Raw genomic sequence first — 68,285 nt, forward strand, 5'->3', positions numbered from 1 at the left:
GTTTGACTGCTTTCCCTTTTTCTGACACTAAAACCCACAGTGTTTATGCCAACCAGTTTATCAAAATCAGAAACATAACAGAAACTTTAGAGTTATTTGACTGAGTCTAAATTGACCTAACTGGCTGAACATTTTCCCTTAATGGATTAATACAGTATCTGTCTGTCTGTTCAGATTAGCTTGCGGACCATGTGGTTTGGTTGGGGCCAAGCTTATCGGAAATCTCTCAGGATAAATTGATTGGTTGGAATTCCTATACATCATGGTCACTCAGGCTGTGCTGCTGCTGTCATTGGCATGTTTCTGATCTTATTGACTCTCTGCTGCCATCCTGATCCTCGTGAGGAAAAAGAGGAGACGACACATCCATCGATCGAACACAGACTTGGACGTGATGCTGCCAGTCTTTGGCTTTCCTAAAAGATTTTGGGGTTTTGTGGTTTCTAAAATGTCCAGATGTCTCTGGTTACTTTTTCTGGATGTTTTATTTTCCCCAGTACAGTATCTTACTATCCTCTGGCTGTAAAATGTTCATTTTGTTCATCAGAGGGACAGCCTGGGGGGCACACCGTCTTTGTGGGGACTACTTATAACATTAAATAGCGCCAAACAGAGGATTATGTCCAGAATGTGTGGAGTCTGCAGATATTCGAGTCATTTTATTGCAAATATGTTTAATCATTGCAACACCAACAAACCAATTCTAAATAAACATTATGACCACCAGTCTCACATGTACATATAAACTGGAGATAGAAACTAGTGGGATGAATAAAATGGGGAAATGTTGTGATTTCAGTTTAACTTCAGTACTCCAGGATCATGTTTTGACAAAATTCTAACATGGCTGAACACACGTCATCTGCCTGATAACCTCATTTCAAGAAAGCTTTATAACGCTTCTATTTGTCTGGAGTTTGTAATCTTCATTTGCACAATAAATCCAACAGTTTGTTGGGGACATATGAATATTAAAACATTATTTCACATTTATCCATCAAGCATTAGGTTTTGGTAAGCTAGCCTTTAAATCACTTGCCCTGTATGTTGGCATTTAAAAGGTGTTTTATATGGATCTAAACATAAAGAAATATTAAAATAGAAATTCAGTTTTCTGTCCATTTTATGTTGTGCAATTGGTATTCTGCCTGGAAAATAAAACCAAGATCTATAATTTCAAAAAAGAAGAAAGAAATTATGCAATTTTAGTGAAAGATGAAGTCCTGCCATGTCATTACGATGAGAACATAAAACAGTTCATCTCGATGACATTTAAGTCCATTTGGTTCCTTTTGTTTTCATCCGTTAACTATCTTACTGAATTGGCATTCAAAGGTGTGCTATCCAGTCAAATTGTACAGCACATTGATCTGCAAGAGTTGCTTTTAAATCTGTTTTATAAACTATTTTTCCCAAAACTGACCATGAATATTAAAAAAACTGATACAAAAATAAAGTGACGGGGCCGTACCAGAATGTGAGAGAATTGGTTCAAACAGAGTCCAGGTTGACACTCTTGGTAGAAGATGAAACTCAAGTTTTTAAGAAAATGGCCGCTTACCAATAAGTCAATAAGATAAATCAACTTTAGATTGACTCCAATCAATAACTTGCATCCCTAGTCAGAACCTCTGGATGTGTTGAATAATAGTGTTGTACAATAAACAATAATGTTGTTGCACCTACATGAAGTCCCCCCCCCATTCCTCAGCTGCCTACTGTGTCAATTTGTACATCAGGCTGGTCCAGAACTGACAACCTTGACATTGGCAGGGAAGTGTACTATAACTGCCTCTATCAGCACAAACACACAGACAACCATGAAGCCAGAATATTCATGAGGATGACTCAACACTGATGCTGGAGCCCTAATCTTATTATGTCCACAAAGTGGACGAGGCTGAAGACACTTTTGGTAAATCACACATTTTGTCTCTGGTTAGGAACAAAACCAGTCTGGTTCTGAAGTTTAGCCTTTTTACTAATGTAGAACATAAATGAGCCAAATGTGCAAAATGAATCACAGAGGAGGTATGTTTCACTTTGGATGTATTTCTTTTTTTTTACGCTGCACCTGCAGTGATTGTAGCCTCAGCAGTGACCGCCTGTCCTGACCGCCTGTCCTGAATGATTTCATTCTGTTTGACTGTCAGGCCATTAAGCCACTTAAATACAAGCTAATCTTATTAAGATCTAATGAGTGAAAAAACTCCCAGCCATAATTACTCATTATAAAAGTCATAAACCATTGACCATTGCTTATTCTAATTATTGCCTTTTTTTTTTTTTTTTGCCCCTGGTTTGACCCCTTACTGTCTGTCCTCCACTGCTGAAAGCTGCAGCACCTTTTTGTTTGTCCAGAGGCTCATTGGTAGGCATCAAGAGGGCCAGCTGGATATTATTGCTGCTAATGAGGATTCACAACTCTAATGCAAGCTCTCCAAGTGTGTCTGAAATGATATTGGACCCGAGCCAAGTGATAGCAGGCAGAAAGGCCGGCCCACAGAGGGGATTTCTTCCCACTGAGCAGCTCGTCACTACAGCTGTTTGCTACTCAGGAGGAAGTAAGAGGAGCGCACTGGGAGACCCTGACTCGGAGACCCTGACTGGGAGACCCTCACCGGGGCAAGAACATGTAAATACGCTGTGTCTCATCTTCAGGTAAGATATACTGACACAAGACATTCCTTCTGACAACAGGAGGCAAAAATGAACAAACGTTTGGGAAAAAACATCTTTAGCTCTTTTCTTCAGTCAGATATAATTTTTTTTTTTTAATTAATTTCATTTGAAGTTTCAAATGAGCATGTTGACATAACAGTTTTGAGTGTAAAGTAGTAAATTAAAGAAAAGATCAGTGTGTATATATATGTGTGTGTGTGTTCTCAACACATCCATAGGTTCTGACTAAAACAAAGTTGTTCACTCTGTATTTTTCCAACCTAAACTGGCCACTGCTGGTCATCCTTAAGTGGAACCAGTTAATACAGAAATAAAGGTGGTGGAGCCATACCAGAATGTGAGAGAAATTGTCTGAATGGAGTCTGGTGTGGGATGTAAAATGCACTTTATGTGGTTCTGTTTTGAAATATAAACAGATTTCACACATTTTGTTCATTTCATCTTTTATTTTTCTATCCAGCAAACCAAGTGATTAATGTTTTGGTAATATTAAAAAAATATAGATATGTCTGTTTAATAATGTGAGAAAAGCAAAATTTTTCTCACATTGTGCTACATTAAAGCTACGTCTCATTTTATTCATGGCGGATAGGTGAATGTAGCAGTGTACGGGGTGATAAACATGCCAAATCAAAAACCTGCATACACATTACATCCATTCCAGCACAACTCAATTTTTCTTAGTTTTCAAACTATAAAATGCAGCAAATGAGTCGCTAAATACTAAGTTATCAAAGATGATTTCTGTTACAGCAGTTGAATTTTTTCCATTTCTTGCTTATTTTACAGTATCTGTACTGATGCAGTTTCCTCATAGCTAAAGTTTATCCATACGTATGTTTATTTATGCAAATAACAGAACAAATTACTGTGAATCATGAAAGACCAGAGCGCTTTGCATGACAATAATCAATAGTTTGCTGCCAGCTGATTGTTATTTTTAGAAAAGAAAGGCTGCTTATTAAAGAAAAAAGGATAACAATGAAAACAAAAAAACTGCAATATTTAATCATTTCTTTAATCTACAGCAGCCACTGAGAAACTGATCTCTGTTTTTGCACTGTATTCATCTCAGGAGCTGAGAAATAAAAGTTTTCTCCCAGAGTAAGAGAGAAACAACAACAGGGTTTCCTTGTGATAATGAGATATTTTTCTCATCATCGTGAGAAAACCACATGAAAAGTATTTATATTAGGGAGTCATTTTCTGCTTTCCTTCTAATTAAATAAATCGTCCAAGCTGTGCTTAAAATGCTTCTTCCACTCTGTTATGTGCAATAGTTTCCCACTACAAAGCAGTGGCTAATGTGGTTATGTTCAATGTGGATGGTGTGTGTTTATTGTGCAGTACTTTGATGGTGTGTGTGTGTGTGTGTGTGTGTGGGGGTGTGCGTGCGTGCGTGCGTGCGTGTGTGTGTGCAGTTTTACCTGGTGGAAGATGGGGGTATTGTTCATTTTCTTTTTCTATCAGTTAAGTGATCCATTTTCAAGCAGAAGACCAATGTTTCCCCCAGTGGGTATATTTTTGAATTCATAATATTAAGCCTGTGGCTGTTTCCAAAGAATGTATTTCATGTGCAGATGGTTAGAAGTAGAACTTAACTTAAAAAAGATTAATCCATATTCACTGTGAAAACATAAGATTTTATTAGGTATTTTTTATTTTTTTTGTCGATTTTGTAGTGCAAATGTTTCAGTCCAGTTGAAATGAGGCAAAACTAACAAATCACTATGAGCCTGTTTCTCAGTCAATAATTTATTAATATTGATTAAAGAGAAATGATGGCGTCACTGGTGGATTTCTCCTCTTCTCTTATAACATGGAAAAATGTCTTGAATCCAAAATACAGAAGAGAGAATAACTACCACGACACACCAGAAAGCAAACTGGATTTCAAAAATGTGTTTAACATTTATTTTTTTGTTTGTTTGTTTTTTTTTTAAAAATATTGTTTAAAATATTCTACAAACTGTCAGACTGCCACTGCTTCTCTGTCGTCGGCCATATTTGTTTACTCTGAAATTACGTTTGATCTTGAGAAGTTTTGCATTTAGACATTTCAGCACAAGTCTTCTTTAATTTTAAAATATAATTCCTGTCTTATTTGTATTTATCCATTATCAAACGAAACATCTAAGATTTAATTGAAAGTTGCTGGATGTTTGTAGGTTCCGTTTACTCTAAAATTCACGTGAATGTAGAAATCTGAAAATGAAAATGAGAAATAATCTTTTGTATCTAACTTTTTTTTTAATGAAAAGTGTTTGTGAGGTAGTCAATGCTCAAAAAAGGTTAGACAAAAATTCTTCCGGTGATTTCTATTGTTCAGCATCTTTAGTTTCTCACATCCATCTTGAGCAGCCAGATTCTAACAGGTTCTCACTGCACTTCATTAGACCGCACCAAAATAAAACGGGTCAAAGCAAACAAACTCTTTAAGAAGCAGGAATAAGATTATTAATCTAATTTACAAAGTCATCTACATGGCCTGTTAGTGAGCACTTTGTCTCAAAGGACAAAGTGACGGCCATCGTAGATGAGGGAAAAAAACAGAGGAGTAAATTTTCACCAAAAAACTCAGCAATATTGAGACTAACCTGTGGATCTTTCTAGAAAAACACAGGAAATTTCAGATTTTTAAAAATCAAAAATACAGCAAAAAAAATCTTGAGGAAATTTTGAGGAAAAACACAGAAATTTCGGAGTTTCAAAAGTTGACTTTTTTTTTTTTTACTTTTGTCAGTTTCAAAGGTCGGAAGATTTTCACTCAGAAATTTCCAAGCTTTCTCAAGAAATTTTTTGAGACTAATCTCAAACCTTCAGGTTTTTTCTGGCCATTTTTTGAATTTTCAAACTCAGAAACTTCCAAGTTTTTGCCAGAAATTGACTCTTCTTTTGTTTTCTGTTTTCTATTTGCAATGCCCCTAATCATCTGCCTTAGACTGTACCTAGCCGATATATAGAAACTTTATCATCTATTTGGGAATTACCCTCAGTGAAATTGTGGTTCAGTCTCCCACACAGCACCAATACATAAGATCATTAAACAATTTAAAAAATAAATAATTTGATCTCAAACCGATGCAGAAAAAATGTAATTTTCTTTTATGCCTTCTAAGCATATCTACACAAGTAAAATTTACCAATAATGATAATCCATGAATCACTTGAACTTGCATTCTGAAGAAGATTTGGTACATCTTGGGTCAGCTGATAAAGGACATAATCATTTACTTAATCATACATGGCCTTAGCTGTTGTATGTAAAACCCATCATAAACCTCTCTGCCCTTTATGAATATATAATCCAAACAAACAGGGGTTGGTGTTTGTCCTGCAGTCAGATGTACAGAGGGGCGACTTGAGGAAACGGCGTCTGTAAAAACCCATCCCAGCTCGGAGAGGGCAGCATCTGCTCTGTTCTACAACCTGATAGCTCACCAGACAGCCTGGCTAAGCAAACCATGACTGATGGGCGAGCTCTGTGTCCCATGAAGGAAAATCTCATCATATCAAGGTCAGGCTGAGGGTGGCACGACAGTAAACCATGTGTGGATATTAAACATTTTATATCCAATACCTATGCAGCCGAAACAAAAAGGATTTACAGATCGTTATACCTGAATATTCATGAGGCATGTCAGTTTGGCTAAAAACAAAGTTGCAGATCATAACTGTGGGTCACTGTGGCTACATGCTGTTTGGGTGTAATGCTGCCAGTCTTTTAGTGTTTACAGTTTGCCTATACGGCTAGATGTTATGATCTCAGCTTTGTCTGACTGGAACAAAGACCAAACCATAAAAAAGGCCTTCAGGAAAATGTTCTAATGGCTGTAAGCTGATGATCTCTGTGGAGGCGGGTTGTAAAGTACCTGGTATATGGATGATGTATGGATATCTCATGGGTTTTGCCAAGGTTGCTGAGGTGTTCTTTCTGACCAATGAGCTGTGGGAATAGTCATTAAGCCTTGGACTTACCCACACATCTCATTTTCCTCATCCTTTTGTTCTTCACTTGGTTTGCTTTCTCTGCTTGTTTCATTTTCATTCATTCTGCAAGGAGAAAGATTCCACAGTTGGGCCATTTCCTTCCGATCGATCTTTGAACATATCTAAAAATAGATCATAATATTCTCCCCCTTTATTGTCATTTTGTCTGATTTATGCCAATAACCAAATTTGAGCCATAGAAAGCTCAGTCTGAGATCAATGTGTTGTATGTCAGCATACATCGGCTGTAATGGGTAGTTGACCATCAAAATGAACGAGGAACACAACTACCACTCACTGGATTGTTTCTTTTTTCGTACCGTTCTCTGTGCATTCATGATATGGTGAGACTGACACCAACAACCATCCAGCAGTCTGATTCGCTTAAACATCGGCGTTGGCCTTGAACTTCAGCAGGTTGTCTTCACCACATCTCAGTGAAAATAAACTCCTGCATTGTTGCATCTCTGCAGGAATGCAAGTACAAATCACAAATTTACATATGCAAATCTGTCAAAATCAAACATCATCCTGCGCACGCGTAAAAAAAGCAACATTCCTGGTCTGAGACGGTGGTCACTCCCGAGGTGGCGGTACTGCACCAAATTGTTGTATGTGAAGTGTTATCGAAATCGAGACACAGAAAGAAGACAATGAAGAAAGATGGCTGACGGAGAGAGTGAACAAACTGGGTTGCAGAAGTGTTTTTATCTGCTTTGCACATCTGTTAATTACTTGTCTTTTTTATTGAATAGATTATAAAGTAGGACTCAAAGTTCCCTGGCATTTTTTATGGCGTTTCTGTTGAGGTAACTAACCTAACATTATGCATTTCTAGAGATTTTGAACACTGCACTGTGGAAATGCCAAGCAAACAGTTAGAGAGGTTGGAGAGAGAAACTCATCCCAGCACGTCGAGGGACAGTCTTTTGTTTAGCAGACCGTCATTTCTTTTTTTGTGTAACTGGGAGTCTTGCATAACCAGGCAGTGGTTGGTTACCTCTGGTTTCCTAGAACTTCTCTTTGGAGACTTGAACTTCAACAAACTTGAATTCCTTATGGTTGTACCCGATGAGGATTGGAGTGTGTCCTTGCACCAGGGATTGTTCAACCCACCGGTCTGCATGAAGAAGTGAAGTCTATTTGTAGGAAACCAACAGCAGTAGCTACATTTCCATTGACCATATCATTGGCCAATTGGAGGATGATGGTACAACATGTTTTTCAGTGACTTATGATGTAAAACTTATTCACGTGTGATTTTAATTGCATTTCTTGTTTCATGGGAACACAGCAACTGTGTTTTTTCAACATTAGTGAAATAATGACAAAGTTTTGCATACATATGAATGTTGCCTTTGATCTTGTTGAGGAATAGATGAAAAGAACCCCTATAAAGAAAAAGGGCAGTTGTTGGACATATGATTGAACATAATACAAATGATTAAACACAGGCCGTTGTGACCAGTGGAGTTTTAAATGTTTAAACTCTTTGCAGGTTACAGCTGGAAAAATTAATACTTGTATGAACAGTACAGTCAAACTCAGGTGGAGTGAAATTACAGCTTTCTGCTCCTGGAAATGACTCCGGCGTCACTCAAAGTGAAAGCATTTTAGTGCTGTCACTTCATGTTTTGGCTTTAGTGTTCACACACTGACATGGATACATGTTAGACAAATTGTTGTAGCTTCTTCTATACACAAAGCATGACTACCTGCTAAACGGCTGGCATGTAGTGAGGGAACAGCAGCTCTCAAGGGGAAGGCCCACACTAAGGGGCCCTAACAGGTCAGACCTGGCCGAACAGAAAACATAATAAAAACCCAAAGCAGTATGGTTCAGCCATCAGTGTGAATCAGCATCTAATTTACACATTTCCATGACAGACTGTCAGGCCGTAGTGAAGATGAGACGTATTGACAGGCGTCAGTCACAGGAATGTGTGGAGAAGCTGTAGGTGAAAGGTTTTGTGAAGGACAGAGGCTGTTAGGCGGCATAGTTACTCTGGACTCCTGGTCCTGTCTAGACGCCCCCCTCCCCCTTAAACCCTAAACCCCCACCACTGGATGTCTGCTGGTACCGATTTAGGTTGTTTTCAGACATCTGGGTCGGCCATTTATAGACACTGTCCTTCTTTCTGAATCCTCAACAGGGAGGCAGGATTACTGATGGCAGCCGGCATGCTGACCTTAACACCCCGGGAAAATTGGGAAAATGGGCCAGTTAAGGTGACTCTTGCTTATTTCTGGCTCATAATAGATCTGCTGTCTGTGTATCAATAGTTCCCCTTTACAAGACCTGATTAAGATGAAAGAATGAATGAATGAATAAGTTTAACAAAGTTGACTACAGCTGCTAACAATGTCATCAAGCAGTCCTACAGTATAAATGTGGCTAAATGGGAGGACTGGGAGGACTTCCAGTGGGCTGCTGGGCTTTTTGGGCCACAGGGGCTTAGCTTTCAATTAGCTTTCATGTGTACCATGTGACTACAAAGGGCCAATCACATGGGCTGATCCCAGGCTACTGCAGCATTTAAAGGAGAAGTATCATGTATTTCCGAGGCACAGAGTGCAAATTATATTATAGCACTATCAAGTAACTATGTTAACTTCAACTATTGTAAAACTATATATAAAAAAATATGACAGAGGAGAAATTACAAACTAATGCAAACTCAGTTTTCAGGAAGTCATCACAACATGGCTTTTTACCAGCATTTCACTGAGGAGTATCTCCTATAAGGAGCTCAGCTGATGGGCAGCTGGTGTTTGTTAATTGCTGCTGGCTAGTCTGAAGAAACTGAGTGGGGGATTGGATTCATCAGGATTTGTGGATGAATATATAGCTATAGGCTATCATCAGCATAACAGTGGAAAATTATCTCATGTGGTCTGGTAATTTTACTAGTTGGAAGCACTTAAGCAAACCCATGACGTGATCTGTTTCTGTTTAGTAAAGACAGATTAATGACATCTAAAATGATGAAAAGAAACAGTCCAAACAGAGATCAGGTTCTACAGTTACCTTCAGTTCCTTTCACTAACTGAATATGAATGTTTAGATCAAACAAAGGAAATATTTACATTGCGTATTTGCAGATGCAACATGAATGACAAAGTACCGCCGACCTCAGACCTTTTCCTTTAGATGTCAATGAGAACTAAAGGAACATTTAAATGGCCAAGTCAAAATTCCAAATGAATCATGCTACTCTGGTCTCCACGTCTCTGAACACCAACACAATTAAACTGGGGGGAAAAAAAAGGATTACTACATGGACTGGAAGACGCAGTAGATGCTCGGGTGCACAAGAGAGTTCATGCTGAGTTCATTGAAGCGCCTTGTGAAGTAAAAATGAACTGCAGGAAAGAGGCAGCCCACTGCTCTGGCCTTTTAACCCAGAAACACCTTTGACACATTTCAGCTTCGAGAATTCTTTGGTACTTTTGACAAAAAGTAAGAAAAAAAAAAAAAACCCTGCTTGGTATTCCTTGGACATTCAGTACTTCCTGACAATTGAATTAGTTTTTTGTAAGGCTTTTGAACGATGCAAAATACAGCTTATGAGGGCTCCAAATATTCTAGCGGATATCATGTGGCATTGCTTTAATATTTAAACGTAAAGTTGTTTTCCTCACAATGCCATCTGTTTTATAAAGTCCATCAATTCCAAAAGCCCCATAGCACGACGCTCCCATCCTCTTACTTCAAATTTGTTCTCTCCAGGCCTCTTCCTTTTTCTCCCAGATGCAACAAAGGCCACTATGGAGATCAATGTTATATTCAAACCACAGAACATTTCTATAAAAACTGAAATATTTGTCCCTGAGTTGAGTTCACTTACAAACTGTAATCTGGCCTTTTATGTTGTTTTTGAAGTAAAGGCTTCTTCCTCCCCCGAGTAAAGACCTTGTCATGTGGAGAAATCTACTTTGTCTGATAACACAAATGGATCTCTATTTACTGCATGACAAGCACAGTGCAGTACTTTATGACAGTATGACCTTAAGAAAGACTGTTTCCCGGTAAGCTAACAATGCTCTAACACTGAGGTCTAACACACTGTTTTGCATTCTGACCTCTGAGTGAGCGTAATGCACTTAAATAATGCAGCACCATCACCCCATCATTCACAAGGGAGCATTCAAATAGAACTTACTGAAGTAAAAAATGTTAGTTTACTGTAGCTTCCAGGCTACCAGCTAGCTACCCCACTGAAAAAAGTGAAAATAGCAATAGAAAAAAAGAGTTGTGCTTCTACACAGTAAAAATGCCAGTGTTGAATTAACACCCAAAAGTGTCTATATGTGTCCAAGTCAGCAGGTGTTAAAGTAAGACTTTTGAAAGTGTTAAAAGATTGACACTCTTTTTTTTTTTGTTAAATTAACATTGGTCTATAATACTGAAATGGGTTTAAGAAAAGTGAAACTTTCCATTTCTATGTATTGTTTTGAATATTTTCCACTGGATTTGACTGATATTGACATTTTGTGGGTCAATTATTTACTTTTTTAACACCACATTATGTTTTGTGATCAACGCGGCACTGGTGTTACTTTTTAACATATTTTAACACCAGCACTGTTGTAAATGTTGATGTGATGCTTTGTATTGTTGAATTTAACACCTGCTGACTTGGACACATATAGACACTTTTGGGTGTTAATTCAACACTGGCATTTTTACTGTGTACACTGAACAATGTACTTGTACAGTATTGTGACATGTAAGCTAACTCAATTTTAACAGTATTATTGAAACAAACAGATGCAATATCTTCTCCTCTGTACAAATGCAGCAGTGGATGATCTTATAACACCATCTCATTTCAAACAGCGTCTGCTTTTCTAACCAATTAACACGTCTGGAAACATTCAGGTGTCACATCTGATGTGCAAACATGCTAATTTCTGAAAAAAGCGTACTTTTGTGTGTTCAGGCATAAATACAGGGGAAGGAAAATAAATCTTAGTGGAAAAACAATTGTATTTGGAACGCTTGCCAAAAAATTTAATGTTTTCATCCATAATAAAAACTCCTGAATGTATCCTAAAAGCTTCCTCAGAGTATCCCTGGAGCCAGGAGTGAATTCATGAACGCAAGACAGTTATGAATGGCTGTTTTAGAAAGGCTGACGCCGTCTCTTTATTGGAGCTGTGTGGTGTTGGGGAGTAAGTCTAATTATGGTGTCCTTTGCCTTGATTAGTCTTCTGTAAAAAGGACATCCAAGTTGGTTCACTCCCCATCTACACATCTTGCTAAGCAAGAAGTGAGCGACTGCCAGCACCAGGCTGTCCAAACCCACCTTCCAGCATGTCCTTCCTGTTACACACAAGGTGAGGGGGAAGCAGATCCAGCTCAATTAACACTCCATCTATGAGCAATACAACAGAATCAACAAGGTCTGTTACTGGACATGTGCTATAAACACATCTGGCTAAAGTATCCAATCCAGTCTTTCAAAATGGAACAATACATAATAATATTGCTATATTATAAAATAATCTCCTCGCTGTGAGGACACAATACTATAGTAAGTGATGTCTAGAGTGTCTTTAGTACTCCACTCTTACAAACTTGTAAAGCAGGTCCTATTGTGTCGTTTCGACCTGTGGTTCTTGTTGCAGCGCCACCACAGGCGAAGGAGTGAACAGGTTTTTCGATTTGGCTGACTGACAGTCAGTGTGAAAGTGAATCGCAGAAGAAAGTCCAACAAATGTAATGTTGGTCCTCAATCAAACCAAGTCTACCATACTGGTGTGAAAACACCAGTATACTCATAGCTTCCAACCACAGCAAAGAGGTATTCAGTTGTGTAACACTCAACTTGTTTAAAGCAGAATTACTATTATTTTATTCTGAGTTCTGCCGTTTTCTGGAGGTAGAATGTGTGAGAAAGGACGTTGTAGTTAGAAAAGTTCTAAGAACAGAACATTGGTAGTAAAAGAGCTGAATCAGCAGATAATGGTAAAGTTCTAAATATTTACAACGTGTCTGTCGCCCTTTTGACTTCAATGACAAAAAGCGTAAGTTAAAGCTTTGAGGGACATTTTATCCTGTGTGAGTGAATGTGGAACAACCTGGAGACTTATCCTACTCCCAATACAGATGCAACTGATATATGATAATTGTATTTTATTTGTGAAAATGAAAAACAAACAAACAAAAAAACCATCAAGGCTTTGCTTGGGGTCTAAACCACACAGATCATGTTTAAAATTTGAAAATGCATAAGTTTTTCTTTACCATAGTTAAATGATTATAAAATCCTTTTTTTTTAAGTGTCCAGAAACTGCAGCGCCGTTAATAAAAGGAACTACCACCAGCATGTGCAGCTTGTTGCTCTACTGTTGCCGTTTCTAAACGAGGCTGAGCTGATGCTCAGGAGTTTTCCTATTAAAATCAGAGCACTTTTCATATATTCAGCTTATTTTGCCAGCCTTTGGTGAAATAACCAATTTGGACTGTCTCAGTGCACATGGTAATAGCTGCCGTCTTTATAGAGGGAACTGGGCTTTGATTGCACTGTCAACTCTTCTTAATTCATTTTCACAAAACAAGTGGCAATTTAGGTTTTTGCATGCTTGAGATTGGAAGTGCTTTCATCTCCCTCCTTTTGCATTACTCCGTCTTCCACTTGCTTTGCTCTTCTACGTTCATGTCTTTATAACAAACATTTGAAAACTGCAAATCCAAATATTGCCCTTCTGTTCTGCCGAGACTTCAGAAGTGTCTTGTTGTCTTAAAATTGAAGCTACAATGCAAAGGCTAAATGTCCTGCTAAAACCGTTGATGCCGTTTATTACTTCAAATTGTTGAAAAGGGCTTTCGTGGAAACTGAAATGAGCCGTGCTGTGTCCGTGACGCCGATTGTCCAGGACAGGCCGTCTGCAGAGTCTTCCGCTGCGATGGAGGAAACCTCAACTGCTTGTCTCACCGGCAGCGTTCATAAAGCTCTCGGCCCCTACGGGGAGGTCTTTAAAACCACGCTGCTTCCAAACAGAAGCACCCGCTGGCTGGAATGCCAGACTCACCACGTTGAAGAGATAGATTTGGGTAATGGTCCAGAAACAGTCTGTCACACACAGAGAATGGGGAAGAAGGGGATTAGGACCCTGAACTTCATGGGTGTTATAACAGGAGGACGAGGAGGACGAGGAGGTGCTCTTCTGATTCCCCTTTAGTAGCCGTCACATATGGCATCACTTAGCTTTATAGTAGGTACAATATTTTCCCAAACATTGAGAAGCTTGTTGTTACACCCTCATGACCTTCAATGAGATACTATGTTTAATACATAGACTTTGAATTTGACTCGGCCCACCCTTTGTTTGGAGCGTGTTAACGTGTGCCTGAATGCAGCGTGACGCCTCAGGACTGGAGAAAGTGCTACACAAGTTCAGAACATTTAGGCTGCGTTCACACTGCAAAAGTGACCCAATTCTGATTTATTTATTTTTTTCTTGCGGTAATGTGACCTGTATCTCTGTTGGTCATGACAGTCTGAGCAACACAGATCCGACCGTTTTCGAATGCGACCCAGGCCGCTTGGATATGCAATACGTATCTGATTCAAATGTGACCTAACGTCCAGGTCGGATCCAACCGACTTGAACGTCTTTGATACTTGACAAAGGAAGAAAGACAACAACCATGGTGGACTATCAAGTTGTTAATGTGCCGGCTCCAGTCGGATAACGACTTTAAAATCCTAAAATATGCTCCACTTGTGGGAATTAGGGATTTTGCATAGGATGGCAGATCATCACACTGACTTTTGTTTTTTTGGGCTCCCCGTCCGTGGCCCCTCCTCCCAACAGTATTGGGTTGTTTTTTGTTTTGGGGTCTAGTAGCTGTCTTTTGATGGGGGTTGATGTGGATATTAGGGGTTTTGTATAGCTTGTGTTTTACTTTCAGTCTCGTGTCCTGTTTTTTCCCACTTATTGGTTATCGATGGTTCCTGGCTGTGCCTCGTTCCCTGATCATGTCTGCTTGTATTTAGTCTTTCGTCTTGTGCTCTGTGGTTGTTGGTTCCTTGTCTGTTGCCGTTATTCGTGTGAGGCTCTCCTGGAAACCTGGAGTTTTTTCCTGTGCTAGTAGTTTATAATTCCGTCTGATCGTGATCCCAGTTGTGAGATTAAAGAAGTGTTTTCATCCTCACCATTAATCTGAGTCACTCTATTCCTTTTCAACGCCAAACTAAATATGTACTTAATTAAATATGTAACTTGACTCTAAACATTTACTTGGGAACTGAAGAATGAGATTCCAAACTAAATATTTAGCTTCATTTGGGAACAAAATATATTAAGGTTACAAATTTAATATTTTGTTTGGAATCATGTCATATATAAATAACTATGGTGAAAATTTGACTTTGAAAAGTGAGCACCCATTTCTTCCCACGATCCCAGGCTAAATAAACCAAAAATATTGCTGCTAATTTGTACAGTGTAGCCTTACAAACCGCCACTGTGTTTAAATGCCGGTACGTTTTGGGAGAAAACATTTTCATGTTACAGTTCAACAATGAAACAGGATGGCAGCAAACGGAGCAACTTTTCATCGACTCTCCATAGCATAATACTTTTATCCAGAGAAGAGAAGTCGTCCCACGCTGCACTGGGACAAATGAAACGTTTAGACGGTGACTTCAAAGACTCCATTTTGCTGTGGTGAAACATTAAAGAAATTGATGTCTTCAATATTTTTCTTTAGTGGAAGAGAAAACAATTCAACTGCAGCTCTTCTGCCATGAATTAACTGGAACTTGTAGCTGCAGTTCCGAACAGTTGATACGATAATGAGGCTTTTCTCTGGTCTTTGTCAGCATTCTTTTAGTAGAATTTATTGGCCTCATTGCTCCTTTCTAAATGTGTTTAGTATGTGTCGATAGGCCCTTTCTGCACGGTTAAAGGTTTGAATCTGCCAGTGTCCTTGAACAAACAATGTTTATGTGCTTCAGAGTCTCCCTGATGTTCCAAATCAAAATGTATATTCTCGCTGCTTGAATTTAATTTTTTTTAATATATATATAATTTATGTTCAAAGACTTTCCAGCATTGGTGTAAAGTGTCAAGGGCAGTCATAATAACTGTTGGGGGTTTTAACATTACTGCCCTGCTGGTGGCCAGGCAGTGAATAATGATGAGGCTCTGTGCAGTGTGGACTTTGTGTTTGATCCAACTGCTGTATGGCTGACCTTCAGATCAGGCCTGGACTCATCTGAAGGTCAGCATGCATAAGCAGCCAGTCTGGACTAAAGAAACGCACGGAGCCGTCCTGATAAGGACATTTGGTCTGCAGTCGTCGTAGAATCCACACCTCTATGCTGGGAACTTTGGTTTGCGTTCGGGAGAGGAAGTGCTCTGGTTTAGAGTTTTGCTTGGATGATCAAATAAACTTTAGAAAATTAACACCCTCAGTTACCTTTTATTGTATTTTTATTTTCAGTTTGTTTGTCCAATAATCAGTTTCTACACCTGGAGTTATGGTGCCAGTGTCCAGCAATCTCACCAGTCACAGGACATTTAAAGCTGCAGTATGTAACTTTTCTTAAAAAAATATACCATCTGAAGAAATGCTCTACTCCAGACCAAAAGCAACCAATCAGAACCAGGAGGAGGGTCTTAGTGCCTTCAATCAAACCAACTTACTCGCTGCTCAATGCGCTAATGGTGGAAAAACAACTTACCGTTGCAAGAAAACTGTTTATCTGCCATCCTCAGTGGCTAGGGTAACTGGCAATAGCATTCACAACAGGCTAGCTGCAGCCTAGCAAGAGAGCAAGGAGGTTACGGGGAGGGGGAAATGAGCAGCTCCAACAGAGGGTGATTGACAGCGCTAAGGCCCGCCTCCTGGCTCTGATTGGTTGTGTCTAGTTAAAACTGGGAGAAGGCAGAGGAGTTCCATTTTTTTTTTCAGATTATCTGTCACAACAAGGAGACAGTTTCAACTTGTTCTTTATAAAAGTTACATACTGCAGCTTTAAATATTACAACAGCTTGCTAAACTGTACTTGCACGATGCTGTAACTGCATCATGTTGTCCACTTGGTTTTAAAACTGGAGTGTAGAACTGAACCTGACGGCCCAACCTTTTCTGTCACCTCCCTCCCAATCATATTGATGCTTTGAGAATGTTGGATTTAACAGTCCACAACTCTTCGTACTTTGACCCAACTTCGCAGCCTTCTCCCTCTTCCTCTAACTTTTCCACAGTGTTTCTCTTCACTCCACCACCCCCACCTCATCTTCCTGCTCAATCCGCTTGCTGCAAAGTCAAGGGAGCCAGTTACAGTTGAGATAAAACCCCAAACCACCATCTGTCCTTCTCTCATTAAAGTTGAGCATATGTTAATGCAGCCTCTCTGCAGCCTTCGCATGCTGCTGGTAAGTCAAGGACAAAATTGAATTGCTTCAGGAGATTGCATCTTCCCCATATGCTTTGGCAGTTTGGCTACACTACAGTATCTTCCCTAATGTCTCCATTTGCTTTTGATTTTCTTCTCCTGTTACAGCAAGACACGTTTGCCTAATGGAGAAAAAAAACATCTCTAACCCAGTTCCTTATCCTACTGCTGTATGTTTGTCTATTCTCAGGATCACTTGTGTGCTCCAGGTTGATATCCCACATTTACCAATTGTTTATCCACTATAATACTTGGTAGGACTACTTCAAGTCAGCCAGTGATTATAATTCTTTAGCTCAAGAATGCAAAACATTATTTATGCATCACTATTGAGTAAAAAGATCAGTAGCTCAACATGATGTGAAATTAAAAATACATTAATTCAATTAAAACAGTTTATTAATCTCAAAGGGAAGTCTAATGTAATTCATGTTATACATTTTTTTAATAAGTTGCTGTGATGGCTGTGGGTAGGGTAAGAATCTCCTGTAGCAGTCCGTATTACAGCATACCTGAAGAAGCTTCTGACTGTAGATACTCTGTTGTAGAACAGTCTCATAATGCTACAATATTTTGACACTGTTACAAATTTTTGACTGCTTTCTTAGCAGACAAAAACCATTTATGTGTATAAATGTTTTTTCTGCACAGTTTGAAGCATCACATTAGAAATGGTTGATGGAAACGGCAACATGGAAAATAACTTTCTCAATTTCGTCCAAAATGTTTGCTGAATGAGTTCTGACGTAGTGAACGTTAATATCACACAACTGATCAGCTGATTCTATTAGAATTGTGATTTATTTCTTTGTCTCCAGACAAAATACAGCATTGCCAATACCAGTTGACATGACAGTTGAATAATTATCCAATAGCAACATATTCCTAGAAACGTCTGTTCATTTGTCTGAGAAGTGTGGTCTGTGTTACCTAGCAACCTCGACTTCCTATTTATTACAGCCATGTGTCGTGTCAACTTCTGACGGAATGACCCTTTAACCAGCCTGACTGAAACACGTCTCATTCACTTTTTTGTTACATGGAAGTTTGCTTAAATTTCGCATGACAGTTTGATGGAAACAAAGCTAATGAATCAGGAAATGTTCACACCGTTAGCTGAAATAAACTCAAGTAAAATGTGTCGTCTTATATTTGATGTCTCTGACAAATATTTATAAAATATGAACTGTTCCTTTTCGTGTGAAATTCTGCTGCAACCTGAAGAGTAAATGTGAAGCACATTAGGAGATAAAAACTTCACACTACAACGCTAACACAACTCTTCGTCTTCTCGGTTTTATACAAATATTTTCCAATGCCGTTTGGTCAATAACTTCTCTAAAAGTACGTGGAGCCTGGGTTGTAAGTATTTTTCTTAAGCTTCAAACTGGGTTAACAGAGCTTTTCTGCAGCTAGAGTTTACAGTTCAACACACACACGCAAACACACACACACACACACACACACACACACACACACGCAGACCATTTGAGTGGTGGACACAAGCACAGAGATGATCCAGTCAATGAAATGAGACCATCTGCCTTCCAGTCACATTTTTCACTTTCTCTAAACCTTCAGGCTGGTTTTCAGTTTGGTTTTATGAAACATATATGTATATAAAACAGTCATTTAAAAAAATAAAATAAAATATAGTGTTGGTGTGTGAAGCGTATAATTTTTATTTCACACGAATGTGAATTCTGCTCCTGGAAGGTAATTTTAAAATGGAAAGCAGAGCAGGGGGAGGTGACAGAGTGATTAACCCCTTAATAAACTCATCTGTGCACACGGCTCATGTAATATATCTCTGTTGAGGAATCATGCCTTTTGAGTAGCTTATGGAATATTAAACCATTTAAAGTAGTGTCACCTTTTTGCCAAAAGGTGAATTTAGGCAAACAGTAACTATTTTAGGAAGGTGGTGATATTTTGGTATTGATCCAATACCAAATCAATAAAATATTAATACTTTATATGATTAAAGTTTGATAAATCATCAAACTTCTCACTGTCAGATGTTTTCATCTATTTGTGTATTTAGTTTGTTAAAACCAACAACAGAATTTGGACAACGTTTACAAGTGTCTACAAAATACTTAGTGGTGCATGTAACAGTATATTTATATTTAATGTTCCATTCCGCTGTATGTCCAAACTTACTCTTTTGCACCAAGTAGTTTTTATTAAAATTCCATTAAAGTTGTTAGAAAATACATTTGTTAAAATCTAACTATAATATGAGCCATGAAATGTGTACTGTCTGCGGGATGCAACTGACTGTTAGCTCCACAGAGAGAGAGAGAAATGTAAAAACTGAAGATAAATACAAGAAATTGTGAGAGAAACAATAGAGAAGAACATGAAGGATTATTTAGCCCGTCCTGGACGTCAGGTCATGAGTTCATACAAAGCAAAAGAATCAGATCTGATGTATTTTTTTTATTGTTGTTTTCTTTTGTGAATTACGTGAAAAAAGACGGTAAAGGAGACGAGATTTAAGACCATTAAAAATGATTCAGTCCCCCAAGAATTCAGCTTGTGAGGTCTGTGTAGTTAATATACTTATTTTCTGTAATTAATCATTAACTGTCACATGTAAAGTATAAGACTCGGTTTTGATATGTTTTTCTTTAATGAGCAGTCCTCAGGGGTCGTCAACACCAGAATAGACCTTGTTACTTTACATTGTCTGTAAATCCTTCAGGGTGCTAAAGTGCACATAGGGCTGCAACGATTAATTGTATTAATCATGATGATTTGATTACTGACATAATCGTTGACTAATTTAGTCATCAATTAACTGTTAATGAGAGTATACCGGCTCAAAAAAGGCCATTTGCTAAATAGTAACACACCCAGAACTTTAACTACGCCAAAACTGTACCAAAAAAAAAAAAAGATTTTGCAACTTGGCTACATCTTGTTCAAATTCCGCATAAAAATAAAAGAAAAATTATATTAAGTACCTCTTGCTACCTTGTTAAGAATCAACAGATCAGCCCAAACTGTGTTGGTGCCAAATCGAGCAGAAAGCGCTGAGGTTTCCACATGCTGATGTTAGAATGAATTAGTTTTAGCTCCTGACGCTTTCATTAAAGAAATGTTTTTAATTGGCAATAAAATCTTAATTTTCTATTTTAGAAAATAATTAAATATTTATTTCTATTTTAAATATTGTGTAAAATAAACTTGCAGAGGTTAAATTAAAAATCAGCAGAGTGCAGTATTTAAAGAAAAAAAATGCAAACAATGGATTAATCGTCAGAATAATCCATTACTAAAATAACAATTATTGTGCAACATTACCGTTTGGTTACTGAGGTGGTAATCATCACTATTCACCTTTAACTTTTGCTGGTAGGTGAATGGGACTGAACCAGCTGAGCCATCCCGACACATAAACCAGCTCTGAGCTGTAGCGCTGCCCTCATCCTGCATTTTCAGCTACTTCTACCCCCACAGAGCATTAACTACTCATTAAATTTCATCTTTACAGAACTGGAGCATGCATGACAACAGTTAAAAGCACGTTTCTACTTGCTCAAAGGTGAACGGGATTCCTGAGGGCTCCATAAAATTAACAGCGATGGTAAAAGGCAGCCTTTTGTACCTTTTATAGCTCAGTACATTTGCAGGTTGGAAGAGTAATATGTAGGGAGACTCGCTGCCGCTCGCAGAGCAGTTCTGCTTTTTTACTTGATAAATGCACTTGTCACTAGTAAAATGATGCTGCTTGCAAAGCTATTGATTTTTGCTTCTTGGAGTCTTGGTCCCAAAAGCCCCTTTGCTCTAAAATCGGGGCAGCGGAACAAAAAGCCAGAGAAACCGAAACGGGACCGTCTCAGAGCAAACATTGCGCAGTAATAAAACGAGGCAAACAAACTAAAACCAACACTTCCACGTGGCGAAAGGACAACGTAGGCGTGTGGTGTGGCGCAGCGCGTGAGCTCAGACCCTGAGACTTTTACATGGCTGGTTGAAAAAGCTGCTCCAGCTTTGCTCACGTTGTGACAAAACCTTTTCCTCGTCCTGCTGTGATAATGCAGGCGCCCGTGTAATGATGTGGAGCAGAAAAGGAGACCCCAAGGTGAGCGAGGGGAAAGCCCATGTATCACAGCACAGCCTCCATCTTCACACCTATTCACAGGCCATCAGGCCCCAGTAAAAAATAAATTGCTGCACTTCACAGTTCAGTGGAGGGAAACAGGCCAGTTGTTTGAAGCTGAAGCTCATCTGGTTATCAGTCGCGCACACATACATTTAACAAAGGATCACACATTCAAAGGAAAACACACACTAATATATATATGTATATTTCAGTTTAAAAAATGCATCAGATTAGTCACACTCTAGCGCTGTGATTAATCACCATGCTTAATTTTGTAAGCTTGAGAAGAAAAATAAAATAAATTTTGTCTTAAAAATGTAAAGGAAAAATCTTTTATTGTCTCAAACCGAACAACTCGGTTTTCCAGGTTTTTATATTCTGGACGATTCAGAAGAAGTCATTTTGTTACAAACATCATCTAGAAACACTAACTATAAACGTTGTGATGCTAAAGCTCAGCAGTTTGAGCTCATCTGGTCTCATTTAGTGACTTTGCATTGCTGACCATAAAACCTGTCGTCTGCCTGTAGTTTCATAAATGGCAGCAGAGGAAGTGAATGAAACGGTTCATTCTGTGTTGGTCTCGCTTCCATATATTGAATTAACATTAACAGCTGCCTCATTCGGTTCAGCACTTCTCTCTTCGCGGTGAAGGATGGCGATTTACAGCGCAGGCGATTTTCTGTAAGTTTTATAGCATCAAACGTTAGTGATCTAGACTTTTAACAGTCTACACCTCCAGGAAGCAATCGTTTCTCAATAGCCGAGAATCCAGACCGTCTGAACGATGCAAAGGAGAGAGCAAAAGGCTGGTTTGTTTCATCAGGCTAACATTTTGGTGAAGTCACTAAGGTGTTTGTTTTGTGTTTTAGTTCAATTTTTCACTGTTTGGTTTTGTGCCACTTACTGTTTTAAGCCAACTTTTTGCTTGTCTATAGCATCTTATCTTGCAGAGCTGCACATGTGACCTGAGCTCCACCGCCACCCTATCAGTGTTTTAAGTGGGCTGGTTCCACACCAGGAAATTTTACCTGTCAGAGCACAAAGAGTCTTTACCAACGTAGTACCAGGACTGTTCCTGGTGTTACATTTTGTTTGCTCATTTCTTTATAGATATCAAAGACAAATGTCACATCGGTTTAAAGGTTTGTGAAATCCTGTTTGTATAAAACTATTATGTAGTTTTTGAAGAGAGTTGTTTTCTCTGGAAACCAGAAGGACTCAAATTATTCCTACTACTCCTAAAGGTGTCTATGTTCTTATTTTCATCTTTCTGCCGTTGCTCTCGGGCCGATTCATCTGAGGTCACCAGTCTCTTCCCAACACCCAATGAGAAACGCTGGTGTTTTGCCACCAGATTTGTTTCTCTTCATTCCTTGTTAGGAATCTGTTTCTGATTCGCTGAGATCACAGCTCAACCTTTATTCACTACCTTTCAGCAGGAAATGCTGGACGCATTGATTTTCTGGTGCGGCCACTTCTGGACCTCCTGATCACGTTTCGACTTTGTTCATTGGAGTTAAAGCTCCATAAACCTTCTGCTTAGTCAATATTTCACAGTGCAAAGTTCCCTTTCTCAAGGTTGGTTTATTTATATGAATTTTTGACCTCTGCATACAATCTAGAAAGTTAATCCAGTTTATGTCACATGATTTATTTTTAGCTTTCCTTCTCCACAAGAAAACTAATTAATAGAAAAACTCATGTTTTCAGCTATTTCTGTTGAACTCGTATTTTATTCCATTTACCTCTGTTTTATTTGATTTTGGTTTCTTCTTTTAACTGATTTCTTTCCTCCTCTTTGCTTCTGGCAAAGTTGATCTCAGAATCCATACTTTTCCCCTGGGAACAATATGTCTGGACCCCTAAAGTGATTAATACGCTATTTGTGATGTAAAATGAACAATTTGAGTTCTGAGCGTAAATCCTCAACAGTTCAACATAAATACTCTGACTTGTATTATGGTATGTTACATTTTTTATTTTTATTTTAGTCTTTTAACCTTTTATCACACGTTTGGGACAGGCTACCAACTCAATATTTGGCAGAGACAATTATTCACAGTAATATGTCCTGGATGATCCCTTCTGCCTTATTGCTTTTGCCACTTGTCTTTAAATCTCTGTCATTTGAAAACTGGATTTTAATCTGGTTAGCTTTGATAATAAAATTTGTTTGATCATCAAAAAAACTGAGTGAGAAAATATATTATCACAACATGTAATGTGTAATTAGTACTAAGCAAATTTCTCTTGGAAAAGTTAACATTTCCTTCTTGATACTTTGTTGTCAGCCTTCAGTACATGAGGCGTGTGATGAATACTATGAAGTAAACCAATAAAGGCTGGTTACACGGCACCGTGTTCATTTTTTCCCTTCTCAGTTTGTGTCTGAATCACACTGCGCACGGCTCCAGAAATAGTCCACGCTCCAAGCCTGGCTGCCGCTCCCTGCCTGCATACAAATCACTTACTTACAGATCAAGTTTGGTGTAAAACACATTAAACACTCGCTGTTTTTGACATACCATTTCATGAAACAAAGTGCCACAAAGCATGAAGTCTTTCCACAAGCCGTGGATGCCATTTGGATGAAAAGCTTTTCTGTGTGGTGGTTTTCAAGGTAAGTGGGCCACATTCATATTTCCCTTCTGAAATATATATAAAGTGATGAAGCTTCCAAGTTGGGGATGAAAACACTGGAAGAGCCTGGGGGCTTTGAGAAATCTCCAGCACACAGGAGTAGGAGGATGCCAAAACCGTATAACTCATCCTGATTGGAAGAGATGTTGTATAAATATTAAATAAACATGAATGCAGAGAATTGTGTCTGAGTGGTGTGGTTGGTACAGCCGAGTTAGTTCAGCAGCCTAGTGTCAGTTCAAAAAGCAGTGTGTAATATTTGTAGTCATTTTGATCCAAAAATGTAACCATCCATCCATCCATCCATCCAGCCGTGGGTACATTGCAAAAACGCAAACTCTCACTGAGTATTTTTGGTCTAGTTTCTAGTGGAAATATCTTGGCACCCTTAAAATAAGACAAAACTAACTTACAAGTGACTTTTTTAGCAAGAAATAGGAGCCTGTTTTAGGTAAATTTCTTAATATTGATTAAAAAGTTCTAGTTCCATTGGCAAATTATTTCACTTGTAACAAGATATTTTCCCCATGTTTTAAGTTAATTTATCTGCCAATGGAAATAGCACTTTTTCATCAATGTTAAGGAATTATTTACTTAAAACAAGCACTTTTTTCTAGCTGATTAGTTACTTTTAAGATAGTTTGTCAAGTGTGCTAAGATAGTGTCTCTAGACAACTTGGTAAGATTTTGCACAGTCTCCCCTCACCCCCAGCCCTTTGGACCAGCTCCTCTGGGGGGAACCCAAAGAGTTCCCAGGCCAGCTGGGAAACCTCATCCCTCCAGCGTGTCCTGGGTCTTTCCCTGGTCTTCCTTCCGGTGGAACGTACCTGGGACACCTCACCAGTTGTTCCAAACCACCTCAACTGGCTCCTCTTGATGTGAAGCAGCAACTCTACTCTGAGTCCCTCCTGGATTACTGAGGTTCTTACCTTATCTTTATGGATGAGTCCAGGCACCATATGGAGAAAACTCATTTTGGCTGCTTGTACCTCTGACCTCATTCTTCCAGTCATGACCCAAAACTCATGACCATAGATGAAGGTAGGAACTTAGATTGACTGGTAAATCGAGAGCTTTGCTTTTTGACTCGGCTCTCTCTTCGCCATGACAGACTATTATAGCGCCCGCTTCACAGCTGACGCTTCACCAATCTGCCTGTTGGTCTCCCGCTCCATTTTTCCCTTATTTATAAAAATTTATATCATAAAACAAGATGATGAAATTTGACTGAATGTCTTGGGCTACTGTGTGCTTCCACTGTTTTGTCTTGCACTGAAATGCGGCAAAGTGCTAAAAAAAAACAAAATCCTCATCTGAGACATCTCCAGACCATAGGAAATGTTGTGAACTACCAGCTTTGCAGAAACTGTGTAAACACGCTTTTTCACCCAAAAGAGAAACACAGATTTTTCAATAAGCTTCTCGGGACCTCGAGAAAGTCAGGTTCGCATCTTTTTGTTTTCCTTCATGTCCCCTTAGGGCCTCCGTATCGTAGTGTTCAAAGTGTGTGAAAAAAGTACAGGCTCATATTCCAGAAATTACGGCACTTGTTTTAGATGACAGAGCCTCTTATTAACCATTGTTCTTTACTGTATTGTAGTTGTAAAGAGCCGTGTGATGTGTCCAGGTTGTATTCTGCTTCTTGACCAATGACTGATGGAGATGGACACCAGGTCCCCCTGCAGGAGTAAGCGGGGTATATGGATGGATATCCATGTCCAACCTTTATGTTTTAAGTATTCAAAGTATTTTAGGCAAATGTTTTCTTGTTCTTTTTTTGTGTATGTATGCCTGTGATTTTAATTTTATTTGGATGTTTACATATTTTAATTTTCTCTTCTGTCTGCAACACAAATCTACCCAAGTGTGTTACTTACATTACCTTATTTTTTCTTGAAAGAACTGTAATTTTAACTCAATAAGTTAAAACTACAGACACATTGTGGCAGCCATAAACAATATCAAAATGTGCTTCTGTGAATAGAACATCAAAAACATTAAACATTTCAAGAAGACACAAAAAGACCTAACATTAATGTGCCAAAGTTAATGACCATATTGAAAAAGATCCAGTTATCTGAGTTATGAGAAGGGGGGGAAGCTGAAACGGTAACAGTCATGCTGATCGTACTCGGTACTGTATTATTCTAATCCCTGCAGACAGAGAAGAAGACAGATTTGTTTCTGTGCCGGATCAATGGCTGAGTCTCCAGTGGCACTTTCTCTTTCATTTATCTCCGCCACTTTGATTCCATTGTTGGAGCAGAATGGAGGCGTTGCCACGTGAATGCTGGGGCTCAGCAACTCCAGCGCTCATCCATCTGTGTTGCACTTCTTCAGTCGTCTCCTTTTATACGAATGGTTAATGACATGAAACTGCCGTCTGGCTGTCACAGCACAACATGCTAATCTAATCGCGTCTCTTAGAAGTTGAAGTTATTATATTAACCATGCTTTACTACTACACACTGTAAGAGTCTTTAAGTCTTTTTTTTCCCCTAAAGTACAGCACAGGGAAAAAGTTACAGATCAACTTAAACTTTATGCTCACAATGCCTTTCCCTGTGTTATGTCGTGCTATCAGTCAAGGTCAAGGTCAAATTTATTTTTAATGCGCAATTCAAACAGCACAGGCTGCACAAAGTGCTTAACAATAAAAAAAGAAACACTAAAAGGCATCAAAAGGTAAACATTAAAGGAAAGAGCTTAAAAGGCTGAAAAGGAAAGGAGAAAGGTACAACACAGAAAACATTTGGGTCAATGTGTACTAAAAGCCAGATCATAAACGTGAGTCAATCAACCTCATCGACGCACTGCTCAATGTACTAACAGAGGAGAAACGACTTACCGTTACCGGATAACTGTTCATCCATCATCATCGGTGGCTATGCTAGCTAGCTCACGGCAGACTTTGTTGTGATGAATTAGCTGTAACGTACCAGAGAGCAATGGAGAAGGTCTGAGCAGCTTGTACATAAGGGTGATTGCTAAGGCCCTCCTCCAGACTCTGATTGGTTGTGTGACAGGTCTGTTATAAAACTCAAAGAAGTCGATTTTACATAACATCCCCTTACAAACTGCATCAGTGTTAATTTAATATGACCATAAAAACAAAAGAAAAAAAATAGTTCTGTATTAGTAAAAGAAAAGCAGTTGAATAGTTTCAGGTTGTTCATCCATCCTGTGACATGAACCCATTTCAGGACCTTCCAAGTAAAGTAGAATCTCTCATATGTCAGACGCCAAACAGGATCCACCGGTAAACTTCCTATCCATGCTAATTCCAAGCAGCCTTTGCCTTTCCCTTTAATGACAACGTGGAATTATTGTAATTATGTGTGGGCTCATCACTACACATTATGGAAGCGCTACCTGCCAGCTGTCCCCCACACAGTGAAGGTCATTACAAGTGCAGGATTAATCCTCATCATCCACAGGGGCTCCAGCAAACCGCCTTCCTATCCTAAACCACAAGATGTCTGTTTTTCTTTATTAGCTTTTGGATAACAGAATTTTTTTCTCTCTCACACATAACACAAAATAAACCCCGACCCCCCGCCTAGAGGAGCCATGATGGCTTCGTTTTCCTTTGCCAGAAGTCGTGTATAGAAGAGCCTGGTTTACTTTGAAAAGAAACGACACAAAACCTTTGAGCTTCACAATAAGTAAACCGAGATGACACTGACGTTTTTATCTCACCACAGACCACCAGGACACCTGTGGCTAAAATCATCCTGCCAATTCACTTACTAGGAATTTCATCCTGACCAGCAAACCATGAAAGACTTTGTTGTTTGGTGGAAATCCCCCGCAGTGGCACGTCTGAGCAGCAGGGCAGTCGGTCTTCAAGAGATGAAGTAGCTGACAGCATTTGGTCTCTGAATAAAGTTTTTGATTTATTCTTTGCCGTCAACAGAGGTTATTTGAGAATTTTAAATGATTTCAAAATGTATTCCACTGTAAAAACCCCAGCAGGCATACAAGCACTGTGGAGAAAGTATTTTTCAAAGACTTTTTGATCATGAATCTCTTTTTAATATCAGACAAAGATAACTTAACACTGTTTTTAATTGATGATTTCCCCTGTATATATTGGAAGGAAAAACAACAAATGAACCTGGTCTGAAGTAGTTTAGACTTTTAACTAAATGTTGTCAAATTTAGGAAGAAACTAAAGTCTTGGAGAAAAATCTCCTTAAAGGAGTAGTTTCCTACATTGTACCTTTTACTTTTGAGTTTAAACTGAAATATCACTACTTTTATATGAGTGAAATTTTTGGATATTTTGTCCATTTTGACTAACTAAAGGGAGAAGAAACATATTTTAACCAAAAGTGCAGCCAATACACAGTTTATTAAAATTATAAAATGCTGTATATAGCAAACATAACTTAAAATAAGTTTGACACATTGAAAGTGGGCCTTCTGTCTCTTTAGAAAGCTCCTGCGCTTCCTGACTCCACCTTATTTCTGACTCCACCTTCCTCTTGATGCTGTCTTCTTTCGGACACCGCCTCCAGACCCTCATCACAACATTTAGCACCATTGGGATGAGAAGTAGTTTGTATAATGACCTCAGCAGATGCTCAGTTCCAAAGAGCCACTGCTGGCTCTAAGGAGTTCAGGATTACTGAGGTTAAGATGTTTTTTTAAGCGAGTCTCCACCACCCTACCAGCATGGCTAGGTGGGCCCCATATGGGGAAAAGGAGGGCAGATCAGATGGGTCCCACATGGGTTTGCCCATGTAGGGCCACAGCCCACATGGGCCCTACATGGTGGTGGACCCACATGGGTTTGCCCATTTAGGGCCCATGTGGGCTGTGGTCCTACATGGGCAAACCCAAGTGGGGCCACCGTGGAACACGCTGACAAACCCATATGGGACCCATATGTCAGCTCTCCTTTCCCCCATATGGGTCCCACCTAGGCATGCTGGCAGAGCAGTAAGGTGGGAGAACATCAAACACCAAACTAAAGCAATTAAAAGTAACTACAACATATATAACAGCTAAACAGAGTAAGCAAAGCAGTAGTAAAGGGCAGATGAAGTTGGGAGCTTTTTTGGCTACTCAAAATTTCAACATGACAATGCAGATGTGTAGGAATAATCAAAAAGAACATGAATCCGGTCTTTATAATCAGCCAAGAAGCAAAGCTGATGAGATGAAGGCTCTCTGTTCCTTATGAGGGACTCCACTTCCAGTCCTCCATACTGGTTGTTCTTGCAGTAAATACTGGTGAGTTATATGGTTGAAGAAGACGGATGAGTGCATAAAAAGGGAAAGTCTTGCATTAGCAGATGGGTAATGGATCTGAGCTGCCCACTCAGCGCCGGCACATATATCACCCCACGTCACTCTGTCTGTATAAAAAGCACAGATAAATAAATTAACAAAAGCCATTAAAGTGATTTGACTTTAGAATAAAAAGGCAGAGTTCAGAGTTGTGAAGAGGGGTTTTGTAAGGTACATATTAGTAGTTACTGTCTGACCTGCTGTTAAAGATCAATTTATGTCTTTATTCCGGTTTGTGATGTGAGCGATCAAAAAACGAGTCATAATTGCCTTGCTAGTGAGGAGTAGTGTTCAAGGTTGGCATATCTGGTAGATATATTTCACCATCTGAGTCACACAAAAACACAAATGCAAAGCAGAAATGAAAACTTCCTTACAAGCACAGATAAAATAAATGGATTCCGTTTGAAAGTGAATCTCTGGCAACAACATGTCCAAAGGGGCAACTTTGAGATGTTTCCACTCACAGAGAAACAAGATCCCAACACTGCTGCACTGTGTGAGATAATAGTTAAACATTTGAAGACCCTGGAGTCGAAGTCACCATTTTATTTCTCTTCATCCTTCACTGAATCCCTTGACTGGATTAGGGACCCATTTAGTTCAGTATCACTTGTTGGAAAGGGCATGACTTTACAGGAGCAGGAGAAACTAAGTGAACTGAAACAAGATCGTGGTTTAAGGCTAAGGTTTGTTGATCTACTTTGGACAGTTTTTGGATAAACACTCCCAAGGAGTTCCCCATTCTGACCAACAAAGCTGTCTCAACGTTGCATATATGCTATAGTTTATATTCCATTCCAAGCGTTACTTTGTGGACGTGTGTGTGAGGTTTCTCTTTGATGCCTTGTACAGGTTCAGCCTTGTCCTGGTTCAATCTGCCATGTACAAATGTGCTGCCTTTCACTAAGATCCACCCGAGCTGTCAGACTGCACTTACTGCCGAACACAGCCTGCTTAGCTTTACTGCCTTTGATCTGCGTTTTGACTAGCAGCAGGTAGGAGAAGTTTTCCTTCCGTCTTCCAATCCGTCACCAGTGATTGATTGCAGCACACCGTCCCACCAAACTGCATTAGGACTTGTTTGCAGGTGCAAAATGTTGTTGAAGAAATCAAGTGGGAGGAATGCTTGTTTAACCGGGTCGACTCTGGAGGCAGCATGGAGCTCAGTCGTGGAGACGGTTCTTATGTTGGCTAACTGACTGCTGCAAAAGAGATGTGTGTGAAATTATTGGTTACCTTCATGGCCATTGTCAGCTTGCATCAAGATGGGGCTAAAACCATTGATATGAACGTTGTACTTGAAGGAAAAGGTTCTCTAGATCATGAGCAACATCAAGGTAAGACGTTTAGTTGCAAAGAAGAAGGCGTCGGGTCTCCAAGGGTGTTACTGCTGTCACTCACTTCCCAATTGCACTCAGAAATATTAGGATGCATTCACTCCAGCCCTGTTCAGTCCACTTACATTGAAAGCTAGTTTGTTTGCCCAGAAAGTCTGGTTTGTTTGCTAATCAAATTCTGATGTGGACCAAAAAAGTGAACTCTGGTCACCTAAAAACCTAGATCTTAGCTCAATTAAACTGAATTCTGGCACAGTTTGAATGTATATGTGAATACAAGTGGACTGCTCCAAAAGCAGGAAGTGGCCTACAGCGCAGGGCATTCTGGGTAAATGCAAACAAAACAATACTTTTCATTACCTCTGCACCAAAATCATCAAACAAAAGCTCATATATATATATAGACAGATATATGTTTGTTTGCAGTGGTAGCGTACACTTTTCATTCTCCCAAGAATTAAAATTGAAAAGGAAAAAAAAAAAAACGTATTGGTAAAAGTTTGCAATACAATGGTATTTAGAGAAATCACTTCCTCTGGTTTGCCTTTTCTTCCTGTTCCACTTCATTGCTCATTTCAAAATAAATGTTCTTTTTTACGTGTCAGACAAAACCCCAGCAGCATCAGGAGTTTGTTGGAGAGGGCGGGTGAGACAGGGAATGGTGTGTCTCCATGGTAACCTGCATAGAACGCAGACAGTATGACAAACACCCTTTCACATGACGTGTGCTCACGTGTGTATGAGTGTGTGCGTGTGTGTGTGTTTTTAGTTGTTCTCTGAGCATCTGCTGCCAGCAGAGGACTGACATCCAAACATGTGACTGGGTCTGTCAGGACAGACACACACAGGCCCTTCTACACGGATCCATTTCAGAAAAGTAGTGTTTAGCCTCTGTTTGTTTTTTAAGTCCAACTCTTGGCTGTTTCCTGGGATAAAACTGTCATCTCCAACAACATCCTACCTAAAGAACATGACGATTCACTAAAGAAAGTTTTCAGAAAATTAACTTAGGGTTCTGACAGAACAAAGCTGTTTTGTTTTCAGGAATGTTTGCAGAATGTGCCTTTAGACCGGTGGTGATGCAACTCCCTGAGATTTTGCATCCAACTTCCAGTCAACAGCTTTGTAAAGGTTAGAGGACTTTGTAGGACTGACCTTCGTCAATAAGTTTGTTCCATAAACTCTGTTTGGAATTGATATAGAAATATTATATGTGTTCTTTGATAATGTCTTATATTCTTTGACAATATAACCTGATATATAATGAATTACTCATAACACGCTTTACTTGTATAACATAGCATACTTCATAACCTGATCACACTCCGAGCTCATGCTAAACAATGGTATCACCCTCTGAGTTCGTGCCAGGCATTGTTGTATACGTCTTGAGCTTGTGGACAGTGGCTGGTTATAACCTAATCACGTCACTATCACGCTCTGAGTTCATGCTGGGTATTGTTGGACACATGGATGATTGAATGGTCATTCCGTGTTTCATAACCTGATCACGCTCTGAGTTCGTGTTGTACCTTGAGACAGTGAGAGGTCATTCTGACCTGATCACGCTCTGGGTTTCGAACAATGGCTGGAACTCGTGGTCAGATATGAAACGGGAAATGGCCGCACTATTCTTGAAGAACCTGCCTGGGAAAGAGGAAGTGGCCATTCTTCACTCACGCAAGGATGCTTGTTAAAGAGTATAAAATTGGGGTAGTCCCTCGTCTTAGCAGAGTCTGCCGTGGGTCGCGTACGGACGCCCGGCCACGTGATTGCTACTCTGCCTGCACTGATGGCTCTCCGGTCCATGTGTCAAGGTAAGAGCGAAATATATTAGAGGACAATATAATATAATCACGTATCAGTGTATGAATGATGGCTTTGCTGTTGCAGCATTGCTTTGCTGTAATCAGTGGCAGAATAAAAGGAGACATTTATTCTAGCAGACCAGCGTGTTGACTCATTCTTGTTGCCGATCACCTCCGATCCTGTCTAAAATTGCATAAAACAGGATTAGTGCCCGGACATTTTTTTTTTTCCATAACGTTAAATTTATCTGCCTACCCTGAAAGACAGCTTTAAGTCTATTCCTTGGTGAAGAGATGAATTATCATCCTGAAAATACAGAGCTGGACGATATGGCTGAAAAACATATCACAATATAAGGTCCTCATGTCAGTTGATATGAATAATTATTGATTAGTTTTTTGTTTTGAATATCTGAACTACTGCCAAACTGGTGGTGTGACCTCTCCTCTTTTATCCGCAGTTTTCACTCCCTGGTGCTATTTTTTATTTTTAAGCAGTTATTGTCTGATCACTTCTTGTTGTCTTTTTTTTTGCCAGTAGTAACACGTGATCATGTGACTCGTGTGATGCAAAAAAAGTTTCCATCGCAGTCTTGCGAAAAATACAACATTTCGATTCTTCTGAAAAACTACCTCTTCTTAGCGAAAAACTTGTGCAATTTTATGGTCAACTGAAACGTGGCCAATGACTACTGAGTTTTTTCTTTAATGGGGGAGTTAACTTTGAACTTTTGGCTTTTCCCTGAGATGACAATTGACAGTTTGGTCGTTGACCTCTGTTTGTCTGTTTTTCTGTCTATATTTTCAATCCAGACTGGAGTTTTTTTTGTCCAGATGCCTTGATGTTGACCTCCCTTAGACAACCTTAACCTTTAACTCTATCAATCATCCAGAGGAATGACTCACGGAGGTGGATGGGAACTCCCTTTAACTGTTGACTCCTTTGCATAGGCTTGCACTGTGGATATTTGTCTTAGGAATACAAAATACAATACATTTTTCAACATATTTTTCTTCCTTTTTCGCCCCCAACGTAAAATGATTGAGAAAAAAAGAATCCTTAAAGACAAGTGACTCCAGATTTTTACTGGGCTGTGAAGCAGCTGCTTTTCAATTATATTAACAGCATGTAAGTAAAAAACAATGTATATCCATAAGCTTTGCTAGCTAAGCAGAAATTGAACACAGAACATTTCCCATAATAACTTCCTTATTACAACTCATCCCATACAGGGAGCAGAAGATGGACAGACTCTTAGAATCTAGGTTACTCCACTCAGGCAGATGTTAAATTATGAAATAAGACATCTTCTGTGTTCTGGTTGCAGTGAATAATTGATCTTTTCCCCCCGTTTTTAGAATAATCCCCTTTGACCCCTGTTCTATGTCTGAACCAAACCTGCTTTTTAGAGGAATTCAGACTGCGTCTGACCAGCTTTGTGAACGCAAGAGTCTGCAGCCACCGTTCGGCCTGAGCGGCTGCTAATAAAAGCACAGCATCCTGGATTTGATTCCCGTCTGTTTGCCTCGAGAACTCTCGGCAGCGTTACTTATCTGAAGCGACAGATGGAATGGCTGCTTTAATTACCATGTTCAGCTGCCACACAGAGGATAAAAGCAAATCTCGCCGCACACGTTCTGAGGGTCGCAGTCGGGAGATGCCGAGCGGGGCGACGTTCTTTCTCTAGGGTCGTGTATTTTTTGAAACCTTGCTCGCTGCCTTTTATTTTTATCCTCTTCCAAACAGAGTGAAAAGAGACAACGAAAAACAGAGAGAGAGAGAGGGAGCGAGAGACAGAGGGTGGGAGTGGGTGGCAGCCATCTTGGACTGGGTAAAAAGTGTAATCCTGGTCATGCTGTATCAGCAGCAGAGAGATAAGAGTGTGAGGGAATGCCTGAGCAGGGAAACCCCCTCTCTCTGCAGAGACGGGGATACTGCAGATATCGCTGCAGGCAAATTAAAGTGGGAGGAGGTGGAATGAAGCACAGTCTCTGGGGCATCTCCAGCCTCATGCTCGCTCTTATTAAACCCTACTTCATACTGGAACACGTACTGGACAAAGATGACCACAGACAGACCAACAGGAAGGAGGGTAGCACCTCGAACGTCTAACGTTGCAGAAATGTAACGTTAGACGTTACATTTCGTCGTCATGAACATATTATGGACTATTTGGACTGGAACAATCATTGGGTAATATTTTTAGAAGTGTCATAAACTCCAACATTGCATATTGGTGTAACGTCCAGCGTGATGGATGGAGTCGACCTGCAGCAGATGGTCATAACTGAACCAGACTGCTAAGTCATAGAAGCAAAGATTAGGAAAAGAGGGAAACTTTTTCATTTAGTGCAATTGATATATTCATCCTAATTATATGTGCAGTCATGGTGTTTCCAGTAATGAAAAAATTAGGACTGGCAATAATAAAATCTTAATTTTCTTTTAAAAAAAGATATATATTTATTGTTTTCAACAAATTATCAACAAAACAGCAGGACAGTTATCAGGATACATTGACATACAAAATGTCGATCAGTCTAAGACCAGTTAACGTGGGTTGACGCTTACAACACTGGGATCTTCTACATCATCTTCATCTGTTGATGAATCCAAGCAAAATCACAGCTGTAAACCGGTTCCAGCTGCTTTGTTTTAGAACCTCTTTCAGGGACTAGACAGCAAAGATCTGTTGCAGATCTGGCAAAAATGCTCATTGTCAGTCACCCAGCAGTAACTTCTACATTCAGTGAGGTTTGCACCGCCGTCCTTTTATTTTTGACTCTTCCCGTCACCGTTACAAGCTCTGAGCGCTCATTCTCCAAGTTAAAACTCATTAAAAACCACTTGAGGAGCACACTGGGACAAGAGCGACTGAGTGGACCTGCCATGTTGTCAATAGAAAATGAGAAAGCAAAGAAAATGGACGTACAAAGCATTGTGGACGATGTCGCAGAGCACAAGGCTTGTCGTATGCCCTTCAAATAGTGATGGGCAGGCCTACTCATCACTATTTGAGTTTGTGGGCCGCTACGCCAGTTTCACTAACTCAGAAACTATAGTTACAGGCTTTGGGTTGGAATAGATAAAGTGGGTGTCAAAATAATCCAATCACTATCCGTGGTGCTGAACTACCTTGAATTTGTGTTGTTTCATCATTAGTGACCACGTGATCTTTTTGTTGTTCTCTTGGTTTGTTATACTTCATGAGTAAGGATGTGGATTTTGTGTTTTTCAGTTAATTTAGTCACTGTGTTGTCGTGTCTGCCCCCTGATTGTTCCCTGCTGTTTCTTGTTCCCCTGATTAATTCCTCATGTTTTATTAACCTCACCTGCGTCCCCTGTTCCCCTCCATGTCATGTGAGGTCCCTATGCCTATCTGTCTCTGTTCCTTGCTCACCTGTGCTTCCTGGATTTGTGAACTTTATCACCTTTAAAACTATCATTTTTGCACTTCATCTTGTGTCTGACCGTGTCCATCCTCTCACCACAAACAACCACAATTCATGACATCATGTCTGAGCTTTATTAATTTGGGTAGAAAAGGTCCGGCCATTAGCCCCGCCCCCTGGCCCAGCTCTTCTCTGATAGACGATTGAGTATATGTGATTTCAAATTTATTTTGGATCTGAAATAATTTATTATTGATTCTATGAAGTTGCTTAACCTTGTTAAAAAGTTTGCTTAATAAAGATGCAATACAAATTCTAAGATGAGTTGTGGACAATCAAGTTAATTGGGTCATTTTTGAGTAGAGTTCTTGTAAAAATCAATGGTGCATGGTTCTAGAATAGTGGAGGTTTTTAAATGTTACCTTAGCTAATCTTAAACAGCACCCTCTGAGCTTATGTTGAGCTATTAAAAATAAATCTAGCCTAATTGCTTGTTGATAGAGAGAGAGCGGCTGTCAAACAGGTGAGTTTTTTAAAGTTGTGCAGCTGCAGGGCTACTCGGTTGGTTGCTTCATTAACTAAAAAAGGGTTTTGATTATTCTTTCTCGACACCAACTTGAACAGTTTATCCCAGAAAACTTTAAGTCAGAGTAAGACTCGATGAGGGTTTTGGGGTTTTCCACTCGTTCGATGGAGAGCTGGTCACGAGTCAGCCTAGGAGTTTAAGGGAAGTAGGTGGAGTTGGCTGGTGTGCAACAACAATTTCTGTTTCTTGCTAGACCTGATCTAGGACTCATTGGAGAATTTTCTTGCCTGTCGTCTTTGCCTCAGTGTTGGCTGATGAGGCAAACAATACAAAAACTGTATTGAGTAATGTATTGAGTTCCACAACCTCTGCCATTGCAACACTATTTGTTTGTCGGAGGTTTGCTCTACTTACATATTGGGGTGAAAGAGACAATGTAAAATAATACATTGGAAATGAGCATCAGGACCTGCTGTGTGAATGTAGCCTTCATCATGAACCGTAGCCTGAGAGAATCTCATTTTAGAAGCAAACCTTACTCCCATTTTGTTCATTAGTGGTCATTATGCGGAAAAAAAGAAAGAAAAGAAAACATTCTGCTTAGACAGCAAAGCTGTGCATGTAAATCTAGATCAGAAATTCCTAGAATGCACAAAGGCACAGTTAATGCAGACACAAGAAGTGCTGCCATACATTTATTCTGGGATGTTGTACCGTAAATAACCTTTCAGGACAAAGAAAATTTGTGACTGGTTTTTGCTTCTCCCCAAAACGTCTTCATGCACATTGTGCCTTCTGTCACCTTCCTGCCTCCATTTTTACTTATTTCCTTTCAGAGCATGGTGGCAGGCTGATGACGGAGGGTTTGAGAGAGCAGATAATGGTGTGTGGCATTGTATTCTTATTCCGAGCTGGAACTGCCTGGACTGGCAGCGTTTACGGCTGTTATTAGCAATTAGCACTTTGACAAACGCCGGCTCCCGCCAAGTGGTTCAATATATACATTCCAGCAAAGCAGCTAGGTGAAATCCAGACTACACTCTGATTAACATTGAAGTGAACTGCCTTATCTACGACTGATTATGAATGTTGTGGATCAAAGTAGTCCATAATATAAGTTAGCTAACCAAATAAGCTATGTTTTATTTACTTCTGAACTAGCTGCATTACTAGCTTGTAAGGTGTACCGTAAATAACCTGGAAGGTTATTTACGGTACACCTTAGCTAGCTTGCTCCAATTAGAAGCTAGGCTAGCCATTAAACATAGGAAAGACCACAAAGATCTTATTTTTTGCATGTTTCACAAGACAGACTAGCTGGGACCTGTGGGAGGACAAAATGAAATTACAGCTGCAGCAACCAGTTGCCAAGTAGGTGTTGTTCCTTCTAGGCCAGCTTTATGTATGTACAGTGCAGTGAAATTTGCCTCCTCACACATTTCTTCTGTTTCTCCTTTTTTGCTCCGCTTAAATATTTCAGATCATACAACTATTTATTTTATTAGACAAAAACAACAACAAAAAAAGAGTTAAAAAGTTAGCTTAGCTAATAAGTTAAGCTGTCTGTTTCTGCACATTTTGGAACTGAATCTCAAGCACTTTGAATTGCCTTGTTGCTGAAAATGTGCTATATAAATAAAATTACCTTACCTTACCTCCATGTATTAAACCAAGAGAAACCTAAATCAGTAATTATTGGAAATAGATCCCACCCAGAGCGTTCGTAATTAATTAAATTTAAGATAGCTCATACAGTCGTCCTTGTAAGCCCTCCACCTACAGCAGGATTCAAACCGGGGACCTTTGGAGCAACATACCAACCGAATGAATAAAATGAACTGAACTAACCAGAATATTACAGGGCAGAGCATCCCTGCCTCTGTCTCTGTGACATTATGAGAGCCACTGAATGGTTTTTCATGTAGATTTTGTGACAGGTACACCTTTGTTTTGGGAAGCCATTAATAGTTCAGTGACAAATGGTTTGACTTATTTGCTACCCAAAGCAAAGAGACATTTTGGGAATCTACCGAATGCCTTCGCTGTAATAAATGTTTTAGTGCTCCCACAGAGGGAGTGTGGTAGTTTGTTTTTATTATTCAAAATGGCACCAAGCTAAGTTGGACATGCCAACAACAATTAATGGGAAAAGCAATTGATGTCAGAGGCTGGGCCTCAAAAGACTTATCAGTTTTTATCTGTGATGGCTCCAGCGCAATGAATGCTGGGAAACTGTCCCATTAGTTTGTTTAAATAAAACGGACGCCCAGCACCAAGACCACCCCACCTGCTTCATTTATTCAGTCTTCGTAAGTAAACATTTAATTTATTCCTCAAGCTTGGGTTTGTTGTTTGATTCTGTATTTAATGGCTTCTTAAGGACATGACAAGCATTTTAAGCTTTTAAAATTCACTGATCACTTCAAACATTCCCTTAACATTTAGTTCTTTTTTTTTCACCAAACTGACTTTTGTATTTGTCCTTTTTTTTCCTCATTTTACCAACAGTCAGTAATATATATATAAAAAGGAAAATGTTCTGCACTTAAATCATAAAACTCCTGATAAAACCCCAAAGGAAAATAATTTCACAGTCCCATGATTTACAGCACGATTTCTGCTGAGGGTTTGGGAAAAAGTGCACCTCTTACTGAACGCTGCAATCCCACCTGGCAAGCTTTTAGCTTACTGTAGAATTCCCATGTGAATCAGATTGCATTCAGAGCTAACAGCGCCAAAAAAAAAAAAATCCCTCCCTTTAATTTCCCTGAGAGGCAGAGCTGGTGTTTGATAAAAGCAGGCGTCACATAAAACCATATTCATTGATTAAGTATAAGCATAAAGCAAAGCTGCGGAGTGCCATATATAACGTAGATGACACTAAGCAGAGAGCTTTTGCAGCTAATAGAGTTCAGTGGAGAGATTGTCCAAGATGTTTCCGCTGGGAATAAAAGCGTCCAGCATCAGTCACGGAGCACCGGCTTGGGAATTCAGCGAACATTGTTCTGTGTAACTAACAATTACACTGCAGTAACATACTGACTGATGACTGCTGGATTGCTAATAGCCCTATAGGTTATTAATGATATGAAAATAATTCCCTCGAACTAATATGAGAGTATACAGAAAGAAACTTAATAAAATCAACTCTTACGTGGGAGACAGGGTTGTAACCTTTCAGAAATCAAAATAAGGGACGCCCACTATGGCGCATGTCGTCCTACTCTCATTGAGTGGGATGACCGCTGCATTGGTAGACATTATTTTATGGCAGCGTGTTTTTAAAAAGTGATCCATAGAGCAATTGTTCATGCAGAGGTCAGTTAGAGCACTCCACAATAGTACTCCAATCAGAGTAGCGGGGGGCAATCAGATGTCAGGGGACTGCCTGAAAAAAACCGCTGCGTCCGCCATGGACAGCTTACAAAGAAACAAAAACAAACTGTTAGTTCAGTTAGAGATTTGAAGGACTCAGGTTAAGGGTACTGTCCTCAAGAAATATGGATTCAAAAACTGCAAAATGGATTACTTTGGGCGATCTCTTTTTGTTTCTGGGTTATTTTTGGTGGCATACTAATAGATCACTACCGTAGAAATGACGACGATACTGTAGTTTGTAAATTAAACATTATCTTCCAACAGTTTCACCAGTAATTTATGCTGGGTGGCCTGGAAGCGTCAACAATGAGAGGCTTCTCAGGGATTCCTATGTTGGTTCTCTGGCAGAGAGAGAGGAGCTTTTCCACCATTAGGTGTTTAGCATTCTAGTATTAGTGATAGAAGATAGAGTTGTACTGCAAATTTCTTTTTATTTCATCTACTTTACAATTTTATGTCACTGAAGAGATCATGGGTGTGCCAATTCATGCTGCTCGGTGATGGTGCTCACCACCTTTGCAGATGGCTACTTTAAAGAGATCCAGACAGGAACACCGACAGCTGAGCAACGGTACGGTAGTGAACGCCACAGCAGAACCAGGATGACTGTGGAGTGCAGTTGGCCGTCTGAAGGGCCATGGAGGTGCCTTGGTAAGGGGCTGAAAGTGGATTTCTCTGTTATCATCACTGGCTTAAGTGCATCTTGCACACTCCACAATGTGTGTGAAATGCACGGTTAGGCCTACAAGGAATCTGGTGTACCTGTCCCTCCCATTGAGAGGCAGGCAGAAAGAATGAGAGAAGCGCTCACGCATTTTTTTGTTGCAGGAAATGTTGAACTACCAACCTTATGTTATTATGTTCCAATGCTTATTTTACATTATCATATTTTTGCTGTGTAACAAAATTAAACTTTTTACAATCTTACCTGCTTTACTTTCTTTCGTTTTCAATAAATAAATAAAAAAACTGTGGCTCTTGAAGTCAAATTTTTAACCACTTTTTTAAACGACTTATAAAAAATGATTTTAAGGCTGTTTTTTGAAAATAAAAATGTAAAATAATGTGGTTTGAATGCATTTGAGACTGCAAAGCAGTCCGGACACCGCTCCAAAAACCAGGAAGTGGACCAGAGCACCAGGGCTGGATAAACACTTTGTCGTATCCTGGGCAACAGTTTGCAAAGCCAGGAAACTTTGCCCTTCTTTCCCATCATGCTCTCATATTAACACGTAATTACTCCAACCCCCTCTAATCTCTCTCTGCTACACCTACACAAAAATGTAAGGTTCTGAATAAAAACAAGTTTTAATGAGTAACTGCACTTAATAAAATTACTCATTGAAAGTGGTTTATTGTAGTGGCTCTCAATTAGGGCTGAAGTAAATGAATATTTTAGTAATCGAGTAATCTATCGATTATTCTTGCAATTAACATAGCAGTGTTACTATCGGATATCAACATGCGCTTTCAACTTTAGTGCATGTTGAAATATTAGACTGATCATGATTGTTTTGACTAGGCCTCAATTTAGGTTAGATTTAGACTCTTGGTTTAATCAATACATAACTTAATCAGCAGAACATTTTTCTTAGATATAATGATAATGGTTTGATTAAAATTAGTCCATGGAGCAGAGCTTTTATAGTAGATAACATTCTTAAGAGTGTATGTCATATTTCTCTGAAAAATATCTTAGTTCATTATGTCCCAAGAAGTAGAAAACTAACCAGAAAATATAAAGTGCAACAGATGTTTTAGTCCTGAAATTGCTCATGTTTGTATACGAGTTTGAAGATATTATATGAAATGTATGAAGGCTAATTATATGTTCGTCCTAGAAGCTTATTGTGCCCCCGAAAAATGACAAAAACCCAGACATAATCAGTCAATAAAATCCTCCCTGGCTGAACTTGGAGATTGGACATTATGATCCTAACACTCAGCTTTTGTCAACAACTCAGCCGAAAATGATAATGATACACAACACAAATAATAACCTGGCCAGAACATGGCGTGCTAAATAATAAAACATAATTTAACAAAGCTTTGAGGCAGACACATTTTCCTCGAAGAATTTTAATAATCATGGTACTCGAATGATTTGAGGAATCGTTGCAGCCCTACTCTCTATGCAAGTCGTGTTATTTAAATCATTACTTGTTAAGTTGCTTTATCTGTAAAACATTTTGGTTTTACCATGTCCTGGATGACTGAGTAGGCAGGTAGATAGTAAAAAAATATTAGTAGGTAGAAAAAAGTAACAGTAGGTAGAAAAAAACTATTATCTTTAAAGTATCTTAACTTAAACTTAACATGCAAAGCACCAAGTTTTTCTAGAAAAATATTCAGATTTTATTTTGTGAATTTAAAAGCTGAATGTTGAAAATAAGAAAAAAAGGCACATTTCTTTTTTTCTGTCTAGCCAGTTTTGCTAGTTTTGATTTCAAAGGCATAACAAGGCAGTTTGACCGAATTGCAATAAAATAGTGAAATGAACTAACTGCGGTCTGATTTTGTGTTATGTTTCATTCTATTGAGCAGTGCAGTAAATAAAAGGTGATACAAGTCTTTTGCATTAAGTACTTACTGGACGTTTTTTGCTTGTGTCGCAGTATCACAGCTCCTCACTTCAGCGGCTCAGACGGAGGCTGTTCAATCCGAAGTGCTGCTGTTGCGCATCCTACACTTTGGATTAAACCATTGTTCTAACAATGGCGGCGTGGGGGGAGGGGGGAGGAACCTAAAAATTCATCCTTGTTTTTCTCTTAGATCATTGGCGGATTTATTTCATTCTTTGTTTCTTTTGCCATTTTATATTTATATTACTTAAATACAAAGGTTCCTTTTATAATATATTTTCCAAGATTAGGGTTGGGGGGTGAGGAGGGGGGTCGTGGACTCTGGTGGAATATGGGCAATTTAGCAATGTGAGATAGTTTCTTTTGTTCATTTTTTTTCTGTGTTGTTGCCATGTTATACCCTTCATCGTTAATTCCTTTTGGATTAGTACAGGTTCGTACTTTAAAGCAGTTCTTCATCTTGCTTGAAGCAATCGTCCCTTAAGATTCAAGTGTTTAATAATGAGGTCAGATGAATAAAGGCAAAGAGAAAAGAAGATCTCCTTAACTGAGTGATAAAATTCCACCTCAGAGGGAAAACGTTGGCTGATTTTCCTTCCCATCAAAGGATTACTTAAAAAAAATAGAACAAAAAATATCACCGAGAACTAAAGTTAGCCTTATTTACATGATTCCAGAGCACACCATAAAGTAATTTTTGTGCCTCCACTTGGCAAGCAGTTGAATTAAAATTGTTTTCTGTTTCCATCAAAGTACCACAGATAACCCTACATTAGACAACAATATAGCCATATATGGCAAAGGAAATATGATGTGGCTGCAAATATCTATGATTCTTTAAGTGAGGGACAGAACATATTCACCTGGATAAAATATAGAATTTGATTAAAATATGCAGAAAATGTAATTTCTCCAAATTCTTAAAAATGACTAACCTGGGCAATGTCAACAGCGTGTGCTTTCATGTTTTATGAACATTTTTTTTTATTTTAAGCTGTGTGTGTGGACAGTGTTGGTAAAAGCCTTTGTCCTATAACACAACTTCATGCATTACAAGAGTCTGAAACAGAAGTGTTGCCCTGGACCCTTTTTTGGGAGGCATCGTTTCAAATAACCAGGAAAACCGAGTTAAAATCATTAGTGAAATTTATTAAAGCCAAGTAAGTGGTAACATTGTTTTGGAACAACAGAGAAATAGTTTACCGTTACGGCGCTGGTCCATCACCATGCTTCCTTAAACGACATAGAAAAATGACCCAGGACAACAGTTCCTTTTCTACCGAAGCCACGCCCTAAAGAGGACGTTTCCTGATTAAGTTAACCTTTTGTGTGTATGCATCAGTGCATGTACACAGGTGTATGTGCGTGTGTGTACATGCATGCATGCATGCAAGCAGCTAAAAGAGACAGAGGAAAACACTAAATGATTTATCCATAACAAAAGTCAGTAAGTACAACTATTCAAAAACATAATTTCATAAGTACCAATTAATACAATTAAAAATCATTTTTATGTTTTTTCCAAGTCAATTGAGTTTTTGTCAATACAGTCAGACATAAAAAGAATAATAATAATAAAAAAAAAAACAGGCATTATTGGGGGCATCAAAACCTCTGAGGATCCCATGACCATTCTTATTGCATGTTAAAGCCAGTTTGTTTGTCCAGTGCGTTCAACCATTTAAATCGACATCAAACCTAATAAATATTAATGATGGTGAAATGGTAAATTATGGTTTCTGGCATGATTTATATTTCCTCTTTTAAACCAATGTTGGAAATACTTTTGGTTAGTCATTTGGACAAATAATGGGCAAGTTAGTGTTAAGAATTCATATCATAAAATGCATTGTTTTTTGTCAAGATTTGCTTTGAATGACTTGCTACTGGTCGTAGGGTATTGCTGGACTGATATGTATTAAGGGGTGATTCCATGTCAGATATTATAATAATAATAATAATACATAACACCTTCTTGCTCTATCTCAGATGTTACTGAAAAACTTCAACTATTAGTAAAAGTTCTTGAATAGGTACCTTGATCTTTTACCTGTTTTGAGCTGTGTCTTCCAAAGAGCGAATGAACGGTTAACGGTTAACCCTTCCAAAGAACGTCCACAATCTGCATGTGACCCAGTACCAAATTTTAACCCTTGAAAGCTTAAATAATTTTCAGGATACAAGGTATATCTTTTTTGTTATTATTTTTAAACTATTAGTAAGTATTAGAACTCCCTAGATTTTTTTTTTCTCTCTGACAAATCTGAGCTGGTTGATGGGAAGCTATTCAGATATTTGACATAGAATGTGTCTAAATGCAGGCCTGGAGGTCGAGTGGTGGGAACTTCTAGACGCGTCCCTCCCTGATCCATCACTTAAGTCAAATGGCTGAATTACCTCCTCACTCAGTCAAGTTCTCTAATGCCTTGCTAATTATCCCATTATTTGATTCAAGCGTTTTGGACCAAGGACACATCTCCCCCGCTGTATAATACTGGCAATTATAGATGCATATAATTGACTATATGAAACCTTTAATTAAAACTTAAATTGGGATCATATTATGTTAAAGACTTCCATCAGTTGATTTTTTTCCCAATATTTTAGGATTTGACTTAATCAGACAACACATGGAAGAACCTACCCTACAGCCAGAGCCCAACCGATCCAGTTTGTCCGATGATGATGAAGTCACTTGTTCTCTGCCCTACAGTCAGATCAAGGACAAGCTGGTGCCAAGCAACTAGATGGATACTTGGCCTGTTCAGCTGATAACATGGACTTACTGAAATTGTTCCTAGTGGTAAGCATACTTGTTTTGAAGCTGAACACTCCTCTGCCAGCCTCACCAAGTAGAAAGCAAAAGACTCTTTGACATTGCGAGATTTGTGGAAAGATTTCCTTTGAAGCAATTGAGGACGTGAACCTGGACGCCAGATTCTGGCAGGTTAAACGTAACCAGGTGTTGGGCAAGGTTTGTCTTCAGTCCTGGAAGAGCGAGGCTGAATTCATGCAACTGAAGTTCTGAAGTTTCTTTTGTTATTGATATTGCAGATAATAAATGTTCTTTTGGAAATTCTCTTCACTTTTACTCAATACTTTGACTTTAAGTACATTTTATATGAGAAATTTACTTTTGACGTTAAATACCTGATACTTTAAGACTTTTACTCAAGTAATATTTTTTAAAGATCCTTCAACTTTTACCAAAGGAATTTTTATGGTACAATACTTGTACTTTCACATCCGCATCACTTTGAGGCGCTTTATACAACATTGGTGTAAAGTTGCATTGAACTGATGTCTTTCAACTTCCCAAGCTGCATTTTCTTTCCCAGAAGCACAAAAACCTGAGTATAGGTGAATTTTTCTAAAATCATTTAGCTACATTCCAAAGAAAAATTGACAAATTTTGAACACTAAGCCCAACGTATTTCTTATCCGTTAATTGACAGGTCTTGGATGATGCTAGATGCATACATTTCATCAAATTAGATGCTATAAATTGTATCTTTCTTTCTGTATTATTTATTAAATGTTTGAATAAAGAAGTAATTTGTGTCCAGCGGCTAATAGGAGGAGATTGCCATCGTTGGTTGTTCTTCATTCACTAATTTCTCTTCATTAGCAGAGAGTGTCCTGAGTGACTTGTGTCCTTTTGCCCTCTAGTTTCTGGTTGCAGCCTCGGAAGGCGAGTAAACATTCCCATCGGCACTTGAGAAAAGAACCGAGTGGAATTAGAGAGGTGAGTGAAAGTCAAACATGCACTAGCCGCTCTCGTCTGGCGAAGAGATACTAGCCTGAACAAATTAGTTGGAAAAAGATGGTGCGCTCTAGGATTGGTTAGAGAAACACCAGAAAGATGAAAGGAAAAGAGAAGAAGCAGAGAGGCAAAAGACAATATAAATTTCTTTTTCTTTTTTTTCTAAAGCTCTTTATGTAGGACAACCAGCAGCGAAGGCACTATTAAATAAATGAACCCAATTCCCCTGTTCCCCTTAAAGGGGGCAAATTGCCAAGCCTGTTGTTGCTGCTTTAGGGAAATCTATTGATTAGGTACATCAAGGTGAACTCTCAGAGAAATTACAAGCTGGGCTTAAGTGGATTGTAGCTTGTGAGATGTGAAAATGTGGGAAGCAAAAGAAAGTCACTAACGAGCTTCATGACCTGGATGATCTCTTTGTCTTCATTGGCCAAAATCTCTGGCTGCTCACCAGGACACTCTGAATTACCTTCCCTTTGCTGCAACAATAGCCAATTTGCCGTCGGTGTTTGACGGGAAACAGTCGGCTGTCCGGTTCCAGGAAAACTGATTGACATTCAGACAAGTGCAGCGAGCTGTGCAGCCCCGTCTCTGCAGTTTTCCCCCCTTTGATTCTCCGCTGAAGAGGCGTCATGCTGTGACTTTGCAGCAAAACTCACCCGTCCGCTCGGGCCGCCCTCTAACAGAGCTCTCTCTGTAACATTGTCACATTGTGTACAAACAGCAGTCCTGCAGGTGATCCAGAGAATCTACTGAGACTTCAGAGGTTCAGCCGCAGTAATTACAGAGCGGGGAGCCCGCATGGTTCTGAGATGCGTGCACAGGTCGAACCTCTGGGCTGTTTTACTGTGTCTGCTTCCACCAGATAGACTCAGTTACATGCTGGGTTAGGACAGCCCTAAGCCTTAATTTCCAATGTACATCAAAGTGGCTTGTGCATAAATACCTGCCCACTGCAAACATATGGATGGTTTGAAAAATAGAGTTTTGCATAAATCACTGAGACATTTTTGGGATTGAAGTGGTTTTGTGAGCGTAGAAGTCCATTTTCTTCTAGCTCGTCCTCCTTTTGGACTAACTTATCTAGATTTTTATTGATTGAAGATATTTAAAGCTATAGTATATAACTTTAATGAAAAAAATATAATTTTTTTTACATATTTGTTAAAACTGTCACTATGTCGTAACAGTATGAGACTGATAATCTGTGAAAAACATCAAGCTGGGGTCGCTGCGGTGGCGCAGGGCTACAGCACAACTCGTGTATGGAGGCCTTAGTCTTTGACTTGGCCGTCACAGGTTTGATTCCTGGGCTGATGACCTTTTCCACATATCTTCCTCTTTTCTCATTACCCACTTTCCTNCACTTAATAAAATTACTCATTGAAAGTGGTTTATTGTAGTGGCTCTCAATTAGGGCTGAAGTAAATGAATATTTTAGTAATCGAGTAATCTATCGATTATTCTTGCAATTAACATAGCAGTGTTACTATCGGATATCAACATGCGCTTTCAACTTTAGTGCATGTTGAAATATTAGACTGATCATGATTGTTTTGACTAGGCCTCAATTTAGGTTAGATTTAGACTCTTGGTTTAATCAATACATAACTTAATCAGCAGAACATTTTTCTTAGATATAATGATAATGGTTTGATTAAAATTAGTCCATGTAGCAGAGTTTTTATAGTAGATCACATTCTTAAGAGTGTATGTCATATTTCTCTGAAAAATATCTTAGTTTATTATGTCCCAAGAAGTAGAAAACTAACCAGAAAATATAAAGTGCAACAGATGTTTTAGTCCTGAAATTGCTCGTTTGTATACAAGTTTGAAGATATTATATGAAATGTATGAAGGCTAATTATATGTTCGTCCTAGAAGCTTATTGTGCCCCCGAAAAATGACAAAAACCCAGACATAATCAGTCAATAAAATCCTCCCTGGCTGAACTTGGAGATTGGACATTATGATCCTAACACTCAGCTTTTGTCAACAACTCAGCCGAAAATGATAATGATACACAACACAAATAATAACCTGGCCAGAACATGGCGTGCTAAATAATAAAACATAATTTAACAAAGCTTTGAGGCAGACACATTTTCCTCGAAGAATTTTAATAATCATGGTACTCGAATGATTTGAGGAATCGTTTCAGCCCTACTCTCTATGCAAGTCGTGTTATTTAAATCATTACTTGTTAAGTTGCTTTATCTGTAAAACATTTTGGTTTTACCATGTCCTGGATGACTGAGTAGGCAGGTAGATAGTAAAAAAATATTAGTAGGTAGAAAAAAGTAACAGTAGGTAGAAAAAAACTATTATCTTTAAAGTATCTTAACTTAAACTTAACATGCAAAGCACCAAGTTTTTCTAGAAAAATATTCAGATTTTATTTTGTGAATGTAAAAGCTGAATGTTGAAAATAAGAAAAAAAGGCACATTTCTTTTTTTCTGTCTAGCCAGTTTTGCTAGTTTTGATTTCAAAGGCATAACAAGGCAGTTTGACCGAATTGCAATAAAATAGTGAAATGAACTAACTGCGGTCTGATTTTGTGTTATGTTTCATTCTATTGAGCAGTGCAGTAAATAAAAGGTGATACAAGTCTTTTGTATTAAGTATTTACTTACTGGACGTTTTTTGCTTGTGTCGCAGTATCACAGCTCCTCACTTCAGCGGCTCTGACAGAGACTGTTCAATCCAAAGTGCTGCTGTTGCGCATCCTACACTTTGGATTAAACCATTGTTCTAACAATGGCGGCGTGGGGGGAGGGGGGAGGAACCTAAAAATTCATCCTTGTTTTTCTCTTAGATCATTGGCGGATTTATTTCATTCTTTGTTTCTTTTGCCATTTTATATTTATATTACTTAAATACAAAGGTTCCTTTTATAATATATTTTCCAAGATTAGGGTTGGGGGGTGAGGAGGGGGGTCGTGGACTCTGGTGGAATATGGGCAATTTAGCAATGTGAGATAGTTTCTTTTGTTCATTTTTTTTCTGTGTTGTTGCCATGTTATACCCTTCATCGTTAATTCCTTTTGGATTAGTACAGGTTCGTACTTTAAAGCAGTTCTTCATCTTGCTTGAAGCAATCGTCCCTTAAGATTCAAGTGTTTAATAATGAGGTCAGATGAATAAAGGCAAAGAGAAAAGAAGATCTCCTTAACTGAGTGATAAAATTCCACCTCAGAGGGAAAACGTTGGCTGATTTTCCTTCCCATCAAAGGATTACTTAAAAAAAATAGAACAAAAAATATCACCGAGAACTAAAGTTAGCCTTATTTACATGATTCCAGAGCACACCATAAAGTAATTTTTGTGCCTCCACTTGGCAAGCAGTTGAATTAAAATTGTTTTCTGTTTCCATCAAAGTACCACAGATAACCCTACATTAGACAACAATATAGCCATATATGGCAAAGGAAATATGATGTGGCTGCAAATATCTATGATTCTTTAAGTGAGGGACAGAACATATTCACCTGGATAAAATATAGAATTTGATTAAAATATGCAGAAAATGTAATTTCTCCAAATTCTTAAAAATGACTAACCTGGGCAATGTCAACAGCGTGTGCTTTCATGTTTTATGAACATTTTTTTTTATTTTAAGCTGTGTGTGTGGACAGTGTTGGTAAAAGCCTTTGTCCTATAACACAACTTCATGCATTACAAGAGTCTGAAACAGAAGTGTTGCCCTGGACCCTTTTTTGGGAGGCATCGTTTCAAATAACCAGGAAAACCGAGTTAAAATCATTAGTGAAATTTATTAAAGCCAAGTAAGTGGTAACATTGTTTTGGAACAACAGAGAAATAGTTTACCGTTACGGCGCTGGTCCATCACCATGCTTCCTTAAACGACATAGAAAAATGACCCAGGACAACAGTTCCTTTTCTACCGAAGCCACGCCCTAAAGAGGACGTTTCCTGATTAAGTTAACCTTTTGTGTGTATGCATCAGTGCATGTACACAGGTGTATGTGCGTGTGTGTACATGCATGCATGCATGCAAGCAGCTAAAAGAGACAGAGGAAAACACTAAATGATTTATCCATAACAAAAGTCAGTAAGTACAACTATTCAAAAACATAATTTCATAAGTACCAATTAATACAATTAAAAATCATTTTTATGTTTTTTCCAAGTCAATTGAGTTTTTGTCAATACAGTCAGACATAAAAAGAATAATAATAATAAAAAAAAAAACAGGCATTATTGGGGGCATCAAAACCTCTGAGGATCCCATGACCATTCTTATTGCATGTTAAAGCCAGTTTGTTTGTCCAGTGCGTTCAACCATTTAAATCGACATCAAACCTAATAAATATTAATGATGGTGAAATGGTAAATTATGGTTTCTGGCATGATTTATATTTCCTCTTTTAAACCAATGTTGGAAATACTTTTGGTTAGTCATTTGGACAAATAATGGGCAAGTTAGTGTTAAGAATTCATATCATAAAATGCATTGTTTTTTGTCAAGATTTGCTTTGAATGACTTGCTACTGGTCGTAGGGTATTGCTGGACTGATATGTATTAAGGGGTGATTCCATGTCAGATATTATAATAATAATAATAATACATAACACCTTCTTGCTCTATCTCAGATGTTACTGAAAAACTTCAACTATTAGTAAAAGTTCTTGAATAGGTACCTTGATCTTTTACCTGTTTTGAGCTGTGTCTTCCAAAGAGCGAATGAACGGTTAACGGTTAACCCTTCCAAAGAACGTCCACAATCTGCATGTGACCCAGTACCAAATTTTAACCCTTGAAAGCTTAAATAATTTTCAGGATACAAGGTATATCTTTTTTGTTATTATTTTTAAACTATTAGTAAGTATTAGAACTCCCTAGATTTTTTTTTTCTCTCTGACAAATCTGAGCTGGTTGATGGGAAGCTATTCAGATATTTGACATAGAATGTGTCTAAATGCAGGCCTGGAGGTCGAGTGGTGGGAACTTCTAGACGCGTCCCTCCCTGATCCATCACTTAAGTCAAATGGCTGAATTACCTCCTCACTCAGTCAAGTTCTCTAATGCCTTGCTAATTATCCCATTATTTGATTCAAGCGTTTTGGACCAAGGACACATCTCCCCCGCTGTATAATACTGGCAATTATAGATGCATATAATTGACTATATGAAACCTTTAATTAAAACTTAAATTGGGATCATATTATGTTAAAGACTTCCATCAGTTGATTTTTTTCCCAATATTTTAGGATTTGACTTAATCAGACAACACATGGAAGAACCTACCCTACAGCCAGAGCCCAACCGATCCAGTTTGTCCGATGATGATGAAGTCACTTGTTCTCTGCCCTACAGTCAGATCAAGGACAAGCTGGTGCCAAGCAACTAGATGGATACTTGGCCTGTTCAGCTGATAACATGGACTTACTGAAATTGTTCCTAGTGGTAAGCATACTTGTTTTGAAGCTGAACACTCCTCTGCCAGCCTCACCAAGTAGAAAGCAAAAGACTCTTTGACATTGCGAGATTTGTGGAAAGATTTCCTTTGAAGCAATTGAGGACGTGAACCTGGACGCCAGATTCTGGCAGGTTAAACGTAACCAGGTGTTGGGCAAGGTTTGTCTTCAGTCCTGGAAGAGCGAGGCTGAATTCATGCAACTGAAGTTCTGAAGTTTCTTTTGTTATTGATATTGCAGATAATAAATGTTCTTTTGGAAATTCTCTTCACTTTTACTCAATACTTTGACTTTAAGTACATTTTATATGAGAAATTTACTTTTGACGTTAAATACCTGATACTTTAAGACTTTTACTCAAGTAATATTTTTTAAAGATCCTTCAACTTTTACCAAAGGAATTTTTATGGTACAATACTTGTACTTTCACATCCGCATCACTTTGAGGCGCTTTATACAACATTGGTGTAAAGTTGCATTGAACTGATGTCTTTCAACTTCCCAAGCTGCATTTTCTTTCCCAGAAGCACAAAAACCTGAGTATAGGTGAATTTTTCTAAAATCATTTAGCTACATTCCAAAGAAAAATTGACAAATTTTGAACACTAAGCCCAACGTATTTCTTATCCGTTAATTGACAGGTCTTGGATGATGCTAGATGCATACATTTCATCAAATTAGATGCTATAAATTGTATCTTTCTTTCTGTATTATTTATTAAATGTTTGAATAAAGAAGTAATTTGTGTCCAGCGGCTAATAGGAGGAGATTGCCATCGTTGGTTGTTCTTCATTCACTAATTTCTCTTCATTAGCAGAGAGTGTCCTGAGTGACTTGTGTCCTTTTGCCCTCTAGTTTCTGGTTGCAGCCTCGGAAGGCGAGTAAACATTCCCATCGGCACTTGAGAAAAGAACCGAGTGGAATTAGAGAGGTGAGTGAAAGTCAAACATGCACTAGCCGCTCTCGTCTGGCGAAGAGATACTAGCCTGAACAAATTAGTTGGAAAAAGATGGTGCGCTCTGGGATTGGTTAGAGAAACACCAGAAAGATGAAAGGAAAAGAGAAGAAGCTGAGAGGCAAAAGACAATATAAATTTCTTTTTCTTTTTTTTCTAAAGCTCTTTATGTAGGACAACCAGCAGCGAAGGCACTATTAAATAAATGAACCCAATTCCCCTGTTCCCCTTAAAGGGGGCAAATTGCCAAGCCTGTTGTTGCTGCTTTAGGGGAATCTATTGATTAGGTACATCAAGGTGAACTCTCAGAGAAATTACAAGCTGGGCTTAAGTGGATTGTAGCTTGTGAGATGTGAAAATGTGGGAAGCAAAAGAAAGTCACTAACGAGCTTCATGACCTGGATGATCTCTTTGTCTTCATTGGCCAAAATCTCTGGCTGCTCACCAGGACACTCTGAATTACCTTCCCTTTGCTGCAACAATAGCCAATTTGCCGTCGGTGTTTGACGGGAAACAGTCGGCTGTCCGGTTCCAGGAAAACTGATTGACATTCAGACAAGTGCAGCGAGCTGTGCAGCCCCGTCTCTGCAGTTTTCCCCCCTTTGATTCTCCGCTGAAGAGGCGTCATGCTGTGACTTTGCAGCAAAACTCACCCGTCCGCTCGGGCCGCCCTCTAACAGAGCTCTCTCTGTAACATTGTCACATTGTGTACAAACAGCAGTCCTGCAGGTGATCCAGAGAATCTACTGAGACTTCAGAGGTTCAGCCGCAGTAATTACAGAGCGGGGAGCCCGCATGGTTCTGAGATGCGTGCACAGGTCGAACCTCTGGGCTGTTTTACTGTGTCTGCTTCCACCAGATAGACTCAGTTACATGCTGGGTTAGGACAGCCCTAAGCCTTAATTTCCAATGTACATCAAAGTGGCTTGTGCATAAATACCTGCCCACTGCAAACATATGGATGGTTTGAAAAATAGAGTTTTGCATAAATCACTGAGACATTTTTGGGATTGAAGTGGTTTTGTGAGCGTAGAAGTCCATTTTCTTCTAGCTCGTCCTCCTTTTGGACTAACTTATCTAGATTTTTATTGATTGAAGATATTTAAAGCTATAGTATATAACTTTAATGAAAAAAATATAATTTTTTTTACATATTTGTTAAAACTGTCACTATGTCGTAACAGTATGAGACTGATAATCTGTGAAAAACATCAAGCTGGGGTCGCTGCGGTGGCGCAGGGCTACAGCACAACTCGTGTATGGAGGGATTAGTCTTTGACTTGGCCGTCACAGGTTTGATTCCTGGGCTGATGACCTTTTCCACATATCTTCCTCTTTTCTCATTACCCACTTTCCTGTCTGACTTCTCTCAAGTAAAGGCTGCTTGGGCCACTAAAACCTTTTAAAAAAACGTCAAGTTGTTCCGTTTTTTCCTTTTCTGCTTGTCTGACTTTAGTTATCTGCAGCGCTGCCCGTCTCCCAGTCGCAATCAGCGCCTGGGGGCGGGTCTTAGGGTTTTCGCTTTTTCTCTTGTTCTCTTGGTTAATGGCGTAGTGGCGGCTTACCATCTTACGATTCTGTTGGCGTTTTTGCTGTCTTGCTATTTGTGCGGTTGTGGGTTTCGCGTTTCAGCGTGGCGGGGGGGAGTGTGCGCGTCTTAGCTGAGTAGGTTTGCCGGCTTTCCGGCGTTCCTCCTGTCTTTTGTTTTTTTTTGGTTGGTGGTGTATTTCTGCAGTTACTATTGGAAAAACTGCGAGATAGCTGAGAAGCTCAATTTTTTTTCTCTGATTGTTCGTCTCATATTAAACTGTAACAACATAGTCATAGTTTTTACAACTGAAAAAACATAAAAGTAACAGTTACATGCTGTAGCTTCAGCTCCTGCAGGTAATATAATAACTGCATATAGCCTTTTAAAAAACGTCTCCTTAAAGATCCTGAACTTTTATCGTTCAACAGCTACTACTCATTTCTCATAAAATGACTTTTTAGTAGCTTCAAGTCACTCTCTTTACGAAGTGAAGGAAGAGTGAAACTGAAAAATAAAAGTCTGTATGCGCTGTCAGAGGCTGCAGCTCCACACGTTCTCGCCTGCAGCAGAGCGGCGAAGCGCCTGGCATCGGTTAAATGCAGGGATCAAGAAAGATGAAGAAGTGCAGCTTTTAGACACCCGTGATTCATTTCAAAACACGTCAGAGTGAGGAATCCTGTGTGGGCTTTTCTATGGTATTTGCCAATAATGGAGCAGAGTTCACATCCACCGCTCTGCAGCTGCATCTGCGGCAGCATCGTGTCAGTCAGTCTGCCTACATCCTCCATGCTGGACGGCAGAGCTCGGCTAAAAGACAGGAGCAGGAGGACCAAATGCTTTAAATCCACGAAGTAAGAGAGGAAAGAAACTAAACACTGACCTCATGTGGTGATGTTGGAAAATATCTCAAGAGAAGTAAAAAATAATCTGATTCTGCAAGACTGTTTTGTATAATTTTATTTTATTTATTGGATTAGGACAGTGCATATTATCAACCAATCAAAACTATAGCATATCTGAGTAACAAAGCAGCTTAAAGTGCTTTACAGCATAAAAAACAAGAATAAAAAGTCCCCCCAAAAAATACAGTTGACAATTGAGAAACCAGTGACAAACATTACATTTTGTGCCATCATCAAAATCATCAATACACGCCAAATATGTCAGTCAATGTTTCATTGATTATAGATCTAAAGCAGGTCAGAACAGGTGGGTTTGTAGTTTTCATTCAAATGAACTCAGTGTTTCAGCTGCTTTGCAGTTTTCTGGAAGTTTGTTCCAGATTAGTGGTGCATAGATGCTGAATGCTGCTTTTCTATGTTTGGTTCTGGTTCTGGGAATGCATATTAATCAACTTTACCACCACTCATAGCAGTGTAAATATGCAGGATTTAACACAATGGCTACATTTTATACTTTGTTCTAACAGAACATAAAAAAACAAAACATCTCACTCTACAACCGACAGGAAAGAACATACAGTTCTATTAAAAGAAATGCAAGAAAAATTGTACACAAGAAATAACTAATTAACAGACAAACACTATAACAGGATACAAGACCTTCCGTTCTAAGAAGTGGACGACATTATCAATATAAATGTGTTTTTGCTAAATATTTGAAAGAAAAACACTGAATATAATTTGAATTTTAAAACCCCATTTGACTTAAATTCTCCTGAATTTCTTTAGTTTTGTTGTTGAATTATTTTTATTTGCATTTTGAACAAGAAAAACTCAGAAGAGGAAAAAATACCCTGAATGCCAGTACAGGCTTCATACAGAGCATTTAGAGTCCCTTCTATTGTACGAAAAAGCATTAATGTCAGTAAAATGGGTGAGACGGGTCACTGATCACCAGGCTATGAGTTCACAACTGCCATAAAATAATTTAGCTTTATTCCAGCAGTCTGTGAGGCAGAATATGTCTTCTCCTAATGATGGAATTATGTCAGATTTTACACAGTGGAAATGTGGATAGTTGACTCTATGCATAGCTAATTTGACAAATTAATTTGACCAAAACGTGAATTAATTCAATTCAATTCAAGAGGAAATTGTGGATAAAAGAGGAAAGGTCATGTCGCTAGTTTGGCAGGATATTTAAAACTAAAAACTAATCGATAATGATCAGTATTGACTGATATGAAATGGTTATGTCATGAAAGGTTTTTCAGTCATATTGAATACTCTTAATATATAGTTATGAATGCCTTTGTTGATGGAGCTGGTTTTTTTGTTCTTTATTCTTCAGTGGTGTGTACCTGCTGTTTTACACACTGGATTCATTAGTAACTAACAAAACGCTTCTATGTTTACACCTAGACATGTTTTTCTGTTTAAAATGAAACAGAACAAGAATCAGCTACATGAACAGTTTTCTTCCATTCTGATGAGTGGGATCTGCTTTTTGTTGTCTACTTAGTTATATAAAGTACTATATAAAATAACCTGATCCTCTGTATCATCTATATATAAAAAGATAAAAACGCTCTTGTTTGACACCATATCAGCATCGCATGATTGTTCACAAACTCTCATTAACTCTCTATATTTCATAAAATAATAAAATCCAATGAGATGATACGTTGGGTCTCCAGCAGCAGTTTCTTCTTCTTTCTGTTTTTGTGGCGTTTGTACTGATGGGCTGGAAGTGTGAAGACAGTAAGGTGGTTGGATCAGCGCTTATCTAGCACACCCAGACCCTGGGTACTTTGATTTCCACCAAAGTCTCACATCCACTCTAATTATATGCAAATCTTTCAGGGGGTTTACAACCATACTGGCATGTGTGTGTGTGTGTGTGAACCAGGTTTTTATATCCTTGTGGGGACCATTCTCCTTGTGGGGACATTTTCTTGGGCCACATGAGGGGAAATGCCATTTTTGGGTTAGGGGCTAGGTTTAGGAGGAAGGTGTGAATTGACTTTTGGTTAGGGTTAAGTCTGTAATGGTTAGGGGTAGGGTAGGTGTTAGGCAGTAGAAAATGAATAGAAGTCGATGAAAAGTCACCAGAAGATACGAAAACACAACTGTGTGTGTGTGTGTGCACACTTGCATGTGTGTGTGTGTGTTGTGTCGTATTCATCTTGTGTCTCATTTTCTGCTTTGCAACAACGAAACATGACAATTAGAAACCGATTTTGGCTGCCTGCAAATGTCATGTTCTTCATTTCCTTTAAGAGCAGGATGGGGAGCAACACAAAGTGCCCGGTCAGGTTTTCAGCCTCCATTTGGGTAAATAACATCTTTGGCCTTTAGGTCTGTGTGAACGACACCGCAGACTCATTAGACAGCTGTGCTTCTGAGTGTTTTCCTCAAATACATGTTTTCTGCCTGCAGGTGTGTGCCTTTCTCGGCTCAATTAAAATGTTGACATTTTCACCAAAAAACGTGCGAAGTTCTGACATTCATTAAGAGCTGCTGAGACACAAAGAGAGCAGGTTTTATTTAGTGCAACAGCTGGAGGGTCACTAGCGCGACAGAAAAGCAAATGTCAATCAGAAGATCTTCGAGCCCTCTGCAAGAAGTTTAAAAATGTTTTAATTTTTCTAAATATTTTTCCTATGTTTTTCCGTCAAAGCACTACTACTTAAAAAAAAAATTATAATCTGGAAATACGGACAAATTTCAATGGACAAGTTCATCTTGTGTGCTTAATTCCAACTTCTCGCTTACAGTATTGCAACTGCTATGATTGTTGGTCTGCAATATTGAAGAAAGAGTGCTGGAGAATGTTTTTTGTTGTTGTAGTCAGTAACTGCGTTTCTAGTACAAATGTGTGCAAATCTTTGTCTAAATTCTGTTAATGTCACACCCCCTAAGCCCCCACAACTTTACAATTGCTGTGTTTCCATTAAATAAGAAGTGAAATTAAAATCACGTGTGAATAAACTTATTTATGTGATCAGTAATAAAAAATCATGGCAGTAACACTGCAATACTTCAGGTTTTGGAGCAACAAGCTCCTTATACTTGGGAGTATCTTCATATGTGGCATTTTGGGGAAATTGCAGACGGCCATTTTACATAAGAGCTATGGATCAGGGTTAGAATAGTTTTGGGTTTGTCATTGCAGATTAGTTTTATTTCATTGTGACTTTTTGTTTGTCTAATTCAGTTAGTTTTTATTAGTTTTTAGAATGGGTTTGCTAGTTTTTATTAGTTGAACATTGTTTAGTTTTAGTTTAATTTTTATTAGTTTTAGTTTTTACATAAGTTCGTTAATTTTAAGCAACATAATTCAAAACTGTCAGTGTTATATTATGATTATGTATACATTAGGTAGTGAATACTAGACAGAAAATATCAATTCAAAAAATTCTTTCAATTACTGTTGAACAACCAACCAACACTCATAGTGTGGCTGTGTCACTACTGTGGCCGAATCCAACACAGAAACAGCATTAAAGCACTGATTTCCCTGTTTGACATTCATTGTAGTGGACTGGGCAGTGATGACACACCCACAAACTTTGAAGGACACGTGTTTCCAAGCACAACGTTCTGGTGCATTTCTAACAATATAACAGTATTCAATAGAAAATGGTTCAAACAAGCACAGCACTGTGAATCATTGCAGGATTTGTTCACACTGGATAAACAGAATGTCAACACAAATAGATTTGTGCAGCACCCAGCTTAAATATTAAACAGAGGACTTGACCTCAAGTTGCATCTTTCCAGCTCTTTGGACTCAGCTTTGACAGAGCTTGTGGCCGAAGCTCCCAGTAACTGAGTTAAGATAAAACGCTGTGAAAACAAAGGTTTCTTTAGAGTGAAGAAGATGACTAAGAAGAAATTCATAACAGTGTGAACTGAAAGAAATTACAGACCTCAGCCCAGTTTGCATCTGCTTGATTATAAAGAAAATGGCTCCATCTTCTGGCCAAATACCTCAAATGAAGGTGTTTCCCACCCTTGATGCACTGCAGGTCAATGCAGTTTGATGATGTGTTTAGCTCACGGGTGGGCAGCCCTGGTCCTGGAGGGCCGGTGTCCTGCAACTCTTAGACGTCTCCCTAGTCCAACACACCTGGATCCAACAGCTGAATCTCCTCCTAAGTGCAGTCAGGTTCTCCAGAGTCCTGCTAACGACCTCGTTATTTGACTCAGGTCTGTTGAAGTTGAGACACATCTAAAAGTTTCAGGAGACCGGCCCTGGAGGCCTGGAGTTGCCCAGCCCTGGTTTACCTTGTTACACTTTTTCTCATTTGCTTTGGTACGTTTCTCAGGTCAGATTTGAAATTCTCTAAATTACTTGTTTAATTTTCAAATCATTGTGTACATAATTTTTTTTCCTTGCATAAGTTCCCAATGCTTTGGAACATTAATGCAAGTGACTTCTTTGTTGTTTCCTGCATAGCCATTATTTCTGAACTGATTATGTCATGTTCATCAAAATGGATTTTATGGGTCTCTGTTGAATTATTTCAATCTTCTCAGCCTGTAATCACAAGTTTGTCATGATTGAGCAGGTTGTCATAATATGTCAACCATATTTCTATACATTTTCATCATTTCTAAATCTGTCCTTGTTAATCTGTAAATTGCTCCCAGGTGAATCCTGAGTTTCTCTAAGGGAGTGAAGCGTTAGATCAACAAGTTTTGTGAAATAGCTCAATGGTGTATCTCATGAACCAACAACTGGCAAGTATATAGTGTGCATAGCCAGAGCACAGCATGATGTTACATTTCTGACAATAAAAGGACGAGAATTTGGTCGAGGTCAAAAGTCAGAGAAAGGAGAAGAAAAGGGAGGCTGTGGCAGAAGAGTTGGGGGTAAAATGGAGAGAGAGAACATGTAGACATATGATCCTGATAAAGAGTCATACTTGCACACCATGTTCTCATTTATAGGCTCACAATTGTCTCCTCTTTGGAGAATCAGCTGGTGATGTTTTGCCCAATTATACGGAAGCCAGCCGTTTTCAAGAATGCACAGAATAGACATGACGGTGTCAGGCTGATCTCAAATGAAAAACTGAGAATTCTCTTTCATAGTGCACAGCCAACGAGGTATTTTTAAGGATCTCTATGTACTGAATGCTTATGTGAGCCATAAAATGGACACCTGCTTTATTTATGTCACACAGAAATAAAACGCCAAACATAGCCTGAAACCGAAACCCTCCAATCCAATTGGTGGATTTCTTTTTATTAAGTGAAGCTTCTCATTTTCTGTCTGCAAGGAAATTCCCAACCTTTATTTTGACAGGGAATTTGTTTCAGATTAGTGGAGGTGTGAGATGAGAAAGGAACAATTCTTCTGCATCAGGGGATGGTCCATTGCTTTTGATTTGATTGTTGATGATAGTTGTGGATGTTAAATACTTTTTACACAGTCTTAATGTCCAACTTAGCAGGTAATCAGTACCAGATAAAGAGGAAGGTGATCCTGAAGCAGTATATGTCTTTCTTCGCCACTGAAATTCATGGAAAATACATGGAGAAAGAGAATTTACACTTTTTGGAGGACAACATACAGGCTGGTCTTAGTTACACAAACCATTAAATCATCTGCATGCAAATAATGTTTCTGTTATAACTCTAGAGACTTGGTTTCATAGACACAGAGGTTCTTGTCCAAGTATCTGGCAATAGTAATAATTTACATAAACAGTAAAAAGCTAATATAAGACCAATTTAAATACTGATGAGGTTGAATCAATATTTAAATTGACTGTCCCAAAGCAAATGACATTACTCAGCCATTTTATTTAGGTGTGTTTGACCAAGGACGGGTCTAACGGTTCTCGAGGACGGGAGCTGTCCGTCCCTGGTTTAACCTGATGTTTGATTTTACAGAGGAGAGAGTCTAATCTATTTTTCAGGAACAAAGTGCCATTTCTAGCACAATCAAGGAATGTTACCTTCAGTTGTTGCGACAATTTGACTTCCCATCATAGTCGCTCCCAAAAGGCTACCACGAGAGGTTCAAAGATTCCTCAAACATGCAAATGTTCCTCAACTTTAAAACAGCATAGGAAATTGCAAAAATATGAGTTCCACTCATGAATGTGTGTGTACACAAAATCAGCACCATGGAATCAGAAAAAATGCGATAACTCAGAAATAACAGCAATGATGCAAAAATTACATGGTTTAATCTTGTACTATGCTATGCAGACACTTTACTCAGCTTTGATGTGAAAGGACTGAAATTCAGCCATCATTTTTTATCTGATTAATTTGTCTAATAACTATTTGACCACTTGGGGGCACTCATTGAGTATTGACATTTAATTTCCTGATGATCCAATAATTCTTTATAAGTATAAAATATAAAAATAAAGCAGCAAAACAACTCCATCTCACTGATCAGCAGCACAAAAACTTGTACTTTATTTTCTTACCTTTACATCCACTTAAGTGTTTTTCAAAAACCCAGCAAACATGGCAAGATATGAAAATGGACGTGAATACCAATTTGTTCAATTTTATGTATTAGCTGTTAGCTGTTACTTGAAATTATTTCATGTTGACAGGATCGATATGTAGTTTTGAAATTTGCATTGCATATTTGCACTCAAGTGGGGGCTTTTTAGGAGAATAAGAAAATGTTGGTGGATAGTAATAAGCCCCAACATGAGTAAAATATGCTAACTCCTGCAGCAGCACAAGGATATTTTAGTGTTACTGTCAAGATTCTAGGGTGTTTGGCATTGTTTTTAATAGGGTGGTTTTTGTGGTCCCATATGGGTTTGTCCGCGGGTTCCACAATGGCCCCACATGGGTTTGCCGATGTAGAGCCACAGCCCACATGGGCCCCACATGGGCCCTATATGGTGGTGGCCCACATGGGTTTGTCCATTTAGGGCCCATGTAGGGCCCATGTGGGCTGTGGCCCTACATGGGCAAACCCATGTGGGGCCATCGTGGAACCCGCGGACAAACCCATATGGGACCCATATATCAACCCTCCTTTCCCCCACATGGGTCCCACCTAGGCATGCTGGCTGGGATAGTTTCTGTCATATTAGTTCTTCCTGTTTTCTGAATAGTTTGTCTGGGTTATTCCTGTCAGTGTGTTTTTATTTTGATTATTTCATTTTTGTTAATTTGTTAGTGCTGACACATAATGTTCAGACTCATATTTATTTTCAGGTCTAACCATACCAGTTTATTTCTTTGTCTAATTTCATAGTTTATTTTTGAGTTTGACTGTTGTATTGTTTTATTATTCCCTTTACATTGCTCCTGTGTCTTGGATTCCTTATTATTATTCATGCTCATTAGGTTCATTAGATCTATTTGGGTTTGCTGGTTTTTGTACTGTTATCTTCTAGAACGGGTTGCTATACTTTTTCCTCATTTTATTTTTTGTTGGTTGCTGTTTTATTTAGTCTCAGTTCAGATTCCATATCTCCTACCTCAGTTTCCCTGCCACTTTCCTTAATTAGGCTGCATTCACACAGCAGGTCGTAATCCTCAATCCTGATTTTGTTTACTGAAATCAGACTTTTTTTCTTGGTAGTTCATAGTAATTAAATATGATTTTAGTGTGAATTGCTTACTGCCCAAAAGGGGGGTAAGCAAAAGAAAAACATTAGCATAAGAAAAACATTGACGAGAGTATTCTAGATTGTAGATCATAACATGAAAGACGCTAATAAAAACAAGGCACAATTAATGGCAATGGTACCTGAAGAGTCTGAAGGAACTGGTGGTCAATTGTGGTCTTTTAAATTATGTTAGTTGCCATCTTATTGGTGAAAATTCAAAAACCCGCTATTATTATTGTCCAATATATAGAAAGTTATCTTTCTATATAGAAAGTTATCTTTCCATATATTGCATAATTTCTGGTAGTGAAAAAACATGATTACAATGGTTTTAGTAATCTACTTTAGTCACGTTAAATCAATGCAAGAAATATGAAGCCAAGGCATAAATTCAAATGGAAGACTCCTCACCTGCATCATCCAATCGCTGCATCACGTTCATCCGTCCATAACCTATTGATATCAGACTATGCCCCGTCATAGCCAATAACCAATCAAGGTTCCATTCAAAAGGACTTTCATCCATGGCATCATCTACTTTACAGCTATGCTCAAGCAAGTTGGTATGCATTCCTCATGTCAGACTTCGAGTCTGATAATCCAGCCAATTCTTCAGTCATCTCCCTCGGGCACCCAGTCTTTCTACCTCCTGTCCTGGTCTCCGCAGTGTTCACCTGGCTGCACGCCTCCAGTCTCCACTCTCACGCTCCAAATTCGATCTCCAAAGTGTCCGGTTCTTCTTCAGGTCATCACTCTTCATCTCCCCGCCCTACTGCCTGAGCTCATCTCCTCTCATCCTCACTCATCACCTCCATGGACTTTCTCCAGCATTCTATAACCATGCTCTCAACTCACGTGGACCATCGCAGCTGACATTGCCATGCCTACAATTCCTTTCACTTCTGCACCTGTCATCACCCCCCATGGCTTTCATCCTTGCCAACACCAGTTCTGTGCCTGGCCTAGGTAAGAGTATCTTTTCATGCTTCTTCCCTTCTTTTATTTTCTTTCCAGGTCATTAGTTTTTTCTCTCCCTGCCCTTATCAGGTGTGGCTTATACACCTATGCATTCAAATGTCTCACCCAGGCTATGTGCAAAAATTTTACAGGGGCCATATGTTAATGCTCCCACCTTCCTCTGTAGTTGATCAATGTGTTGCATCAACTAAAAAGTTTTCTGCTATTCTCAAATCCTCAGACCCTCACTTTTTGAAAGATCTCTCAATCGTGCAGTTTTTAGTTGCGTTCAGTGTTTTCAGAGATGTAATCTGTTCTGTATTTCCTGATTGCAGAATCAAATTAGATGCTTATCTGACTCTCATCGCTGATCTCCATCTGAAATATGGTCGGTCCTTATTTTATCAGTACCACAAAGCATTTGCGGACAAAGCCATCGCGGTCTTCTCATGTTCCGGTCTGAACCTTAACTGGTCTATTCTAGACATAGAACTTCTCATTATGCTCACCCAAGCAGTTGTCGTAGTGTCCCTAGTAGCAGGCCATCATCTTTAGCAGGCCATCATCTTCCAGCGTCACATCGTTTCACATTATTGCAGCATCCCTAATAGCTGGCCTTCATCTACCAGTATTACATCATTTCACGTTATCCTAGTCTCCCTAACAGCTGGTCTTTATCTGTCAGTATCTCGTCTCACGCCTTCTAAATTTCCATTCATACTCCCTAACCACCAACCTCTCTCCAACACCTTATTATTGCCCTTATCTACATTCATCTACACCATGCCTGTAATTTTCAGTCCGTAAAGTCTCACATTAGCTTAGTTATTTCCTTTATTATTTATCCTCTCCCTCCCTTTTCACTGAGTCTTGGCCTGGTCCCCAGCCTTGACACTCACTTTAGGGGGAAAGACGTCTCAAAACAACATCTTAAATGCCCATCCAAGCTTATTGCCATTCACAGCACAATGTCTTCTGCTGAGGTCTGAATGCCAAAGAACTTTATGTTAATAAAACTTTTTAATTGCTGTTTTTCTCTGCGTGAGTTTCATGCAGTCTCTGGAGAGACGCCTAATCTGACGCCTAGGCGTCAGATTAAAATGACGCCTAGGCGTAAATTCAAGTGGAAGACTCTTCAGCCTCACCTGCATCATCTAATCGCCATGTCAAGTTCATCTGCTGCCAGCCTATCAGAGTTGGACCATGCACTGACACAGCCAATCACCAATCAAGCTTCCATTTCTAAGGGCCTTCATCCATGGCACCGTCCACTTTACAGCTGTGCTCAATCTATCTACGCCCCTTCTGACTGAAGAGGCCACAAGGGGCAGAAGGCTTCTTCAGCCTGGCTCCTTCAGGTTTCCGTCCTTTCTCTGACCTCCACCAGCAGTGTATTTCCTGGTTGAAATGAGTAGTTTCTAATTACTCATTACTAATTATTGTTGATAATTAATTAAATTCTACTTTATTTTGATTTTTTTTTTTACTTTTTTTTTTTATTAAATAAAAACGTCATCACCTCATGCATCAGGGAAGAACAACAATATCATAGCGGAGTGGTTAACAGTCACGGAGACTTCTTTAAAATCCACCCTACAAGTGGCTGGCTACGCTTTGGCTCCGGGAAACTAAACCTGACAAAAAGGAAAACCACATTCACTGTATATCAGAAAATGCTGAGCAATGACACAGACATCCACCACAGTCAGCTAAAGTCTTGTCCTCACCTTTCTCTGTCTGCCTCTTCTCCCAAAAGGCCAACTGACTGACTCTGCCGAACACTGACACGATGACTTCTCGACGCCTCACAAAGTGGCCGTTGGAGCTGTCATATCACCTCATGCTTCAGGGAGGAACATCAATATGACAGCACAGTGGTTAACAGTCACAGAGACTATGTGTGTGTTTGTCATGAGGTCAAGAAGAGTTGAAGCTTCCTGAGAATAAAAAACTCTGGTTTTTATGATCTGACTTGTCTTTTAAAGATGGTTGAAATGCATTGGTTTTACCGGCCAAAAACAGCCATACGAACGCTTTTTGTCTTTATATAAATCAAAGCGATTGTTTAATGTGTGAAGCTATTCATATTTTCATATTTTGAAGGCAGGATGGTGTGCAACAATTTCAGTGACCAGGGCTGCTCTGTCTCCAGTTGCAGGTTGTTGCAGTGATTACCTCATTAATCATCATGTTCGTGGGTAGGGCATATTAGGCAGCAATCATTTTTATTTTCAATCTTTTTGTGTTAAAACTAGGAAGAAAATGGACAACCAAATAGGTTTGGAGGAGTTTGAAAAGGGTCAGATGTAATGGGTAGATGATGAGGTCAGAGACTTTCCAAAACTGAACCTCAACGAAGAAACCAATGGGCCAAGGTTCATTTATGCCTGTGAACAATTACATAAAACAGTTAAAGGCTCGGACAAGGATGAGGACAATTTCACACTGAGTGACCACAGATGAAGAATTTATATAGGGAGCAGCACAGGTGGAAGAAATCAGAATCAGTAGCCAGTAGAAGTGACAGGAATTTTGAGCAGGTGCAACATAAAACATGGGAGGAGCAGGGAACCGATGACAAGAAGATAAAGGGCAGTGTTATGTATTTTCCAGACACAGTGCAGTTTTATAGCATAATCAAGTTCACTTAAGTTCAGTTATTATAAAAATGCTCTGTATATCAAATAAGACTCAAAAGGAATTTGTAATTTAACACCTTGAAATTGGGCCTCTGTCTCTTTAAGAAACTCCTGCTTTTTCTGACACTCTGCCTTCAGGAAGCCATCACAACTGCTACTCTGTTAACTGTTTAGCATTTTTACCAGCATTGCACTGAGAAGTAGCTCCTATAATGAGTTCAGGAGATGCAGAGATGTTTGCTACTTGCTGCTAGCTAGTCTGAAGGAGCTGAGTGGGGGGATCCAAGGGGAAGGCTGCTCTGTGAGGCAGAAGCTTGGAATCTGCAGCTCGGAGGAGGAGCTGCGTCTCGGAGGTGGAGCTAGGGTCACCTAGTTTTTCATAGCTGAATGGTTGGCATGGGACATGAAAGAATTTCTCAAAAATGCATGAAAGAATCAAAGCAATACTACAGGTATACTAGTGACGAGGAAATATAATTTGATACAAAGCTCAAAAAGTAAGTTTTACATAGAGCTGGCCCTTGAATTCAGGCTCTTATGAAAAGGTGACAGAATTTAAAGTGCACAAGAGATTTCTGAGTATGAGGTTAAACAGAGTCAGAGCAGTCAGGGTGGCCATGCTGGTCATAATGTTATTCCTACTCAGTGTTCTTCTGATAATACTTTTTGGATTAAAAAAAATCCTTAAGGTAGTTGCAGTTTACAGAACAACCAGACGGTGGCAATAATATCACGTTTCTTTAAAGCCCTATGCGGTTCGTGTCCTTAAAAATATCGGTTAAATTAATTCATAAGGCTGGTTTCAGTCCATATTACTAAATATCTTCTGCAATTGATCATTTCTTTCACCTAACATTTAGTTTCATTTGGAGGAGTTTTTGACTATCCGGTAACATGGAGTTTTTTGAAAGACCAACACCTGGACGTAAATGTTTGGGAGCAATCTGTCAGGTCTCTTTCAAAAAATTAATTAACTCAGTTGTTTTTAATCCCTGATATCAAAAGACACTAAGGCACGCGACCGCACATCTTTACGCAGGGGGGAAATAAGCATTCACACACAAACACACAAAATCAGCCGCTTAACTACATGTTTAAAGAAAGGCTCTGCAGCACGCGCACGCGGAGCGGGTGCTGCTCTTTTATTTCCACCTGTTCACAGTTCCGCACGCGCTTACAGCTCTTTGATGTTGCTGTTTATCTGCCCGCGCGCCGCCAAAAAGAGAGAGAGCGAGTGAGCTTTTACGCACGGAGCGCTCGCGCGGAGCAGCCTCACATGACACCGCCGCAGCTCAGCTCAGAGCAGGCTCCGGCTGGCCGCCTTCAGCCGCCGCTCAATGAATGGATTACCCGCACATTCGCTTCACGTCACGGATGATTGTTCCCCCTCATCAGCCGGCCGTCGCTGCGATTCCACGGTCGCCTCGCCAGGACTTGCGGACACTACCATGCGGCGGGGGTCGCTGGTCTGAGAGCGGCTGAAGATTGAGTGGACGCGCGGCTGGCCGTCTGGAGAGCTCTCCGCGAAGTCATGGTGTCCACGGCACCGTGAGAACTTTCCCCCCGTCGCTTCGCTCCCCTCCTGTTTTTCCTCGGTTTTAGATGTTCATCAGCGGGCTCGTGCTTCCTCGGAAATTTCTCCCCCGTTTCCCCCGTTAATTATGTTCACTTTTGCTGCTTTCTGCTACATGCTGTCTCTGGTCCTCTGTGTTTCCCTTATTTTCTTCGCAATATGGCACGTAAGTATCTTTTTTTTCTTTTTTTCTTTCTCTGTTGTTATGAGAAGTGCAGGTGTGCCTACAGAGGTGTCTGTCAATTAGTCACTTCAAAGGCAGATGTTTACAGTCTTTGTGTTTCAGCGCACCTGTTTCCTTCTATATGTATTCAGCATTACATCACAGTAGTCCCCACATATGGCCACTGTACTCTGACCCAGTTTGAGGTTCCTGCGGGGTTTTGTGCCATGTCTGCCAGATCAATTACACAGCTTTCCTCCGAGATCAATTAGGAAATCTTGTAGAGCTTTATCTCTCCGTGCTCCTGCTCTCCCCCTTCTGCCTTTAATCATGCCCGAGCACCAGCATCACTCACTAGTATTGTGATATTTGAATAATCTCTTATTTATTTATTTATTTATTTATTTATTTATTTAGGAGAGGGGGGATTCTTTGAGCAATATCTCCATCATGCAGAGACTTATGTAAAGACAGATTTGGGTCAGAGTCAGCCTTTTGTGTGGAAGCAACACCAGGCCCAATGCACTTGGGATGACCGATCCCCCAGCAGTCCCAACTAATAGTTGGTGTGTGTGTGTGTGTGTGTGTGTGTGTGTGT

The 68,285-nt window shown here is 39.2% G+C and overlaps 1 long non-coding RNA gene across 1 annotated transcript; it reads left to right on the top strand.

Annotated features, from left to right (window-relative positions):
• Positions 1-10,591: 10,591 nt before the first annotated feature.
• LOC107833502 (uncharacterized) lies at positions 10,592-27,741 on the top strand. The gene is made up of 4 exons (XR_001659250.1): positions 10,592-10,701; positions 11,883-12,012; positions 25,469-25,528; positions 27,546-27,741. It is a non-coding gene; the product is annotated as an uncharacterized LOC107833502 (long non-coding RNA).
• Positions 27,742-68,285: the final 40,544 nt, after the last annotated feature.

The sequence above is a fragment of the Poecilia formosa genome, unplaced genomic scaffold (assembly GCF_000485575.1).
Source record: "Poecilia formosa unplaced genomic scaffold, Poecilia_formosa-5.1.2 Scaffold398, whole genome shotgun sequence".
Classification (NCBI taxonomy): Eukaryota; Metazoa; Chordata; class Actinopteri; order Cyprinodontiformes; family Poeciliidae; genus Poecilia; species Poecilia formosa.